The sequence below is a fragment of the Mytilus trossulus genome, chromosome 1 (assembly GCF_036588685.1).
Source record: "Mytilus trossulus isolate FHL-02 chromosome 1, PNRI_Mtr1.1.1.hap1, whole genome shotgun sequence".
NCBI classification, from domain to species: Eukaryota; Metazoa; Mollusca; class Bivalvia; order Mytilida; family Mytilidae; genus Mytilus; species Mytilus trossulus.
Window position 1 is genome coordinate 67,994,982 of NC_086373.1, and position 72,089 is coordinate 68,067,070.

Genomic DNA, 72,089 nt, shown 5'->3' on the forward strand with positions numbered 1-72,089 from the left:
GAGCGTTTTAAATGACTAAATCAGTTAAAATCTTTCACATAAACTTATCGAATCAATTGAAACAGACACTTTTAAGTGTTAAAAAGTGTCCAAAAACTTTCGTTAGATGAACCTGAAATTGGAGGCCAAAATTGGCCCTTACCGGACCTACTCCTTTGAATTGAATGCAAGAGATAAAAAAAATACAATGCTTTAAATAAATACTTTAAACCATCATGGAAAATAATACCACAAGTTAAATAAATCGCCAACGCATCTGTAAATAGGACTTCCATTTACACTCAGTTGTTAAAATGTTATCCTATGTGATGTTTACTATATAGTAAATTAAAAAAAAAATCGTATTAGGAAATGAATAAAAGAAGCTGTGGGAGTAATATAAATCATTTTAAATGATGTTTGGTACATAACACTTACAAAAACAGTGAGTAGACGAAGTCGGCTGGAATATGGCCGACATGCCTGCGCGGTTTTCGGGAATTAAAGTCAATTTGAACATTTTTAGTCCGGAATCGTCTACCTCACAAAATCTAGCTGCTTAGTGTTCTTAAAAAAACCTTTGAACATGAAAATATCAACAGTCACGTAATCAAAAAAGCTTTAGAGTATTTGTAACTTTTTTGTGTCATGTTTGAAATCATAAGAATAACACTTTTGTATGGTTTGACCTTTTCACATTTTCAGCAGGAGTTAGGTGTACCTTCATCATCAACGCTCAAACCCGAAACCTTTTCACATTTTCAGCAGGAGTTAGGTGTACCTTCATCATCAACGCTCAAACCCGAAACTGTTAAAAGGTATGGATGTATATTAAGTACTTGAATATATTATGATGATACCTCTCGATCTATTATGACAAAAAGGTACATAAATAGGTTTGAACCGTGAAGGGGGTGTTGGCTACAAGACAAGCAGTGGCATAGACCCGTTGGTAGTAAAGGAAAATAACTCCTTTATAATAATTTATGTAATTAGCTTTAGTTAGTGAATATAATAAACCTTGCTATTTTTTCTCTTTAAGTAAGTCAATAGGATAAAATATCAATACTCTTGGGTTTTTTTCAGTAAATAAGTATGTCAGAAGTTTAAAAAAAAAAATCGCAATTTGAAATGATCTTAAATGGACAAAATTATGAAAAATTTCGGTTTATTGAGAAAAATAAATACAATTAAAATTTGTAAGTGGTATTTCAAAATAAGAGTCATCTACAAATCGTTAAATTGGGATAAATCTTTTGTTCAATAAGTTATTGGTATTGTTCTCAAATGAACCAATCTTTATTCATATCACAAATGGCAAGTATTGTTAAAAGGTGTTATGTAAGAATATCGAACAACAAATGAAATAAACTGCGAAGTGGAATCAAACACCGAAAGTTCAAAAGCAAGTGTCAAAAGCAGGGAAAATATGACGCTAGAAACGTAAATCTACTGTCGATCGTATACATGTATGTATTGACTGACTTACAAAATATTGAACCCTACATAATGAAAAACCTCTAGGGCAATGTGGATGATATTTGCATGCATGTTTGGGGAAAGGTGTACCTATTAATCTGGTTTAATCCATGATGAATCCTGATTGAAAGGCGCCCCGAACCCTAAACATGCAAGACTGTAGTCTTCCCGTAAACTTATGGGTCTAGGAAGTTTTATGTGTTGCATTTTATTTATACTTGAAATAACAAAGCAGTATGTACAAAGAAAATGATTGAAGAATGTTAACTCCATAAAAGTAGAAGATTTCATGATAACTTTTTAATTCTCTTATGCGTATTGGTTTCTATACTATTAAACGAGAAGCCTCATTTTGTGTGTCGCTTCTCTTCCACCTACATGTACAATGCATTAATCCTCATGCCTCTGTGACCTATAGGTACCGTGCATAGTCACATTTGTCATCCATTCTTATGGCTATTTAGTTTGGGTTATTTTTGGAGAAAAACAAAAATTAAAGGCGTCCGAATATTATTCCCGTCATCACATCAAACCGACTTTTATGTCAGATATGACTTCCGGTTTTAACATTGAGGGCCAATCGTATGATACATTTTAATTTACAAAAATGAAAAATAAGTAAGCCAATCAGAGCGTTGTCCATATCGTGGTTTGTAGATCGTAAGAACCACTTCTACAATACCTCGAGGAAAAAATTAAATACACTTTAATATTTATAATATATTCATATAGTATACAGAAACGCGATCACTGCTATACTGTATAGAGTATTTTCAACCAAGCTTAAAATGCCCGCGATTTCAGTTTTAAGTCAAACAAGACTTCCGGTTTTTAAATTTTATTAGAGTACTCGGGGACAGGACAATAATCATTAAACTTTATTTATAGTATACGTATGTTCATAGTAAACAGAACGCCAAAGAATGGAATTTAAATGAGAAAAAAATAACGGAATTCGGAAACAAGGGAGAGCCCACAGGGCTCAAACTGTTTCCAAGTACTTTTGAATTTACATACCTTTTCTGGAATTCTCCAGATATGAAATCTTCTGCTGAAATTCTCCAGACACAAAATCTCACAAGCTCCAAATACCCGCGAAATCGCGTAAATACCCGCGAAATCGGTTGTGTTCTAGTTATATCTAATTCTAGTATCTTCATATGAATAGTAAGTAAATTATCTGAGTCAGAGGGTTACGTTAGCATTGGAGATTTTTTTCTGGCAATGGTTCTAGGTTTTTACCCAATTTTATATTGTGGAAGATTTTTTTTATGTACCCCCTATGGCTCATTGGTAATCTTAAAGGCAAAAAAACTTGAACAAGAACAGTAAACTTATATTTGGCAGCAGCTGTGTTTCACATATTAAATTATTGTATATTTCCTTTTTTTTTTAAATCGATGTCGTTGGAATTTGTAGCATAATATTAACTTATCGTCCGACAGAACTTTTGGAGTTTATATCTTAACTATCATCAATCGATGTCAATAGCTTTTGCTTTTACACATGAAAATAAGTAGATGTAGCATGATTGCCAATGAGACAACTCTCCACAAGAGACCAAATGACACAGAAATGAGCAACTACATTTTTAGTGCTTTTTATATCAAGAAAATGTCTCTTAGAGTAAACAATATGAGTGATAAACAAAATTGACATTGAGATCATTGATTATGTTTAAAGATATAATGACTGGTATGATCTCCGAATAATTACATCGTTACCCTTACAGCAATATTCCATTTTCTTAATTATATATCTATTTATTATTCATCCACTCATGGTCATGAATATGAATATCTATAACAGATATTGACTGACAACAATTTAAAATGAAAACAAAGGAACTACATGTACACGTTGGATATCTCCGCTCCCTATACCAATAAATATAAAAGTAAGAATTTGTGGTATTATTGCCCTGCACAAGACACCAAATGACAAAGAGATTGACTTTAGGTCATCGGAGTACGGTTTTCAACAATGTCATACAATACATTTGTACATTGCACATGGATACGTTCACATTTGTTGATATGATCCTAACCAAAAAGGGACACACACACAGCTCCTTGTAATTTATGATATATTCATGTATGTATACATGTATATTGAATTAACGACAATAACCAAATTTGGAGTGTTACAATGTACTTTAGACACACACACACACACACACACACACACAACAGCAGCTAGCATTATGTATTCTCACTGTAAATATCTCGAAACTCGAATTTTCTTTTGTCAATTTATTGTATTTTGAGACATATATGTGAGCCAAAATTTGTTCCTGTGAAAAAAGTTCCAGTGGAAATAATATCACACGAAATATGTTCTGGGAGAACTTTTTTCATAGATAATTTCAATATAATTTGTTTCATCTCTATAAAATAAGTTCCACACTCCACCTGGTGAAATAAGTACCGGGTTAGTGAAATTTGTTCCTTGCCTAGTGAAATAGGTTCCAGATTTTTGAAATTTGTTCCTTACCTGGCGAAATAAGTTCTAGGTTTGTGAAATATGTTCCACTGGTTAAACAGGTTATCTTATATACTGAACATTTGTCATCAGTGAGTTTGAAGTTATCATTCAAATGCATTATATAAAAAAATAAGTATATGATATTGATAATATAATAAATAAAGAATGTAAATCATCCAATTAGAATCTTGTGGACTATAGCAAATGTTTAACTGACAGTTAAATAGGTTTGAGGAGAACTTATTAATTGATTTCTTTGAAATATGTACATATTGGTCTAAAATTAATATCACAGGAACTTATTTAAAACTTTTAATAATAACTGGAAAAAAATCATGGAGCTATGATATTTGGTCCGGAACTTATTTCATATTTGGTCAAAAAATTAGTTCTGGAACAAATTTTACAGTACTGGAACATATTTTCTGTAATGTTAGTTCCGGCGGAACATATTTCCTATGTTCCAGCGGAACACATGTCACGCCGGAACAAATTTTTTGGTTACATATACATGTAGAAAGAATTAACCTGTATAATAAATTCCCCATGGATATTTTATTTGGTGTTATATATATCTGCTTTTATTATCACATGTTCGTTTTAATTTTGTTCTTTTAACACATACATGTACCTGCCTCCATTTTTAACTGTTTACATCAGTACTTATATATCATCAAGTGATGAGATTTTTTCGTTGTGACGGATAGCATTCTGCATCGTGATAGTAAAGAAAAGAAGGGAATCATAAAAGATACAGTCAAGCTTCTATCGTTCACCGGGTATTTCGGTTGTCACGCGTACGGATACCAACATCTACTATTATGTGTGCAGTTAGTAAAATTTATAAGGTTATCTGATTATCTATACTTTTTTAACTCAGCGTTTTTATTTCAATCTATTGTATCCTCTGACGTTTTCTCAAATTGAAAAGTAAATAGAGAAAATAACCGCAATAAATGAATAGACAGATACGGACCACTCATATAGTACACAAACTTAAAATTGCATTCGTGTATCCATATATGGTTGTAATGTTTCATATTTTTTAATCTTTAATGCAACCTTTGTCATCATTCTAGAGATCAGCATTAATGTTTTTCTTATCCAAAAAATATTTATAAATATCTCAGAATCCCATAAAATTTTCTCAGAATAAATAATAACCTTTCATTAGTGTAATCACGATTTGTTTTAAGTATATGTTGTGACTGATTTATAGGTAATGGGATGCATCTTACAAATCAAGCAGTATTAATACTTCAAGACACGAAGGAGCTTAGTTGAAAGAATGGAACATTTAACCATATGTTTTCGCCCACGGTTTGTCTTGAAATCGTGCATCCTATTCATTAGTCTTTTGAATTATTTGTAATCTTTATTTGTCTTTGATTCCTATCAGTAATTACTCTGAAACATGCTATAAATGTTTTTGACTGAAGGTATTTTTTATTTCGTGTTGCTTCTGATGTGATCGATATTCATATACATGTAATATTTTACTTAAAACTGAATATTACAAGATTGAGGCTTTTGGTATACGCAAATTTGTATTGAGAAAACGTATTGTTTTAGAAGTGGTACCTCTGCGCATGTCTTTGTACCTTTAAATGTTCAACAGTTGTGTTTTGTTCCTGTTATTTTGCTTGTTGCACTATCTTTCGGATTGTGCTTGATATTCATGTGATGAAGACATACTATTTCTATCCGTTAAATTGAGGTCTGGAGCTGGCATGTTAGTAACTGCTAGTAGTCCTTAAAGTTAATTTATGTACCATTGTCATTTTGTTTAGTTTCCCTTGTCACCTATTCGGACATCGGATTCGGACTTCCTTTAAAACTGAGTTTTACTGTGCGTTTTGATGTGTGTATGTTTTTTTACATTAACTTGATGAATAGGGAAGAGTTGAGATCTCAAGAAACATGTTTAATTTTCGGCCTGTCTCAAGACTGGAGCCTCAGGCCTTTGTCAGTTTTGTATGAATTTTAATTTTAGTTCATTTATATATTTCGGAGTTTAGTATGACGTCCATTAATACTAGTACACATTTTTTTTAGGTACCAGCTGAGGTGGGATGTTGCCTCTTTGACACATTCTCCATTTCCATTCTCAATTTTATTCCATACTCAATTATATATTAGTTGAGGAATAAAAAAGCAAAAAAAATATAGGGGTCAATGTGTTTGTTTTCGAGATATCAGCCAATAGAAATTTGGCGGGGAAAAAGTTCTTTCTTGACTTTTCATAGCCTTATCATTGACCATTTAAAGTCCTCAAATGCTATGAAAAAATAAATAAGATTTTATAAGACTTTTACAAATGGCTTATATTTATACATGTAAAAGATTTATAAAAAGAAAAATGGGGGTTCATGGGCAAATTTTTTTAAGGCATTCAAATGGATAAAACCAGAGGGGGAGAGAAAATCTGACAAAAAAATCCAAAACATGACAAGCAGACATCCTTAACTCTTTTTTTATATAGTACATAATTTCTATCAACTAAGCCTAATATTGAAGATCTGGTGCTTAGATTTGATATTTAATATGGTAATACCACCATTTAGGCAAATCTTATCTATTGCGTTTTAATTTGTTCACGACAGTATATATATATATATATACATGTATAGTTTTATAAAGTTGTAAAATACTCAATAGTCCAAAATATGAACTGGTCAAAAGGGTGTGCATTTGATTGGAAAATGAATTATGTTAAGTATAGAATTGCCCAAATGTTTTTTTCAAATCGCTCCGCTCTGTAGTATTAAAATACATTTTACGCCTCCTTACTAAAATCTTTGATCCGCCCCTGCGAATTATGAAACTGCATAAACATGTAAAATCTGGATGTCTTTTTCTTTACCAATATTTACTTTATATTTGCAGTTAATGCAATCAATTTTTAGTTTTCATTGTATTATTAATGTGATAATAAATTTTTGTTCGTGACAAGTTAATCAATAAACAATTCAGGATCCATTAGGAATGATTTTTCATGATGAGACAATTCATTGATAAAGTCGTAAACATTATGTAATATAAGATCACGTGGTATGATTATCCGATCATATAAAACTGAAAGCTTCTTTGTTGCTTCACTTGAGTCTCGTCTGACTTTTATCCACATTAGTTTTGAAAATGACTGAACAATGTCCCAGATTTCAAATAGCATTTTTAGGAGCAGGAAGTGTTGGGAAAACTTCCATTTTGCAGAGATATTTGTCTGGAAATTATTCCGAGGAATATTCAGAAACTGTTGAAGAAACATATTCGCAGCCGTACTATATAAATGGCAAAAGACAAAATATAGACTTTATCGACACTTCAGGGAGTATACCGTTTCCAGCGATGCAACAAATCTACATGTCTCAAGCTACTGGTTTTGTTCTTGTTTATTCTATAAATGATAAACAATCATTTGACGAAATGAAGAGCATTTGGGAGAAAATAAAACAAGTTCGGAAAAGTGTTTTAAACATTCCCGTTGTTGTTGTCGGAAACAATCTCGACATGGAAAATGTTCGGCAGATAGAAACATTCGATGCCTTGAATTGGGCTTATGACGAGAGTCTCGGAGGTTGTTTCCTTGAAGTCTCTGCAAAGACGGATCAACATATCAAAGAGGTTTTTGAGATACTTCTTGAGCAACTTGGAAATAAAAGATCTGAACAGAGAGGACCGTTTCGCATTCGTTTAACAAGTTTAAATAGAAGACATTGTGATTCAAATGACACCAGACGGAATTCAAAAAGAAGAAAAAGCATATTAAAAAAATCACAAAGTTTTACTACAGAGACATTAATTCCTTCCGATAAATGTTTTCAGGAATCTGTTTTCGATGACTACAAGCAACAAACAATCTCACGGATACACAAACATGTACGGACGAGAAGATGCTCTTCATTAGAAGATCGTAACAATTCGTTGTTTTGTCAGACTATTCAAACTTCTCCGGAAGATAAAACTGTCGACCGAAAGAGAGTTTCATTCCATGGAAATAAAAACAGTCATTCAAACATGTCGGAGATAGGAATACGAAACCATTATAACTTTGTAAATAATTCACAGACAAAAACTATGTCATGTGAAACTAATGGCAGTAACGTAAAAACTCGTTTTTCTAGTATCGTTTCAGCCTGTCGCCTTGTACGAAAATATTGTAATAAAAGCCTTAAGGTTTCTTCCTCGAAAGGTAATGCGTAAATCTTTTGTACGTTTTTTATCAAATAAATGATCAATTAAACATAAAATTATGTTTGTTTGTATTTTTTTTTACTTGATTTGTTATTGTTTCTTATAATTTGGTTAAATTGAGGCAGTATATTGAAAAGTTGCAATGTTTCTGTTAGGAGAAATTAAAGATGGCCGCCAATATTTATATTCAGGCTTGTTTCTTGTGATTTTGCGACAATTTTATAATCAGGCTTGTTTCTTTGATAATGACTCAGTCTGTATTGTCGTCAAAGATAAATTCTCTCTCATTGTTAAACTGTTATAAATACACAAATTTTTCGCCTTTTGGACGGAATTGTGATTCATCTCTTGCACTGTTTTATTTTCATCTACGGAAAAATACATTCATTTTACACTACAGAAAAAACAACTCTTACTTATTTTAGTGTACCATTATTTTTACTTACACAATCAACACGACGGATGCCAAATGTGGAATATAATTTCTTTACTCTTACGAAATACAAGAGATCAACGTCGGGTTTTGCTGAGATTCATGTTGCTTCAAATCTTTTGTAGTCATTTGCTGGTCCTTTGGATATTTGGCCATGGCATAGTCAATTGGTTTTCCAAATAAGTTTGAATATCCCTTTGGTATCACCGCGTCCATCTATTAAAGGTTACTATCAAATGATAAAGAAAAAGATCATAAAGATTAAATCGCATAAAAAATACATGCATGCGAAAAATGTTTCAACTCGATAGTTTTTTTAAAATATGAATGAGACAACTTTGAAAATGAAAAAAAATCCCATAATCGTCGTGCGCATTCAGATGAACAATACTTTTTTTTTATCTATTTGAAACTGAGATACAATCTTTTCGAAGAAATGACTTTTGACGTACTTTTCGATAAAGGTTTTGAATTACAACGAGGGTGTATATGATACGTGTCTCAATATCTTTGAATACATTTGAATAAAGACATTTTTTTATCTGAGCGAAAACGCCTGATGTGAATCTCTGAGTCAGCAGATCAGTAGTTCGGCCATGCATGAAATTGTTATGTATCGCTTCTTTGTTATTTCTTGTCTAAACAATCAACCAACCCCAAAACTCCCATTATGTCGACAAAACATACATTGTAAGCACTCTGAGAAAATGCAAAATAGTCCTGATGTACACGATGCGTTGATTTGACACTGAATAGAATGTAAGCTTGCTAGGTTAAACAAGTGTGCCTCAGTGTAACAGGACACCATACCCTTCTGTTGGAATATGGTTCTTTCTACCTTTTAAGCACCCCGATCTCGAGAGATAGTATTTACAAGTGTTACCAATAACATGCAGAGGTGAGATTTAGGTAGCACTCCACAGTTAGAAAATAAAATTAAAAATGAGCCACAAAATGTTTTATCATCTCTTATTCCTGGATTTCTAATACATTACCCTAACTGTTTGTGTTGTACATGTGCATATGTATGTAATCAGTATCTTCCATAGATTTGATTTTCAAAAGTTATAATGGTGAAAATTAATTCCTTTTATGTGTATCCATGGCAACATTCTGCATTTATTTCCCATAAAATATTGCAAAAAGGGGGATGAACATGTCACATTTCCCCCAAAAATTTGGATCAAACTAGAATTTCAATGCCTTTAAGTGATACCTTTTTAAAAACTGTTTTCCTAAATCTTTCTAATGATCAAATAAAAAATGGGTGTCTTTCGCCTCATTTTTTCGTAAAATCCAATCACAAAGTTCGTGCGATAAAAAGTTGGAAAAAAACATTACTATAATTGCCGGACCAATGTATGGTAGGGACATGCAAATACGGACTGTCATACAGAAAACAGCCTATATTACATACATTACATAACCTTAATGTTCATATAAACCCAATACAAAGGCTATTTTAATACTCAGCTATCCAAAAATGAATTTTATTGCACACTAGCTCTCATATTTGAAAAATCCACAGGGGCCAAAATGCAAAACTACACACCTAACTGTGGAGTGCTACCTTAAAGAAAACCCCAAGAATTGTGTTTGCTAACGGACTGAACTATTATACGGTATGGCTCTCGGTTCTTTTCCCGAAAAAAACCCATATAGTCTCTCGTAGCTCAAATCTGTCTTGTGTGCTTGTTCAAGAAGTTCAACATCGTTTTAAACAAACATCTTCAAGTTATTACTAAATTTTGCCATTCAGAAATGTTTTCAATATTCTTTTCATAATAATAAAAATATCAAATGCTCTGAATTAAATTATTATTTAAGGTAAACTTTTAAAAGGTGTCCTAAAATTAATCAGTAAATAATCCAAAACTGTAATTTTAAAGAGACAAGGGTGAATTGGCTTAGAAAGATGTACACAGCTTTATTTTGATGTTGTTTTCCTATCTCTTGAACTTTAACTGTGAAGTTTTCTAAACATGAAGATCAAAATCATTCCATTGACTTATGTTCCCCCTTTTTTACATTGTAAGTAATTAGATGGACATGATTTATTTAATTGGTTTTTTTTTATATTTATCTTACAGTGTTGTACCTTCAACTGTTGAACATTTAATATTCACTATTCGTAATGTATTGGGAGTAATACTTACCATTGAAAATACACTACTTACCAACCCAAGAAATGTTAAAGCGTGTGACTTTTTGTTTGTACACTTGACAATTCTTGAAAACTATAATGATTAACATTTTTGTTAGGTGGTGTTGGCTTTCTGACTGATCAACGAATATATCAACCCATGATCACATCTTCTTTTATTCATTAATAATTACATTAGATGTAAGTTTCATTTTAATACGTTATTCTGATTGGCTAACATGTTATTCCGTAAACAATTGCATCAGACAATAACATTTATCATGCATGATGACACGAGGTCCGACAAAAAAGTGCACAGGTGAATTAAATAAAACTGGATAAAAATCGTGTTTTCATGATTTTAGCTAAAAAAATGTAATTATAAGTATTGAATACTTCTTTTTGAAACTTTATAGGGTTGTAAAAGCGTTGACCGTGCGTACATTTTTAGAATGAAGCGCTTCCGCGCTTCATACAAAATGTACTTCGGTCAACGCTTTTACCACCAAATAAATTTACAAAAAGAAGCATTCAATTCTTAAATAAGAAGAACTTATTGTTAACTCATTATTGTATATGTAAAATTAACTATATATATATAAATGTATGTATGAGTTAAAATATATTTGCTTTTAAGTTGATTTTTCAATTACAGTAACTGATGACTATCCATACCAATTCGTGCTACCATAACAATATCGTTAGATATATTACATGTAAACATTGATTTTCACGACATGGAGTTTGGCCTACTTATTAGAATTGCTCTTGATTCGGTTGTCTGAATGCAGACCAAGTTATTGTACATGTATATTAAAATTTATTGTTGGCACTTCACAGTTTTCCTGATGGGTTAAACTGCCTGATGGGTAATTGCCATGTTTTATCAGTTCCTTTATCTAAAATCAATTTATTTTTCATTAGCACTTCCTTTGTCAACCAGAAAAGGTTATTAAGACTCCATTTAAGATTATTAAAAGTTATTGATAAATATATGTCACTTGTGAACAACGGAAACGCCAAAAGTACATAAGCTAAGTGAAGTTCTATAGTCATGGATCATATTTCTATCGAAGAATTGACAGATTAATGAACTACATTAGGTTTCACATCAGTCGTTTATTTTCCCCAAAATCTCGTATTATTCTATTAAAAACTACTAAAACAGATATCAAATATCGTTATACACGTACATGTAATACTAGTAGTATCCATGAAATAGATAAAGCACATGTATATATACATGTAGTCACATTTAGTTTTATGTAAGACAGAACTATTCGTCTCGCTTAATTAGATATAGGAAGATGTGGTATGAGTGCCAATGAGACAACTTTTCACCTTAACAACAATTAATAAAAGTAAATCCTAATATAGGTCAAGGTACTCCATGCAACACGGAGCCTTGGCTCACAACGATCACCGGCCCAGAAATACTAGTGGAAAACCATTCAAACGGGAACACAAAGGGTCGAATCTATATAAAAAAAATGAGAAACGAGGAACACTTATGAACCACAGAAACAAAAGACAACTAGATCTACTGAACATCAGATTCCTGACTTAGGACTTTTGCAAACATTTGAAGCGGGATTAAACGTTTTAATGGTACCAAACATCTCCCTTATCTGAAACTATAGTGTAACATCAGAACATAGAAAGACACACTATAAAATATCAATTGGAATGGCTTACATGAAACTCCACTTAGTGATATTTTAATACATTTCTACGTTTAATCAATTTGATTTGCTTCTTTATTAGAACATTTACATTTATATATAATAACTTTTCTCTTAAATGTGCACCGTAATTCATCAAGTCGTTTGCTAAGTCTATATAATAAAACTATAACTGCCATAAGAGCTAGAAACCTCAATTTGAAAATAAGCAACAACAAAAATTATAAAATTACAATTACTTTATCAGTAACTTTTAAATCGAAACACACAGTGTTCAAAGCGTCACGCGTTTTGATTTATCAGGAACGTTCCAAGAATGGCAGAGATTGTTATGAACGAAACCAGTTGATAACCAATTTTATCATATACTTGTATAAAATATCAATAAAATTTTACAGTTCAATAACATTTGAAAATATCAAAAGGCCATGAAAGGATTACTAGGTTTATTGACCAGATTCTTAAGAATTTCCATAGCGGGCTGATAAAGGTACCTTTATTAACTGCTTCCGGAATGTTATCACATGCCTTTCCGTTAATTTCCGTGACGTTTATCACATGCAACTTCGTGCATTTCCGGAAATTTGATTGAAACAATAGAACGCGGAAAACGGCACTGAGTGATAAGACTTTTCCCAAAATAGTTGAGGAGCAAAAATGAATTAAGTTAAACTTGTTTTGAAAGTCTTAAATGAGGTGACAATATTATTGAAGAACATAAAAAAAACAAATAAGATGCTTTTTTTTTTATCAAAAAACAATTAAAGTAAAGAATTTGTTTTGGTTGTCTGTAAATATTTTTTGAAAGTGCAAAGACAAACAAAATTAAATTTTAATAGTTCTTGTCTGTATATCTTCTGCTGAAGTATATGATAAAAAGATAATTACATGTCATTTTTCATATCAGACCCTTTATCGGCCCTCGTTCATGATATCAGCCCTCGAGCCTGCGGCTCATGGGCTGATATCACAACCTTGGGCCGATAAAGGGTTTGATATGAAAAATGCCATGTAATTATCTATACATATCAAACCAAGAATTTTATAAACGTTGTGTGGCGTTTTTTGTTGTTTTCTAAATGCCACAAAAGTTGAAACAAATACATCGTTTAATAAGGCCGCATTTCTTTTTTACACAAACGATGCAAACGGCTAACCGCGCACATATTTTGATCATTTCTTTCAAACATACATGTACGTTTGCAAAGTTTACATAAATTTTGACAAACTATGCAAACGCTAAAAAATGGGTCTGCAGTTTGTCGTTTGTTAGTACAAACGCTACATTTGTTTCTTTCTAACTTCAACCTGATAAAACGAAGTATTTGTTTCTGCGTTTGTAAACAGTCTGTTTACCAACAACATGTGCATGCATTATTGAAAGTTTAAACAGGGTCAGTAAAGACTTTATTACACGATGCATTTGTTTCTATTTTTGTAGCGTTTAGAAAACACAAACAAACGCGACACAACGCGTTAGAAAGAAATGCACCCTTAGTGTCTTTACAATCTCTTAAAGTTGTAGAGTGACAACCAATTTTAAAAATTCTTGGTTGTTATAAATTATGTATTTACAAATTTACCGACCACTGAGCTGATGATAAGTATCTCAATAGTTAAATGGGCTTCTATAGATTGTGACTTGTATGGAAGGTTGTCTCATTTGCACTCGCACCACATTTTATATCTAATTACCATTAACCCCATCAAACAAGAAGGCACGCCTAGTAACTACCAGAATAATGTAAATAGGACTCTTCAACGACCTTCTCGATAAAACTAAATGAGCGGGATCGGGTTTTGTCCAGGTACTAAAATTTCATTTCTCAAATTTTACACTATATTTTCTCATATAATTATTGGGATTATTAACAGGAACCGACGAGAATTTGGCCTACATCATTTTTTTCCAAGTTCTAAAATTTCATTTCTCAAATTTTACTCTATATTTTCTTATATAAGCGTTGGGCTTAGTAACAGGAACCGACGGGAATTTCGCCTACATAAACAGCTATAATTGTTAATAATGATGTGGGGTATATACATGCATAATGTATGTCAATCCAACAGCAACCAAATGTACTAGGAAAAAATAAAATGCATCAAAGACACGTGTCATTCTGTAAATCGAGTCTACAAGATATAAACTGAGACTTCTAAAGAATTGCCAGAAAGACTTAAGGAAGTTCACTGCTCAGCTTCAAAATAAATAACTGTCCATAAAACTTGTATATATTGATAGGGGATTGATTAAAGAATAAGAAAAGCAAAAAAAATATAGGGTCAATGTGCTTGTTTTCGAGATATTAGCCATTTGGCGGGAAAATGTTTTCTCTTGATTTTTCATAGCTTTATAATTGACAACTTAGAGTTCTCAAAAACCACTAAAAAATAAATAAAATTTTATAAAACTTTTACAAATGATTCATACTTATACATGTTAAAGATTTATAAAAAGAAAAATGGGGGTTCATGGGCAAATTTTAAAGGCATTCAAATGGATAAAACCAGAGGATATCGAAAATCTGACAAAAATTCCAAAACATGACAAGCAAACATCCTTAATTACTGAAATGAAAAACTCATTAAACATTTATAAATACAGAATGATATTGACAAAGTTTTGTTTATACACTAGGTGTTTGAGTATTCGCTCCTCTCCTTTTGCTATATGTCCACTAGTTGAATAATAAAAGCAGATCAGAAATTTCACTTCGGAAATCGAACAAATCTCTGATATTTCGAAGAAAGCAGTATTTTTTTTCAGAAGAAATTTTAATCCTGAACAGCCTTGTTTATTTTTTATTGTGCGCTTTGACCGAACATTTATTTCATTTATATATATTTTTACCATCTGCTTTTTGGTGATTTTTCCTGTTTGAGAAAGGTTATATTTATTTTTCATTTTCAAAATCCTCCTACCGTCTCCAAACCATCCAATAATATGCATATGACCGTCCTCTTATGATCATATATTGGTTGAACAGACTTACATGAATTCAGATTACATAAGATTTTAAATTAAGGAAAATAAAGCAATTGCATTTCTACAGAAATTAATGTTTATTTTTAAATTTGAAATGACGCTTGCAGTTTTTATAGCATGCTTATTTTTCTCTTGTAGAAATCCTGCTTCCAAACGCTCAAACATCAACCGCTGTTTCTATATCAGAAATTTGAAATTCAAAGAACAACAATGGCAATTCAAAGAACAACAATGGCGAATTATACATGCATTTAATTTTTTTAAAGAACATTCTTGTGTGAGAGAAACGTATTATATATATATATATATATACAACTCGTCTAAACATCAACCCAACAATGTTAGATCTGTAAATTTGCTTTCGCAAATTTTTGGTTCTTCCCTCACCGGGATTCGAACCCATGCTATTGTGATATCGTGACACCAAATCGCCTGCACTGCAGCCGTCCCGCTAGACCACACGACCACCAGATCTAACATTGTTGGGTTGATCTTTAGACGAGTTGTATATACATTATGTACACAGCCATGTATCACCATCATTGATGGCGATCCGATGGATACATCTGTTGTAGGGTTGTCACTGACTCAGACGTACTTATGTATATATATATATATATATATATTGTTAGACGATATTTGAGAAAACGCCACCATTTTACGAAAAGTATCACCAAATAATCCTGTCACTCGGTATACGATTTTAAAATTTCAAAAATAAATGAAAAATTGAAATTGAACATTATTTATGCACATGGGGCCTGTTTATCGAAGCTCTCTTAGGATTAGGACGTGTCCTAAGACCAACTTAGGACACATCTTAGTCATAAGTGGGTTTATCAACCATGTCTCAATTTAGGAAATTCCTAGGAATTGTCCTAACTTTAGGATACCAATTTAGGTGTCTTAAGATGGTCTTAGGATGGTCCTAACTTTAGGATATATTCAATCTCGTCTTTTGTTCGTTTTCACACGTATTATTGTTTTTAGCATTAGTAAAATAGTTGAAATTCGCCGTATGTATATGAAAAATGCACGAGATTTGCCTTTGAACTGTAAAATATTGAAACCTTGACACTTCGAATTCAAATCACTCAAAAACATGTAATGATTTTTACCGATTATATATCTTGTTTAAAATTAGTTTCTTAAATTTTTAAATAAAACGTAATTATTATTTTTGTCTTATGTTTTGTTTTTATACAGTTTAAATGTATACATATTTTACAATAATCATTTATTATCTTTAATGTAACATTAATAATTAGTTTCTAAATAACTATATTAAAAAAAATATATATTAGACTTGATAAAATATGATATCATGTTTTATTTTTTTTATATTTTTAATTTGTATTTTCTTTTCCGCCAATACTTAGGACATCGTTTAGGACATCCTAGCTGAGATATTCCTAAGATAGCTTCGATGTGCATGCTGAGACGTGTCGTAAGTCGGTCCTAACTTTATCCTAAATGCTGTCCTAAGAAATTCTTAGGACGGAACTTAGTATAGTTTTCATAAACAGGCCCCAGTTTTACCGCTTTCATGGATATTTACATTGAACAATTTTATACTTTATTCATTACGAAAAAAACGAAAATTATTTGAGACATTAAAATACGAAGCACAAAAATGTTTGTCATGACCGATTTTTAGACCGGCTATTACTTTGTTTTAATTTACTAATAGAACATATTTATCGACCAGTTTTCATTAGGTGAAAGATTTGTCGACCGGCTATTATTACATGTAGGTGTAAACAGATTTATCGAACGGTTATTATTACGTGTAAACTGATTTACTGACCGGTTTTTATTACGTGAAAACATAATTTCATATCAGTATTCTGTAGAATGGTTATTATTAGGTGAGAAAGCAATAAACAGCACTTACACGTTTTACTGCAACACGCTTTTAAACGACTTTGACACTGCAATAATAAATAAATTGTACTGACGTTACGCACGATATTGCGTCCCAATTGGTAACGTCAAAATTTGACGTTTTACGTCGGTAATCGAGTATACTTTGTTCGTTTTCATTGTATTCATTTTTGATCGATATGGATACTTCAAAGTCTTGAATATGTATGAAATATTTGCTACTGGTAGGGTAGATACGCAAGCAAATGAACTTTTCGGACTTCTAATTCGGCTTGTGTTGTATTTTACTTTATATTTATTTTAACTTTTATTTTTTTGCTCTTTTCTTTTTAGTTTCTTTATCTCTTAACAATATTTAATTCTCTCTGTCTCGGATATGAAATTCTTTTGTTCTGTAATTAATATTTTATCTATTTAAAGTATTTATTGACAAATTGCCATATGTTTTTTTTTTCATTTTAGATAGTTATTCATTTTCTATTTGATTATAACTACTTTTATATATTGCAGTTCTTATCGTGGTTTCTATGATTCTATCTATTTTCGAAATTTGTAATTTAGTTATTTTGTTTTGTCCTCTGATCTTAAAACATAAAATCGGACCGTACTTGTTATTTAAAAACAATGAAATATCGTTCATATATCATATGATAATACGAACTGCTATCAAATTCGATGGCCTAGGAGGATGATTGGCCTAATGAGTTCATATAAAGTGATAAAAAGCATGGTAATTTTAAGATACGCTCGTGGCGAGATTTGTTCGACTCCGATCCTAATCGACAGTTATTGCAACTATTTTAACTTAAGGTCGCCTGATGTTCGGCTACTCCTACCTTTGATGACAGGTCAATAAAATACAACAAATGTCGCTTATACATGTAGTGGTGTTTAACACCAAAACAAAGAACAAACGGTTAGAAATAATTTGAAAACACAAAAAAGTCATATATGTATATATAGCGTCCCGAATCGAAAACGTTCAAAACGTAAGAAAATTGCTCAGTGGACAAACTTGCAAGACATTTGATTTGTTAAAAATCGAAGTCATTTCGACTTAACAGCTTATCAAAAGTATGTTATCGTATTGTGGGGTGAGAGCACAATTACGAAAAAGCACTGTTTTATATGCTACAAATTGAATATTTAATAAAATGACGTTGAAACTGACAGTGTTTTTGTAAAAAGCGGCGAAATTCGACATTGGACAATCTTGCAAGACATTTTCCCGAGGCCAATGCGTTTTTATTTGTGGTGCGAGTGCTGTAAAATTCCGGATTTGAAATGGTCTATCTAAGCACATTTGTAGGAATAATTTATAAAAACAAAATTTCATATCATCTGATATTCTAAAAAGCGCTAAATTTTGATAACTTAGCATTTTCAGAAACCTGACCATGGCGAGGATTATTCATTTTTGAAAAAAAATAATTTTACCGTTCGATCAACACAAAAAACCGCAATGCCGTCATAAATTATATTAGACGTTTATCATTCATGCGAATTTTCGCGGATTTTAAACTTTTTATTAGACCACAAAAAATCCCGCAAAAGTTATTTTGCGAATAATTTGTTACGTCTGACACGCATATTTTTGACGTTTTTGGTAACATTTGTATCATTATTTGAAACTATTATGAAAAGTTAAAGAATATTTTTAATATTTTTGGAAACAGTAATACCTGCCTCATCTATGGATATAAATTTCATAAAGCTGAACTAGTCAGTTTTCATAGAAAGACTATTTATCAAATTGCTCTGTCGCATTTCACGGCATTAACGCAATAACGTGCTTAACGTCACTGTGTTATTGTGTCACATATTGATTTTTGTATATTATACAGTATCATAATATAGAAATATACAGACATTGGGTAGGTTTTATATCGAAAATATATTAATATATCATTTACCTACACAAATTTTGAACAAATAAAAAACCCACATCATTTACATTAATACACATTCATATATATTATAATTAATAAATCGAAATGAAAATTATGTATAACTAAATGAAAGATTATTACTAAATAAAAATGAAAATTATAACTAAATAAAATGAAAATTATTACTAAATAAAAATGAAATTTATTACTATATTTTTAATCAATTTATCACATGGATTAAAAGTAGAAAGATTAAAAGCGGTGCTTTGCTTTTGCGCCAATTGGCATTTCATTTGCGCCAAAAAAATCTTTCATTTGCGCCACAAACAATCTTTCATTTGCGCCAAAAACTAAATCTATCATTTGCGCCAATATTACAGGTAAGTACAGGAAAATACATGTAGATATAGGTAATAATAGTATAAAACATATTTTTTTTTCTAAAAGTCTTTTAATAATAAAGAAAGTTTTAAATATATATATCAGAAATCGGTTATCATAAAATCATACAAATTATGCCAAAACCTCGATAAAACACAAGTAATGCTAAAATCATACACGTAATATTAAAACCTGAATAAAACCTTGGTAAAATCATACAAGTAATGTTAAAACCTTGATAAAAACAGAAAAGAAAGCACTATACACTGGGGTACATTATTGAGACATTTGTTAGCACTATAGTAAAGTTACAAGTCTGTTCTGGCACAAAACTTATAAACAACAGTCTTGATGTAGTCATGTCTTGAAATTTCCACTCTAAGTGCATGCCATATTTCGCCATAAGATAGTTAGTTTTCTCTTTCTCCCATCGTCGAACTATATCCAGGGGGAGTTATGTACAAACAAAAAACAAAATAAATCGTAAATAACATTTAACTTTTCCGTTATATTACCTGTCATACCTGTAAAATGGCACCAGACACAAGTTGGTTCCTTTTTCCTTTTTTCTTTTTCGTTATTCAAATTTTGAAAAATATAACAAGTCCAAACTGAATTTATTTTTTCCTTCAAATTTTTTTTCCTCAAAATTTGTTTTCCTCAAATTTTTTTTTTCCTCAAAATTTCTTTTCCTCAAAATTTTTTTCCCTCAATTTTTTTTCCTCAAAATTTTTTTTCCTCAAATTTTTTTTTTCCTCAAAATTTATTTCCTCAAAAAGTTTTTCTTCAAATTTTTTTTTCATTTTCTTATTCGTTTTCGTTTTCCTTTTTCGATTATCATCCTTTTTCGATTTCCATTTCCTAATTCGATTTTCATTTCCTAATTCGATTTTCATTTCCTTATTCGGTTTCTTCCTTTTTCAATATTCATTTCCTTTTTCGGTTTCTATTTCCTTATTCGGTTTCCATTTCCTTATTGGATTTTCATATCCTTATTGGATTTTCATTTCCTTATACGATTTCCATTTCCTTATTCGATTTTCATTTCCTTATTCGATTTCTTTTTCCTTTTTCAATATTCATTTCCTTATTCGGTTTCTATTTCCTTATTCAGTTTCTATTTCCTTATTCGGTTTCTATTTCCTTATTCGGTTTCTATTTCCTAATTGGATTTTCGTTTCCTTATTTGATTTCCATTTCCTTATTCGATTTTCATTTCCTAATTCGGTTTCTTTTTCCTTTTTCAATATTCATTTCCTTATTCGGTTTCTATTTCCTTATTCAGTTTCTATTTCCTTATTGGATTTTCATTTCCTTATTGGATTTCCATTTCCTTATTCGGTTTCTTTTTCCTTTTTCAATATTCATTTCCTTTTTCGGTTTCTATTTCCTTATTCGGTTTCTATTTCCTAATTGGATTTTCGTTTCCTTATTTGATTTCCATTTCCTTATTCGATTTTCATTTCCTAATTCGGTTTCTTTTTCTTTTTTCAATATTCATTTCCTTTTTCTGTTTCTATTTCCTTATTCAGTTTCTATTTCCTTATTGGATTTTCATTTCCTTATTGGATTTCCATTTCCTTATTCGATTTCCATTTCCTTATTCAGTTTCTTTTTCCTTTTTCAATATTCATTTCCTTTTTCGGTTTCTATTTCCTGATTCGGTTTCTATTTCCTTTTTCGATTTTCATTTGCTTATTCGGTTTCCATTTCCTTTTTTGATATTCAAATTTTGAAAAATAAAGTCCAAACTGAATTTTTTTTTTCCTCAAAATTTTTTTTCCTCAAATTTTTTTTTTCCTCAAAATTTTTTTTTCATCAAATTTTTTTTTTCCTCTTTTTTTTTTTCTCTTTTTCCTCAATTTTTTTCCCTCAGAATATTTTTCCTCAAAAAGTTTTTCTTAAAATTTTTTTTTCATTTCCTTATTCGTTTTCTTTTTCCTTTTTCGATTATCATCCTTTTTCGATTTCCATTTCCTTTTTCAATATTCATTTCCTTTTTCGGAAATGAAAATCGAATAAGGAAATGGAAATTGAATAAGGAAATGAAAATCCAATAAGGAAATAGAAACCGAATAAGGAAATGGAAACCGAAAAAGGAAATGAATATTGAAAAAGGAAGAAGAAGCCGAATAAGGAAATGAAAATCGAATAAGGAAATGGAAATCGAAATCGAAAAAGGAAAAAGAAAACGAATAAAAAAATGAAAACAAATTTGAAGAAAAACCTTTTGAGGAAAAAAAATTTTGAGGAAAAAAAAATTGAGGAAAAAAAAATTTGAGGAAAAAACAAATTTGATGAAAACAAATTTGAGGAAAAAAAAAATTTGAGGAAAAAAATTTTGAGGAAAAAAAAATTTGAGGAAAAAAAAATGTGAAGGGAAAAAAAATTCATTTTGGACTTGTAATATTTTTCAGTCTGGTTAAAATGGCGCAAATGAAGGTTGTTTTTTTTTTTTTTAGCGCAAATGATATATAACCTTGTGGCGCAAATGAAAGGTTCGATTTTTTAAAAATTGGCGCAAATGAAATGCGCCCATTAAAAGGTAACTGAAAACAATTTAAAAAATTTATAAAAAATATATATAAAAAAATATTTAAAAAAAAACAAACCCAAAAAACAAACTTCTGGACAGAAAAGATAAATAATTTTGCATGAAATGAGTCTTTCATGACAATATTACTAATAGTTTCATCTTAATATTTCTGATCATCATCTTAGAACGTGTTCACATTGACCGAAATTCGGTGTTGTGTTAGTGTAACTCACACGTAAACTAAACAGAATTGTGTTCCCATTGATAAAACTCAATGTTTACATGTAGTTTAAATCATGTTTTGTCTACACACAGTCGATACTCATTGTAGGCCTTGTTTAGGCTAAGTGTGCACAAAACTAGGCATATAGGACATTATTTAGTTTACTAGTGTTTATATTTAAGGAGGAAACTGTTTTTGAATAAAATTGATAATTTCAACAATTATTAATAAAGTTCTTTACAGAAATTGTTGTCTAAAATGTATATTATGTTGTGTTTTTTGTTTTAAATAACGTACTTTATTAACCCCTGATCAAGACTCAAAGCAGCATCATTGCCGAACCAATAAGGTAGCAACCATTGATTTTCGGGGGAATGGGGGGGGGGGGGGTGTTATGGAATTTTTTGGAAAAAAAGTTGTTGAAATAAAAAGTTGCTGCTTAATTCATTTGAAAAGGTCTTCCCGAATCGACTTGACGTACATGGAAATATTCGCCACTGGCTTTTACTCAAACAACGATTCACACATAACTGCATTTCTAAAAAAAAGTGTGAGGTAAATGATATGTTTGTCTAGTTTCTCAGATTCGTTAAATTACCCTTGAAATATAAAAAAAAAACATTACTCTCTCCCTTGGCCAAGTACTCCTTGGAGAAGAAATATCATTTGAAACAAACAGAAAAGATAAAAATGTATAGTGATCCCTAATATCTCAATCATTTTTTTTTCTCGTCTGTAAGCACGCTGTTGCAGCCTACGTTTTCTAATGCGCAATCGAGACATCTTTAGTTTATTTAAATTACTGCAAATCATCAAAAGGACATTTCCCATTTCCATTCTCAAAAGGGGGGGGGATATCTGAATCAGATTTTTTTCGCGCGAACGTTTAAAAAAAAAATCTAAAAATATTTAACACTATAATGTATGGGGAACTCTTGATTCAGAATATTTATTTTTATCATCTGTATGATCAGATTATTTTTATCCAATTGGGGATCGAAATGTTTCCATCCCCCCTTTTGAAGTCAAATTGTCGTTTCCTTATTGCTAGAAAAGTTGTCCGAAAACTTTGCATTCGGTTCTACGTAATGAACATTTAAATGACATATAGTTTTAAACAAGTGTGAACAAATGTTATGTACAGGTAATTAAACAAGATGTATAGATGTGAACAAATTTAATGTAAAACTAGTGTCCATTACATCAAACTAATTGTAAACATGTTTACTGTACACGGCGTTTGGTGTGAACACGGCCTATATATATAGTTTAATATACTGATTTGATTAGTTAAAAAATAAAACTCATCTAAGGTCATCACATATATACAAATACCTAGAAATTTTAGATGGTGAAATTACTAGTAGCGAAGTGATGTAGTGAATATATCAAAATGTGGTAAATCTCTTGGCGTTGATGATATTCCAGTTGAATTATATAAAAAATACTACAGCATTAAATGCGCTTATCCGTGCTTACAATATATGTTATAATTCCGGTAAAGTGCCAGCTATGTGGAATAAATGTATCATTACACCGATCCCCAAGTCATCCACGGCAGATCCCAGAGATCCAATGTCCTATAGAGAAATAAGTCTAGCACCAGTGGCGTACAAACTATACTATGGCGTCCTAAATGCACGTCTGACCGGAAAACTTACCGAACTTCAAGTGATCAATGACGAACAGAATGTGTTTAAGTTGTATTGTTTGCAGACATAAACAGTTTTGTGAGAAAGTAATACAATTATATATATATGAAACTATACTTTGAAATGGCATCAAAATTTCTAATAAACTTAAGTAGTTTAAATGTAAATGGTACTAAAAATAAAGTTAAAAGAGACAGAGTAATTGAATGGATTAAATGTCAAAATACTTCTATCTGTTTTCTACAAGAAACTCATTTTAATGAAAACATAGAAAAAGAAATAAGAAACAATTCAGATTTTGACATATTTTGCAGTCACGGAACGACCTCTAGTAGGGGTGTGGCTATTCTCATTAAAAAGTCACTGAATTATAAGTTGATAAATAAACATAACGATGTAGATGGACGATCAATTATTTTAAATGTAGAAATTGATGAAAGCGTTTTTACACTAATGTGTATATATGCACCTAATTGTAAAAGTAATAGAAATATATTTTTCAAAAAAGTAAATAATACCTTAAAAGAACAAGGGATAGGAATTACGATAATGGGGGGAGATTTCAATGATACGATGAAAGCGATAGACAGGAAAAATGCTCGTTCAGAGGTAAAAAATGTACAATCAGTAAATAGTTTAAAATCTTTAATAAAAACAAATAACTTAACAGACCTTTGGAGATATTCAAATAAAAATATACAACAATATACTTGGCGAAGAAAAGATAAATCACAGGCAAGTAGGATTGATATGATTCTGATAGGTTCAGAATTCATACCACTAGTAGAATGTTGTAAAATTAAACCTGCAGTTATTGATTCTACGGATCATCAAAGTGTTTTTATGAAGTTTAGAACAGGTGCATCAGAAAAGGGAAGGGGGTACTGGAAAATGAATAATTCTATATTAGAAGATAAAGACTACATAAAATTAGTTAATCAAGAAATGGAAAGCTGCTTTATGGGTAATCGTAATTTAAAAAACCTTGGTTTAGCATGGGATATATTTAAAATAAAGATAAGGGAGGCAACTATAGCTTATTGTAAATCTAAAGCAAAATTTACAAGAGAAAACTTACGAACTCTTGAAAAAAAAATAGAAATAAAATTGAAAATAAGAGATGAACAAGAATCTGAGAATAACGTTTTAGATAAAGATATTGAAGAACTTGAAAATAATATTGCCAAAATATATGAACAAAAGTCTAAAGGTGCTCAAATAAGATCACGAGAGAAGTGGGTTGAATTTGGGGAAAAAAATAACTCGTACTTTTTAGGGTTAGAAAAACAGAGACAGGTAAAAAAGTCAATCAATAAATTAAAAGGGGAAAAGGGAGAGATTTTAACGGATCAAAGTGATATACTTTGTAATATTAGAGAATATTATAAAAAGTTATACTCGACGCAAAGCCCTGATAAAAAATCAAGCGACAAATATATATTTGAGACAAAACTTGATAAAGAAATGGATAAAAATGATAAATCAATTTGCGATGGGGATATCACAGTAGAAGAATGCTCAAATGCTATTTATAAAATGAAACTTAATAAATCCCCTGGATTAGACGGTTTAACAGTTGAATTTTATAGAAAATTTTGGGAAAATTTAAAGTTCATAGTAGTAAACATTCTTAATATTGGATACAAAGATCAAACACTTACATATTCACAGCGTACAAGTGTATTAACGCTTTTATTTAAAAAAGGTGATCCATTGTCACTAGATAATTACCGTCCTATTTCTCTTTTAAATATTGACATGAAACTTCTATCGTATGCTCTAGCACAACGATTGAAAAAAATCTTACCAAAATTGATTAAAGAAGATCAGACTGGATATGTTAAAAATAGATTTATTGGTTTTAATCTTAGACAGATACAAGATATTATAGATTTTACTGATTTATACAAAATTGAGGGGGCTATAGTCTTTGTTGATTTTTCTAAAGCGTTTGACTCTCTAGAATGGAATTTTATGTTTTCAGTTTTAAAACATTTTGGATTTAATGAATCTTTTATAAGATGGGTTAAGACTTTATATAGCGATATTCAAACATGTGTAATGAATAATGGTTGGATATCTGAAGTCTTTAAAAACACAAGAGGTATACGTCAAGGGTGTCCTTTATCTGCATTATTATTTGTTTTATCAGTGGAAATTATGGCTTCAAGATTAAGAAGCAATACTGATTTCAAAGGTATCAGAGTCAAATTAGATAGCAAAAATCATACTATAAAAATTTCGCAACTGGCAGATGATACTACTTTATTTTGTTGTTCTAAATATGATGTTCAAGTAGCTATGAATGAAATTGAAATTTTTGGTTCTTATTCAGGGCTGAAATTAAATAGAAATAAAACAGAGGGGTTGTGGGTAGGAAAACTTAAATCTTGTAAAGACAAAATTGAGGGAATCAACTGGAGCAATGGACCAGTTAAAACTCTTGGCATTTACTTTGGGCATTGTCCAGAGGAATGTGAAAAACTAAATTGGGAAAATAAGATTGAAAAGATGAATAAATTATTTTATTCTTGGCGAAAAAGAAATCTTACTATTTTTGGAAAAAATTTGATAATTAAAACATTAATTGTGCCCATATTTACTTTTGTGGGATCTGCTTGCAGAGTTCCAGAGAAATTTTTAAAGGAAATAGAAAAAAGTTGTTTTAAATTTATTTGGGATAATAAACCAGATAAAGTAAAAAGAAATTCAATTATTGGTACCATATGAAAAGGGGGGTTTGAATATGATAGATATCAGAAGTTATTTCACTGCTTTAAAAGCTATGTGGGTAAAAAGACTAGTAAATGATTGTGAAGGAGGGTGGACAATTATACCTAAACACTATTTTTATAACTTTGGGTCAAACTGGTTAGTGTTTCAAACAAACAGTGGGGATAAGACAGACGAAAGCATTGAAAACATCCCTGATTTTTATAAAGATATTATTAAATGTTGGAAATTAACTGGTGGAGGTCTAACTAAAAAACCAGAAACATTTACAGATATAAGAAAACAAATATTATGGAACAATAAATTTATTAAATTTGAAAATAAAGCTATATTTTTAAAATATTGGATCAAAAGCGATCTTATTTATGTAAATGATATCATAGATGAAAAAGGTTGTATTTCTCAAGACATCATTTTAAATAAACTAAAAAATAAATCAAACTGGTTGGCTGAAATTAATTTAGTAAAGAAATCTATACCAAAAGACTGGGCCGTAATTTTAAAATCGGAAAATTCTATAAAAAGTATTGTTAATATAAAAAGAAACCAATTTATATTGGATGGTTTACCTATAAAATTAGAAGCTTTAACAAATAAACTTTTATATAAGTCTCTGATAAATAAAAAAATTGAACCAGCTATTGGACCTAAAAAATGGCTGCGTATATTTGATATAGATGATGTGTTATATCAAAACTATCTTTATACATTTTTATTCAGATACTTAAAAGAAAATAAACTTAGAATTTTTAGATGGAAATTACTACAACATATTCTACCTACGAAGAAACTTTTATGCAGATGGAAAATTGTAAACAATAGTTCTTGTAATTTTTGTACACAAGAAGAAGATTATGATCACTTCTTTATACAGTGTCCGTATTTAAAACTTTTTTGGAATAAAATAAATGAAGTTTTAAAGAACAGTAAAATATCTTTTAAGATAAAACTAAGACACTTAGTATTTGGATATAAAACTTCAGAAGAAGAATATTTTGACTTAAACTATTTTTTAACAATTGTGGGTTTTTCAATTTACAAAGCCTACTACATATCAGATCAAAAGACAAAAAATGTCAATGTTTTCTCAATTTTTCTCAATGAGTTCAATAGAAGAGTATGTTTGAAAATTAAAAGTAATGTTTTAGCAACTATTAGAAAACATATGAATAGTCATAGTATCTGATTAAGTGATATTATCTGATATATTATACATGATGTAAAACTGTAATATGTATTTTGCAACTAATCACTACCCTGAGTGATTAGTGGATTGTAACAGGGAAAATCAGGAGGAGCTTGGACTCCTGAATGATATTGTAACAAGCCAATATTTGAAATAAATATTTATTTATGTTGTTAAAAAAAAAAAAAAACAGAATGGTTTTCAGAAAGAGTCGCAGTACCATAGACCATCTATCAACTTTAACAACTATCATTGAAACAAGAAAACTTTGTAAACTTTCAACATTCTGTGCATTAAATTTTGTAGATTTAAAAAAAGCATATGACTGGGTTCATCGTTATTTGTTGTTTAGTAAATTAGAATCCTTAGGTTAAGTACCAAAATGTTAAATGCTTTACATTCTTTATATTATAAATTATAAATGTTCAGTCTTGTGTCAAGATAAATGGCAATTTACTGAGACGTTACGCACGGTATTGCGTCGCAAGACGTAACATGTATAATTGACAAATTTGACGCCATGAACTAACTTTCACATTTTGTTATCAAGACATAGTACCTACTCAGTCGACTTTTATCAAATAATACCATAAGCTGAAGAAATGTTTCAAAATTTATCATGTATAAGGCAATTAGTGACGTAAGGATCGTTTTTATTTTCTGATCTGCGATTAGATGAAAACAAATGCAAATTTTTCCAATTTTATTTTGGATAGAAAACATAGCAACCTTTAAAAAAATTCTTGCTTCCGGAGGGACACATGAGAAGATAAATTTAGCCTGAATTTTTTTTTGACAAATTGACATAAAAATTTATGATATTTATTTCATTAAAATCGGTCATATAATAACTTAGCAATATTTCTTTTTATAATGATTTTAGTTGAAATGATTTTTTTTTTATGAACTCACTTTTGTCCAATATCTGTATGTGTCTGTGTCTGAGTTTTCCTACTATTTCTCTATCTTTTTAGCACTGATGGTTTCATTTTACAAATACGTATTTATATAGTTGTTTAAAATTTATAAGACCATTGTAACTCGGATTCTAATCGGTTTCTAATCTATAAAGGTGTTTTAGATTTGCGTGAAAACTTTTGTCCACAAGAAATTATCCCTCGCCCATCCCTCCTTTTCCCGTGTGTCTATAAAGGTTTTATTCCTTATGTGTGTATGTTTTTCTAATCTGAGTGTTATTTTGATTCAGAAGACCATTTTGGAATGAACATTTCCCGGCATCATTTTAACTGCCTAAAAAGTTCGTAACTAGTGTGTATTTGTATAAAAGACGCCACTGTGCAGAAACGTCAAAATGACACCATTGGACATAATGGCTAGACATAGGGAATGCTTTCCGAAAAAAAAATGTAAGGTCATAATGTTTGTGAAAACACCCGACTCATTTAGCCATTTGTATGAACTTATAGTTTGTATCTTATAAATATGTTAGCTTTGTACTATAAATGCACATTTAGTTTTTATACAACATGTTTCACCTAAGGAATGGACAAAAATAACGTTTGGACATTGTGGCTAGACATACGATTTTTAAAAATTCTGCTTCAAGAAAAGTTTGTATTTAACATTTGAAACTTTGAAAATGTTTATCTTTTTCTGAACTTTCTATTGAGTATAGTTTTAATATGATTTGATTATTTTAAAGGGATAATAATAAAACTGAAATTTTGATAAACTTTCCTCAAAACTCATTAAGACAGGTTCCTCTGCTGAATATTTCGTTGAAGGCTTGCTTCAAATTTCAGCTAATACCAAAAAACGGGTATGATGTTATAATATAAATCTTGTAGGAAGCTGATATACTAAATTTCGCAGATTTTATGTGCAAAATTACAACGGAACATAGAGAAATGCATTGTATTTAATCTGAAATGTTACGCCGGACATGCAATTTTTAACGCAAAAGTAAGATTTGTGAGTTCAATAAAATAAATGTATTGTGCAAAAATTTATAGAATTAACTTAAAATAAGAAAAACATGTCCGGGCCTTTCTGTAGATATATGGATGTTGGTGATTTTATTTCTTTATAGGCAAATGGTTGCTGTTCTAAAATCATATAATAACGTAATTTTAATCCGAACGCATTACCGTGCGTAACGTCACATCGGTTTGGAGTAAATTATGGTCTAAAACAAGGCTGCATATTATCGCTGTTATTTAATATTTTCATAAATAACTTACTAGTTGATGACATCAAGAGCTTAGATATTGGTATAAATGTAAATGGTGAAATTAAAGATTAATATATTGTTATATGCAGACGATGAAGTATTATTAGCTGAAAATGAAAATGGCCTTCAAAGAATAGTAGATGTTTTAAGTGTATGGTCACTATGGTGTAATGTAAATGACTTAATTGTAAAATATGGACAAGTAAAAAAAAAATCATTTTAGAACACAATCTGTGACACAAACAAATTTTGAATCTATGTTTAACGGAAACCAGTTAGATATTGTATATATAGTTTTTGGATTATAACGAGATGGCGAAAATTGTAGCAAAATCAGCCAGCAGATCGTTATAGGTTTACTAATTGCTAAATGCAAAGCAAATGGTGGTTTTGAATATTCTACTTTTACTTAGCATTTTGACACTCTTGTTATGTCTGTTATTGAATATGGTGCTGCGATATGGGGAAGTAAAGAATACTCTCGTATAAATGCAGTAAAAAATAGGGCAATGCGTTTTTTCATGGCTGTTGGAAAGTATACACCTTATATAGCTCTATATAGTGATATGGGTTGGATGTCATGTATTGTAAAACACTGGAGATGTATTTTTAGAACTTATAGTAGATTTACGAAAATGTGTGACAATAGAATAAACAAAAAGGTTTTTATATGGGCAAATAATATATGCAATAATAGACTGAAAAATTGGAATTTCAGAGTACCTTTCATTATACCTGGTAAATATAGGAGTGCCTATATATGCCAAATTTAGAAGTGGTACCGCTCCTTTGAAAATTGAGACCGGAATTTATGAAGGTCTTTTAGTTGAAAATAGAATTTATTATAACAGTATTTGTAATGAAAATCTTTTAATTGAAGATGAAAAACATGTATTAATGAATTGTCCTGTGTATGAAGATTTGCGTTGTTATTTGTTTTATCAAGCATCTCTATATAATGTTAATTTTATGCAATTGTCTGATGACGACAAATTTATGTTTTTATTTACAGATGAAAATATGTACTTTTATACTGCCAAAATCTGCTATGACTTTTATTGAAAAGAAAATGAATTTTATATAGCTTTTTTATTGTATATACTGTATATACATTTTAGATAGTCTCTCATAACTCTTTTTAGAGTGGCTCTTGTATGTTTTATGATGTTGTTTTATCAACTGTTTGTATGTTTTACATGTATATTATGAAGAGGTGAGACTTAAATAAAATATTGTCTTGTTTTGTCTTGTCATATAAAAAGTGTATTTTATTTGGATTATAGCTCTTCATCTTTTTTATAAGCTTTGGATTTCAAATATTTTGGCCACGAGCATCATTGAAGAGACATGTATTGTCGAAATGCGCATCTGGTGCAAGAAAATTAGTACCATTAATTTTATTTACAAGGATGTGTTTTTTTTCCTTCTGATTCAACAATAGTATCCATGTTTTTTTGTTTGTTTTGATTTTTAACTTAGTTTGTCACTTTGCTTCTCAATTTATTTATTAGTTTATAGGCAGGGTCGGGAAGTTGTTTCCCTTTACAAAAAATAAATACAACAAAGTTTGTAATTGAAAAGGGTGCCCAAAAGATTTTAAAAAAAACTCCTCGTTTTAGTGTTTTTGTTTTCTACCTCAATTTTTTGCATTTCCCATAAATTATAGTTAACTTTGAAAATTTGGTAAGGCATTTTTGAAAATAAAATTCAACCAAAATTAATTCTAGAACTCCACATCACAATTATTCAAACATTGTACTGGGTTCTAAGATGCAAATATAATTTAACGTCTGTGTATGACGGTTGATATATTAGTCCAGGCAATCTATGAAAAACTAATTGCAACAGAATATATGATTGCTTTAGTGTTGTCAGATGACTGCCATACAAAACATATAAAAAGTCTTTGAAAATCAAAAATGTATAAAGGGGTCAATTCGGGGAGTCCAATTTGTGGATATTGGCTTGCATATATTGACACCAAAAGATCGCCATACACACAAAGGGAGACAGTGCATTTGTGATTTAGAATAATTGATTCCATAATTTCAGTTGTATTACGCTGTTGTCTCCTAGTATAATAATACTTAACAGCAAGTTAAGTGACGTTTTTATTTTCATTATTCAGAGAGAAAAAAATCAACTGTCTGACGGGTTTCGATCAGAGCCTAACTTGGCAATAATTTTGTTGAAAAGTAGTTCTACAAAACACACATACGCGAAATTTTCAACAACTAATAAAACTAAAAAGAAATTGATCTCACATACGCGACATATTTTTAATTTTCAAGCTTGCAACTCGACTCATAAATACTGCGATTTAAACTTGGTTTTTTTTGTTTGTTTGTGAAACCTGTCTCCAAAGCAACAATATAAATAACTGTATTATCATCATTCTCTGTATAGTTGTTCGTTAATCCCCCTTTCCCCAACAAATGATATATGTTACAACGTTTCTTTGAAAATTATTCCAAATTAAATTAGATTCGGATAGGATACCGTTGCATTCATAAAACGTAACTATTAAAAATGAAATCACGCGTTTCGAATTGGTTCAGACGTTATTTCGTGGAAGTTTGAGACTGTGCAATGGCATAAACAAGAAAGGAAGATATATTTTCATTTGATCAATTTGCCTTAATTTCTATATATTTATAAAGTATAGTTTAAAATTGAAAAAACAAATGAGTAATGTGCCAAAGATAAAACAGCCTGACGAAAGACCAAAGAACAGCCAACAATGGATATTCAACACTACGGGAAAATTACGCAACAGAAGGCTTGCTTCAGCTGGCCTCTAAACAAAAATGTGTACTAGTTCATTGTTAATAGACGCTATCCTAACTCCAAAATAAACAAATAAACTAATATTAAAAATCCTACAAGATTAACAAAGGCCAAAGGCTCCTGACTTAGAACAGGCACAAAATACGGCGGTGTTAAACATTATTTTGACCCTATAATACCATCATAGGGTAAAATTGAAAATGATAATGGGGAATGTGTCAAAGAGACAACAAACCTACCATAGAGCAGACAACAGCCGAAGACAACCAATGGGTCTTCAATGCAGGGAGAAACTCCCTCACTCGGAGGAGTCCTTCATCTACCACCTAAACAAACATGTTACTAGTTCAGTGATTCTGAACGTCATACTAAACTCTTAATTCATAATTATGACCATATCAATAATCCATGCCAACACAGAAGTGCTGACAACTGGGCTGGTGATCCCTGTGTTGACCTCTATATGCTATTTCTGGGTCAACATAGAAGCATTGTTATTGTTTAATGGAGTTTTGACCCAATTCTGATTTCATTCATATTCGTATGACGATGAGTTTCTTAATATACATTCATAGTAGCAGTCGTTTATGACACTTAAGTGAGAGCTTTGCAACATTATGAAACAAATTGAAATATCATTGTGGTTAAATTTCCCTTTGTTTAAGGGGCGTTACGTGACCAAGGATATTGACAATCTGTCGGTCATTTATCTATTATAGTTACCAAACAACTGTCTTACCATGTGCATGTCCTTACCACAGATAAAGACTAGTAATTAGAAACCTAATAATACAAGGAACCAGTCACAGACAAATGTTCATCTATGAATTGAACAGTCATAACAATAACAAACTTCTAAATTTAACATTTAGGGCGGTTATATATTTAGTTACTATACGGCATGAATTCACAAGAATAGATTGACGGTTGTTTGCTTAACGTGCAGTGGCAAAGGTGTAAGTTCAGGGAGAGATTTGGCGAAATTTTACAAAATCGTCCGGATTTCAGCCACATTTAGGACCAGGAAACATAGAGCGCATGCATTGACAGACTAAATATTCAAGTTATACATGTAAATACATGTAACATATCTATACAAACATAAGTTTTAAAGATTATCTTGGTCGACATATGTGCTCTATGTTTCCGATTTCGAAAAATGAAAAGTTACGTAACCCTGAAGACAAAACATTTTTTTTCTACTTTCTGTTTGCTGTTTTACTAGGCCTCACCTCTTCCAGTAAACATGATATCCTTCCACTTTCCCGGATTGATATCCCAAAAAAGATGCAAGATTTTTTTTTTTAATATATATATATATGTTTCTATTCACCCTAAACCTATAACCTAACAGAAAAAATTGAGTCCAGAAAAAAATCAGAAAAAATAGACTATTTTGTTTCACTCAATGTTTTGACTGGTACCTAAAGTTTATTCATATTATTTATTTATTTTTTACATTGTTTTTTGTTATTATCATTAATATTCTTTGTTTTGATGTTGGTATTCAGAAAAAAGAAATAGGTTTATTTATTTATTGTGTCAACAATATGTTCCAAAAATAACTTGAAAAGGATTTTAAATTGTTTAAAAAAACGGGCGAAAGATACAAGAGAGACATTCAAACCTATTTTGAATAATAGACAATAGTAATATTATATATGTAATGTCTATATCTAAACAAAAGTTTACTAGCGAAAAAGATTGTACAAATAATTGATACAAATAATAGTCACGATAGTATTGTTCCAAAAAGTAAAACAAAATAACCGAACTTCCAATCGGAAATTTCCTTAAACAAATGGCAAAGACAAATACCCCTACCCATCAATGGTAAAAAAAATATCATATTCCTGAGTTCCAGTCATTTTGTTATATAAGAAATGATGGATTAGACCAAATGTTATATCAAGCTTATTCTATCACCTTTTTGACGGTCCCATATAATTAAATGATGATGTATTGCACTATTATAGCCATCTCAGTGAAGGACCCTGTTTATTATAAACAAAAGCGCAGGGTTTTCTTGTCGATATCTGCCACTGCATTTGTCGTTTCTCAAATCATTTTACGTATTTTATTATTTTTATGCCACACCTATGGGCATTATGTTTTTCGGTCTGTCCGTACGTTTGTTCGTTTGTCAATCCATTTGTACGATCGTTCGTTTGTCAATCCATTCGTCCGATCGTTCGTTTGTCAATCCATTCGTCCGATCGTTCGTTTGTCAATCCATTCGTACGTTCGTTCGTTTGACAATCCATTCGTCCGATCGTTCGTTTGTCAATCCCTTCGTCCGATCGTTCGTTTGTCAATCCATTCGTCCGATCGTTCGTTTGTCAATCCATTCGTCCGATCGTTCGTTTGTCAATCCATTCGTCCGATCGTTCGTTTGTCAATCCATTCGTCCGATCGTTCGTTTGTCAATCCATTCGTCCGATCGTTCGTTTGTCAATCCATTCGTCCGATCGTTCGTTTGTCAATCCATTCGTCCTATCGTTCGTTTGTCAATCCCTTTGTCCGATCGTTCGTTTATCAATCCATTCGTCCGATCGTTCGTTTGTCAATCCATTCGTACGTTCGTTCGTTTGTCAATCCATTTCCGATCGTTCGTTTGTCAATCCATTCGTCCGATCGTTCGTTTGTCTATCTATTCGTCCGATCGTTCGTCAGGTTTATGGTTAATTCAGGTTAAGGATTTTAATCAAAGTACTTTTTGCAGAAGTTGAAGACCAATCAGCTAGAATCTTAGTACACATAAAACCTATGATACATGTACGATCTATCTAATTTCCAAAAAGATATCTTCTTATATCCAAGTACTATTATATAGTGGTGGAATTATATTGTAAATGTATTCAAATTCAGAAAAATAGACACATTTAATTGCTGTATTCCTACGAGGGAAATGCTTATTTCATACTCATTCGAAGCGACACCGGTCCGTGATGAAAAAAAAAGCAATATTATCATTTGTTGGTATCTTAAGACGAGATGTTTGCATTTAGATTGTTCCTATTAACAGATTTGGCAAAAGTCAATTGTAACTATAAAAATCAACACCAATATCAGCCATGAGGATAAAGAGAATTGATTTTACCCATCTTTGTTTGAAAATAGCAAGTAAGTATTCAGTAGTAAAATTATTTAATGAAAATGTCTCTTACAAAGAAAATAAATCAGTTTTATTCATAATGTTAGTGGACAATGAAACTTTTAACCTTAAATTTCAATTGTAGATTTGGTATTTCTGTAATGGCGTAAATAAACTTCTGCTCCTGACAAGCTGATCAATATACAATTACGAATCGAGTCAGATTATTCATGGTGATTAGTAATACGTTCATTCATAGAGCTGTATACATTATAGAATATTAAATCACGTGGTATTGTTTTCCAATGCTATAAAACCGAGGCATCATACTTAATGCGTAAAGTTTGCTTTATCGTCTGAACTGACTATTATAATACAATTTTGTGTTAAAAATGACTGAACAATGTCCCAGATTTCAAATAGCATTTCTAGGTGCAGGAAGTGTTGGGAAAACTTCCATTTTACGACGATATTTGTTTGGAACGTTTTTGGAGGAATATTTGGAAACTGTTGAAGAAACATATTCGCAGCCGTATTATTTTAATGGCAAACGACAAAATATAGACTATATCGACACAGCTGGTAGTATATCATTTCCAGCAATGCAACAAATCTACATGTCGCAAGCAAACGCTTTCGTTCTTGTCTATGCTATAGACGATAAAAGATCCTTTGATGAAATGAAGAACATTTGGGAGAAGATTAAACAAGCTCGGAATAATGTTTTAAATATACCTGTTGTTATTGTTGGAAACAATCTTGAAATGGAAAATAATAGGCAAATCGAAACATTCGATGCTTTAAATTGGGCCTTTGGTGAAAATCTCGGAGGTTGTTTCCTTGAAGTCTCTGCAAAGACAGATCAACATATCAAAGACATTTTCGAAATTCTTCTTGAACAACTTGGAAATACGCGATCTGAACAAACAGGACCTTTTCGCATTCGTTCAACAAGTTTAAGTAGAAAACCTTCTGATTCCACTGATCTTAGACAGAATTTAAAAACAAGGAAATGCATGTTCAAAAAAGCTCAAACCACAGAGAGGTTAAACCCTTCTGATAAACATTTTCAGGACTCTGTTTTCGACGACTTCAAGCAAATGACAATCAAAAGAATACACCAAACTCTACGAGGGAGAAAATGTTTTCCATCAGAAGACCATACCAGTTCATGGTTTTGTCAGACTCTCGAAACTTCTAAAGCAGGCAAAATTGTCGATCAAAAGAAACATTTATTTCATGGAAATAAAAATACTCAAGCTGACATGCGGGGAAAAGGCATGCAAAGCCATCTTAACTTGGCGAATAACTCACAAACAAAACCAATGTCATATCATACTGGTGGAATTAATGTAAAAGCTCGCTTTACGAATATATTTTCTGGTTTAGTACGTAAACGCTTTTATAAAAGACTCGACAGGTGATTTGTAAATAGTTTTATTAAAGCATGTTTTATTATTAGAATGAAAACAAAAAATATTGTTCTATTGATATTTTTTATTCTTTGTTTCCCTTTTTGTAAAATAAGTGAAAGGGCTAAGTATTCAAAATTTAAAGTAGTTTTGATAGGAGAATTTGAAATAGGCATGTTTATGATTAGTATTGTGTCATGTAAATGAGACTGTTCTTGTCAATTCGTTTTGATATCACTGTCAACTCTTCTAAACGTTTTAGTCAGTTAAAAGGAGTCCAGCTATGGGTTTGTATGTTTTACTCAACACGATGCGTTCTTCGAGAGCGTTCTGAAAATGATAGCAAAAGAAGGTTTCATTTTTGTCCACATAGTTGTTCCGTCAATCTGTTGTGCTGGTTATTGAAAATTAAGATATGGCAACTCTACACTAAGATGACTGCCAAAAAAACAATTTTCCCTCAAAATTTGTCACCCGAAACACTACTCCTGGTTCCCACCCTCATTAGAATATAGAGAGATTTTTCTACCAAGAGTTAGAAAAGAAAACCGTTTAGGACAATTCAAAAATGCAGCTTAAGTCAAGAGACTGCAACTCTTAAAAGTTCACGGAAGCTTACGTTAAAGTATTCAAAATACAAAAGGATCACCCTATCATACAAAGATAGAACAACCAATTGAATTCTATTTATTGTCACCTCTCATCTTGATCGCACACATTTTACATCTATTGTTTGCAAACACTGGCGTCTGATTTAAATTGACTCGTTCTTCAAAGATTTTTATTCGTTAATTTACAGTGGACAAAAAAAATCAAACATGTAGTAGTTACATTTATTGTATCAAAATCAAGAGAGCATCTCGGTTTCCAATCATACTGAAAAAGCAACTGTAAGTGCTCACACTACAAATACTTCTGAAACACAACTACAAAGCAGATATACCTCATAATAATTTATATGCATCATTGTAGTAAAGGGAAGAACAATAGTGTGTAACCTGCAAACTAAACATTAGTTTGAATAATCATCTACCAGTTTATGCCATGGCCAGGCACGTCTTACGAGTAAGACGAAATATACAAGAGGGACAAACTCATAGATTGAAGATAAACTGACGACACCAATGCAAGGCATCAGAACAGGGCTTGCATTTTTTGGAAAATATCGACTTCAAATAATAGAGGCTAATAAAACATGAAACACCTAAGAAAATAACAGTAACCACATTCTTTTGTTTTTAAACTGAATTACTCGTTTAAAGATGAATATTGCTTGTTACTTGTTTTAGACACTACATGTATAATATATGTATTTAGTTTTAAGAAGGTCAATTTAGCAATGCAAGAGTAGATGTATTTCTGAACTTCCTTCCAAACCAAGCTAAACCTGTAGTTTTTCTTCATTCCTTGCGAAACAATGTTTAGCATCGCACAAAGGTCGTTTTCCCCCATTTTACTCCAGCTGATGATACTTGCTTTCATTTCTGAAAGTGTTACGGTCTTGTCTGTATTGAACAAGAACGACACGATTTTCATCAGATACTAGCATTATTATACCTATTAGTTTATATTTATAAATAGCAATATTTATATAAACAATACAAAGCAACTTTATAAAAATAAATATTGAAGTTAAATGGTAAGTAAAATTACTGTTTTTTACGAAAAACAAAAACACTTGTTCTACAAGGTATACAACCTACTTGCCACTATACAGCATTTAATGTGTTACAATCCTACATAAAGCCGTCGAGAAATGGCCAAAATTGACACCGAATACAATATGTTTATAAACCGCTATTGATCAAAGCGCTGGACACCGTTCAGGCAGTGTTGCCACAATGTCTCAGATGCATGGGGTTGGAATCCCGCTGAATGAGGAACAAAAATTTGCAGATCTAACACTATAGGACTGAGCACAACATATATTTATTGTCTCAAATATGAATAGATATTATGCTACCCGGAATTCAAATCAACAATCATAGATACCAGGACTAAATTTAGTATATACGCCAGACGCGCGTTTCGTCTACAACAGACTCATCATTGACGCTCGAATACAAAAAAAATAAAAAGCAAGCAGTTGTATGCCATCTTGAAATTATAAAAAAATTCTAATATACATACAAGTCATATTGCTACTTTGTTGAGGCAACACAATTTACTTGAAGATAACCAATATAAACAGCTTGGATTAGTAAATTTCAAAAGTCCATTTGGACCCCAAATGTTGTTTATCAGTTAAACCGGCATACTATTAATATAATATATGTATCATACATACTAGTATATGAACGGATTTTAATCAAATAACTTCACTTATACTGTAGAAGTGTTTATAACCATACCTGTAAGTGTAAAAACTTATCATAGATTCAATACTATAATTGGATACGCTAACCGTATGTAACATAAGGCTCAAACAAAAACAGATTGAAGGCCAAATAACAGGCAAGGTTGAAACACCATTGAAAACAAACAAGAAAATGAAAAAAACATTTAGCAAAAATCGTTAATCACTGAGATGCATATACGCAATAAGCTGAGATAAATTTTATGGTAGTTCTCAATAATTAGAACTTGAATAAAGAAAGCTGGAACCATCTAGGTTTTTTTTAAAATTCCTAGTTTTTGTAGTCCATCGGAAACAATTTTATGAAATGAATGTAAAACAGTCCTTCTTGTTTAAGTTGTATCATGCATACTAGTATATAAATGGATTTTAATTAAAAAATTCTGTTTTTGGTGTCATGCTCTATGATGATTTTAACATGCGTATCATGACATATGTCCAAAATCTTTCACCAAGCGTTTGCGATTTGTAAAATATTGATAAATGTATAGTGATAAAAATTGTGGATCAATATTATGGCGTCTCAGGAATTAATGCTCCAAGAGTATAACATTAAAGAACTATGTCGTGACAACCCTAGATAAAGCCGTATAGTAAAGGAAATATTCGACTAGCGAAAGCTATATGTTAATATACCGCAGTTTATCTAGGCGCTGGAAACAGTGCAGGCGGTGTTGCTACAATATCACAGATGTGCGGGGGTCAAATCCAGCTGAGGGAGTAACAAAAATTTGCCAAGACAAATTTGCAGATGTGGGCTTAATTCGAGACATAATGTATAATAAGAAATTTTGCTAGTTGGAAATCAAATCAACAACCGTTTAGTACAATCCAAATACAACTGCAGACAAGAGGATGCAGAACATTGAATGTCACGGAATGTTTCGTTAAACATATACATTATACATCATGAAAGGATTCAGCTCTGGAATGTCAAAAAAATATTTAATTAAAAGTTTTAATAATATAAATATAACGGCCAATCACTTTAAAGCAAAACATTTCATGTCATCGTAGGCCTGATATTATAAAAGATAAATCAAAAACGGATAAAATATATAAATAACATTTATGTAAATATATAAACTACATGTAGTTATATCGTTTCTTTGTTGAAGCAACAAAATTTACTTTTTAGATATAAGTAACATACATAAACAGCTTAGTTTTGTAAATCGCAAAAGTGCATGTTGTGTTATCAGTAGTTAAAACGGCATAATATTACCTGTCTGGCGATTTAATCAAATTACATAACGTATAGTATATAAGTGTTTACAACCATACATGTAAGTGTAAAAACTCATCATAAATCCCTGTATATAATTTGATACGCCAACCTAAAGTTACATAAAGATTAAATCAAAACAGTTTGAAGGTCAATTAAAATGCAAAGTTTAAGGACCATTGAAAACAAACAAAACATTAAATAAAATGCTAAATTATTCTGAAATACAATTATGAAATAACCAGAGAGACATTTTATTGTGATTCTTAAGAATTAGAATCAGACAAAAGAAACATTAAAACCACAAGTTTTATCATAATAGATATAAGAAGACGTGGTATGAGTGCCCATGAGACATTTCTATATCCAAGTCACAATTTTTAAAAGAAAACCAGTATAGGTTAAAGTACGGTCTTCAGCAATAAGCGTTGGCTCATATCGAGCAGCAAGCTACAAAGTGCCCAAAATGACTAGTGTAAACCCATTTAAAGGGGGAAACCGACCGTATAGTCTGTACAAAAAAAGAAAAATCAGTAACATTTTAGAACCACGTCAACAAACGACAACCACTGAACATAAGTCTAGTACTTGTAGATCCAGAAGTGAAACAGTCCTTATTTGTTCTATTTGAATCATGAATACTCATATATGATTAGATAAATGGATTTTAACTGATACATTCTATTTTGGTGTCATACTCTATGGTGATCTTAACCCTGTATCACAAGGTATGTTTTTAATGTCTCGACAACTGTTTGAGAGTTGTAACATTTCGAAAAATGTATAGTGATGAAAGTTATAGATTAATATTATGACCTCTCACTATTTCATGCTCCAAGAAAATAACTTTGAAGAATTATTTAGTGTTGTGTAACAACCTTAGAAAAAAGCCTTCGAGGAAAGGCAATACTCGACTAAGGAAAGCTATATGTTTATATATCGCCGTTGGTTTAGGTGCAGGACACAATGCAGACAGTATCGCCTTATTGTATTAGATGCAGGAGAATTTAAAATCTTACTGAGGGACGAAAAACATTTCTAAAGCAAATGTGTTGATCTGGCAATATTGGGCTACATTCATGGCGAAAAAAATATATATTGTGTCAAATATGAAGAGAGCTTTTACTATCCGGAATTCAAGTCAACAAATCCAAAATTCCTCTTCAGTTTAAGATAATGCAGATATGAAAGGTTCACGAAATCTTTCGTTAAAGTAAAAATACATACACATTATACATCATGAAGAACTAGTTCTTCAATTTTGAGAACATTTACGATAACGTGTTAGATGCCTATCTTTTTAAAGCAAAAAAAAATCAACCAAGTCATCCTAAAATTGTAAAATATAAAACAAAATGTATACAGTTGTATATACATTTGTAATATATAAAAAAAGCATGTATATAAACAAGTCATATAGCTTTTTTGCTGAAGCAACAACATTCACTTTAGGAATACCGATATAAGCAGCTTCATTTTTTGTAAATTTCAAAAGTGCATTTTGATTCAAATTGTTGTGTAATCAAGTGTGATGCAAGATATTACCTGTCTGGCAATTTAATCAAATTACATCAAGTAAAGATATAAGTGTTTATAACCAAACATGTAAGTGTAGGAGCTCATCAAAGATACAATACTATAATTTGATCCGCCAATCGTATGTTACATAAGGCGCATATCAAAACAGTTTGAAGGCCAAATACAGGAAAGATTAAAAGACCATTTAAAACAAAACAAAATCAAAGCAAACCATAAAATCGTCAATCACTGAGATACACATACGCAATTGACTAAAACAAATTGTATGGTAGTACTCAAAAATTAGAATTTAACAAAATAAATCTAAAATCTTCGTTTTTTATCAACTTATATAGTATTTATATTTTATATTCAATAGTATTATGTGGTCCACCACAACCAATTTGATAAAAGGGATCCAGAAGTGAAACAGTCCTTCTTGTTCAAGTTGTATCATGAATTATAGTAAAAACATGGATTTTATTTGATATTTTTTGTGCCATGCTTTATGTTGATTTTAACATGACTATCATGATTTATATCCTAAAAGTAACACGAGCTTTCAAGAATTGTGAAATATTGACAAATGTATATTAATGGAAAATATTGATAAATATTGACAAATAATAAACTCATCATAGATACCAGGACTAAATTTTGTTTATACGCCAGGCGAGCATTTCGTCTACAAAAAACTCATCAGTGACGCTCGAATCTAAAAAAAGATAAAAAGGCCAAATAAAATACGATGTTGAAGAGCATTGAGGACCAAAATTCCTTAAAGTTTTGCCAAATACAGCTAAGGTAATCTATGCCTGAGGTAGAAAAGCCTTAGTTTTTGTTCACAGTAAATTTATAGATATAACCATATCAATGACAATTCATGGCAGCACAAAAAGTGCTGAATACTGGGCTTGTGATACCCTCGGGGAAATAAATCTCCACTAACAATGGCATCGACCCAGTGGTCGACAAGTTATAGTAATGGTAAATATAGATTGATATTGACAAATTTATAGTGATGGAAAATGTTGATAATTATTGACAAATGTAAAGTGATGACAAATATTGATAAATATTATAGCCTCCTAAGATTTAATGCTCAAAGAGCATAACATTGAAGTGTTATTTCGTGTTGTTGTACAACCCTAAATTAACCCGTCGAGGAAAAGCAAAACCCGACTAACGAAAGCTTTATGTTTATATACCACTATTGTTCCAGGCGCCGGACACAGTAGAGGCGACGTTGCAACAATTTATCAGATGCAATGAGTTCGAATCCCTCTCAGGAAGGACTACAGATTAAATGCAAATTTGCATATCGTACAATAATGGACTAAATTTATACCGAATAAATTATATTGTCTCAAATATAAACAAAGATTTTGCTACCCGGAATTCAAATCAAAAACCATTTACAATGCACTTCAGTCAAGAGGATACAGATCCGAAAAGATCACAGAAGCTTTGTTAAATTAAATATAAAACATACAGATCCTTCTCTAACACACTAATTTAAAACACAATCATTATCACTCATGCAATTTTTCCTATCCTGCAATTTTGAAAACAAGTTTTTGATAACGAATAAGATCCAACGTGCAAGATGCAAACTTTCAAAGTATAACATTTTATATAGTTTTTATATAGTGTTTTATCTAAAGCAATTAAGATGAGCGACGCTTTGTCCTTTTTTCCTAACGCCATGCCTTTTTTCGGACACCAAACTCTCTTTCTTCCAAAATGTTTGCCGGCATGTGCCTTAAAGCGTATTCTGAATCTAGATCTGGTTGGGATATTGAATTTTTTGCTGATAGAAAGTCTACAAGCATTGATCTAAATTGATTGCATGTCATTTCATAAAGACAATGTTTATTGTTAGTATTATTATGTCGTTGTTCTAGATCTCCTCTTATATTTAATGCGTTTCCCTCGGTTTTATTTTATTACCCCGATTTTGTTATTTTGTCCATGGATTTATGAGTTTTGAACAGCGGTATACTACTGTTGCCTTTTTTTTTATCACTTCTGCGAGTCTCGAGAGCGTACAGCAAATCATTCTTAGTTTCGGAAAAATAAGTGTGTTACTTTGCTAGAATGTGATTAAATTACCTGAAGTAAATTTGTAATCATTTTATTGCATTGATAACGTCATATTCCTTTATAAAATGAGTGCCAATCATCGTTTATTTTTGTAAGTTTTTTTCGTCCGCCAATTGAAATATTTGTACTAAGTAGGAATCGGAGTCGGCAAACGGACCAGCTATGAACGAAATCCTGTTTCTTACAATAATGACTACGGACGCATGAATGGCGCAGCTGACGGTAGAATGTTGATCCCAAAATAAAAAAGTAGGCATTCCACACGCATTATCATACGTTTGGTGAGATGCATTGTTTTAATTTATTTATTTAAGTAGCTCAAATCTGGGAGTATACTAATGTCATTATATTATATACCAGCTTTGCTTATATTCATATATCTTTTTAATGAGAAAAACTTAATATGTGTACCTTACTAGTTTATTTATGTGCCCTTTTTGGTATAGTCGACATGCAAAATGACCTTTTGGTAAAAAAATACCATGCCCTGTTCAAGTTCTATATACAATACTAGCATATAAATAAACTCATCATTATTCTTTATTAGTTTAAGCAACAGTATGCACTTTATAGATACTCATAACCGATATAAGCAGCTTGAGTTTAGTAAATCTCAAGAGTGCATTCGGATTTGGTCAGTTATATTAGCATAATATTACCTGTCTGGCTATTTAATCAAATTACATTACGTACAGTTTATCAGAGTGTTTTAAATCATGCCTTTAAGTGAAAAAACTCATCATAGATAGTATATAATAAATTGATACGACAACCGTATTCTACATAAGACTAGAAATACAGATTAAAGGCTAAATAACAGGCAAAGTTGAAAGACCATTGAAAACAAACAGGCACACAGCACCTGAGATCACCCCTAGTTTTTGGTGGGGTTCGTGTTGTTTATTCTTTAGTTTTCTATGTTGTGTCCATTGTTTTTTCTGTTTGTCTTTTTCATTTTTAGCCATGGCGTTGTCAGTTTGTTTTAGATTTATGAGTTTGACTGTCCCTTTGGTATCTTTCGTCCCTCTTTGATGATAGTACACACAAATTTGTATTTGACAAAAGAAATCTGAAGTCATCGTCCTGTCATTCATTTGTAATCATAGCTTTTCGTAGTCCACCAGAATCAATTTAAAGAAATGGACCCAGACACAATACAGTCCTTCTTGCTCAAGTTGTATCATAAACACTATTATATAAACGTTTTTTCATTGATAAATTATTCTTTGGTTTCATGCTCTCGACGGATTTTATCACGATCATTTTGTCCTTAATTTGACGCAGAGCGTTTACGAGTTGTAAAATATTGACAAATCTAAAGTGATGGAAATTATTGATATATATTATAACCTCTCAAGATTAAATGCTTCACGAGCATATCATTGAAGAATTATTTCGATTCTGAAGGGATAGTTCTGATCTTTTTTCGGTCGATGTAAACCTATAACACACGTTTAAAACATTATATTCAATGCAGTGATCATAGATTTGGAAGATTTCAAATTCAAGATGAGATCAAAAAGAACCATAGAAAAAAGATTGCATATGTTAGAAGAGTCAAACACTCCATATATTGCAAGGATTGCAAGTGCAGCATTTTCTGATCACACAAGATGGTATTTAATCTTTATCCCTCCAGAGGTCATATTTAAAAACACCCCTTAGATTCGGACTGAATGTGATAAGGTAAAGATATGTTTACACCATTGCTTATTTCGACATATAAATGATTTATCAGAAAGCATTCATGTACATACAGATATATATCGGAACTAAACACATTTATTCTAAAAACAGTTGTTTGCATGACACTGGTTATGTTCTTCTCATATATGTTATGATGATATGATACTAAACCCCTAACGGGAAGGATTGTGCCTGATGTTCATATGATGAAATCATAATCTTTCAGTCAGTTTAATTGAAATCTGGAGCTGGCATGTCAGTTAACTGCTAGTAGTCTGTTGTTATTTATGTATTATTGTCATTTTGTTTATTTTCTCTGGTTACATCTTCTGACATCAGACTTGGACTTCTGTTGAACTGAATATTAATGTGCGTATTGTTATGCGTTTACTTTTCTACATTGGTTATTGGTATAAGGAGAGGGTTGAGATCTCACAAACATGTTTAACCCCGCCGCATTGTTGCGCCTGTCCCAAGTCAGAAGCCCCTGGCCTTTGTTAGTCTTGTATTATTTTAATTTCAGTGTCTTGTGTACGATTTGGAAATTAGTATGGCGTTCATTATCACTGAACTAGTATATATTTGTTTAGGGGCTAGCTGAAGGACGCCTCCGGGTGCGGGAATTTCTCGCTACATTGAAGACCTGTTGGTGACCTTCTGCTGCTGTTTTTTTATTTGGTTGGGTTGTTGTCTCTCTGACACATTCCCCGTTTTCATTCTCAATTTTATAGATAAATAAACATATTCAATTTTAAATTAAAAAGATAGGTTATGATCATTAATAAGACGCATATTCATTGGAAAAAGAAGGATGAAGAAGTAAGTACTTTTTAAAAAAACTAACGACATGATGTATGTACAAAACAATTTATCATTTTTATAAATTTCCTGTTTACTGTACAAATCTTTGTAATTTTCGATACACTAAGGAAATTCTTATCCCAGGCAAAGATTACCTGAGCCGTATTTGGCATAACTTTTTGGCATTTTTTATCATCATTGCTCTTTAAATTTGTACTTGTTTGGTTTTATGAATATTTGTATATGAGCGTCACTGATGAGTGCTATGTAGACGAAACGCGCGTCTGGCGTACTAAATTATAATCCTGGTACCTTTGATAACTTTTAAAAACGAACACGACAACCCTGCTTCATATCTTCATACCTAAATTTTTAGACAAAAAAAAATGATATCGGCTTTTCAATAGCATGATGAATGCAGCCGATTTAGCTGTTATCTTGTTATTAAGATATTTCAAAATTTAATGACGACAGTTTCCAGTTTTCATGAATACCCGATGGGTAATTGACATGTTTCGTCAGATCGTGTATCCAAAATCAATTCCTTAACATTAGTACATCCTTTATCTACAAGGGAGAGTGATTAAAAATCCATTTAAGATCATAAAATATTATTGATAAACTCCTACTTGAACATAACAAAAGGCACCAATGTAAAGTGAACGACTACCTTCAGGTCATACATTGTAGTTGTAAAAAAGACGTAATAGACAAAATCGATTATGAATTATTTCCTAGAAATGGTCATTTTTAAACTAATTTCCTCATTTGTTTATTTTTTAACAAGTAGTTAATAAATCATTGAGTGAATGCATGAATTTAGGATTCCCTAATTGTCCCAAAAAAAGAACAGTTGGAAAAATCCTTGTATCTATACATGATAAAATCTTTATAATACGTATTCATATGTGTAACCTTTAATTTGAAAGAAAAAGCTCTAGAATTATATTTTAAATGAACAGACTAATCTTAGTTTTGTATATGATAGCGTCACGCCTTACGTATTCGTAGCGCTTAACTCTCCCTTGTCCCTATCTGCCTTTCGTTAATTAGAATAGTTGAAGCATTTTTCATGACTGCGTGACTTCAAATGGCAGTATATTAAATTGATAATATTGAAGAATAATTAAGCTGTTAATGCATTTACAGCACATTTCAGTCAGTATGTAGCTAATGGTAATATCTTTGGTAAGCTTGCTTGTTAGCTGAACCGTGAAGTAATTGTTAGGTAAGGTAAACTTCCCTCCTTTTAAAGTGGCTTAGTCCTACAGAGAGATAGATTTTTTATCTGTTGGGCTAGTCTTCTATTAAAGGAGGGAAGTTTACCTTACCTAACAATGACTGCACGGTTCAGCTAAAAAGCAAGCTAACCAAAGATATTACCATTAGCTACATACTGACTGAAATGTGCTGTAATCAAATAAAATAGCCACCCTAACAGATTTTTTTTTTTTTTTTTCTAGTTTGATTTTATTATATTTGCCATGTCGTGCCCTTTGATAATTTACTGCACGTAATCGGATTTGCTTTCTGTGTAAGGTTGTACAGTTACATATGGTTTGTAACTTCTATGTAACTGTACAACCTTAAGTCTGAAGTGGAGAATTGTCACGTTGGCAATCATACATGTACCAGCTCTTCTTATTTTTATACTTATTGTTGTAATCTGGTTATTTTAATATTTCAAATTTTTTTAAGACATTTCTAAAATTCATTATTGCCCAATAGGTTCTCGACTTGTTTGTCAGCTTTTGTATTCAAAATCATTTTTTTTGTCATTAGTTCCTCCTTGGACACAAAGGAAGATTCATTAATATCCATAAAATATCATTGATATACTAATATTTGAACATATTAAAAAAACACCCATGCGAAGGATTAATTCCTTTAAGTCTTAGTTGTGAAGAAGACTTAATAGATTTAATTGACTATGAATTACGTGTATTTCATAGCAGCGGATATATTTTTTTTATATATTCGTTAAATTATTTGATCATCAAATTGGAAGTTTACCAAAATTATTACTTATCACAAATTATGTATTTTCCCTGATTTCTTTTTCTACATTTGATGATGTGAGATAATCTTGTAAATTCGTTTTGACACCTGTCCAATTTTGTAAAAGAACATTTATATCGTATGAAATATTTTGATAAACGTTGTCTTCGTTCATTTCGTCCCCTCAACCCATGAATCCATGAAAGGTTTACACTTTATGTATTGAACATGTAATTACATGCGCATGCGTATTTGTTTTCTGAAAATGAATGACTTTAAGTCTTTCATTAAATTTTAAAGATGTAACAGAGTTCTTCTTGCATGAAATATAGCGCAAATTTTAAAAATACAAAGAGGAATCACTCTAAAAACCTTTTCACGATTATGTTCTTGTGTACAGTTTTTTTTAATCTAATGGCTTTAGTGATTATAACTTTCCAACAAAGAGGTATAACTCTTTTAGACAAATATTATTTCAGAATCAAAAATATGCTTTTTCAAAATGACAACATATATCTGTGTCCATGAAATAGAGAAATATGGTATGTACATATAATTTTCATACAAAGAGTAAATATTGTATAAGAACTAATGTATTTTACTGATCTGATAGAAGAACTTAGTCTTTTGTGGACGAAACGCACGTCTGGCGTATTATTTTTTAAACCTGATACCTGTTGTTAGCTTCTATTCGTGTGTTTCTCGGTCCTATATGTTCTCCCATTTTTTTGTAGTGTAGTCTTGTCATGTAATGTTGTCATTTTATTGTTACATTTAACATTGCAATAAAAGCGGGAAGTTTTGAATGCAAAAAAGAACAGGTTCAACCCACCCTTGTTTTCTTAAAATGGCCTGTACCAAGTCAGGAAAATGGCCATTGTTATATCATAGTTACATTTAAATGCTGTGTTTCTGTTGTGTCGTTGTTCTCCTTTTATATTTGATGCGTTTTCCTCAGTTTTAGTTGTAACCCGGATTTGATTTTTTTCTCTATCGATTTATGAGTTTCGAACAGCGGTATACTACTGTTGCCTTTATATTATTTTTTTTTAAATTTCTACAATGCAAAATGGCACTTTATATAATTTTCATTTAGTAAAACACAGAGATATATGTGAAAGTACATAAAACCTTGCTGTTTCCAATTTTGTAATAGCATTTGTAAATCATTGTATCTGATGTTCAGTAGATGTCGTTTGTTGGTGTGGTTCATGAGTGTTTCTCATCTTTTTAATGGTTTTACACTAGTATTTTTTGTTTGCCCTTGATAGCTTGCTGTTCTGTGTGAATAAACTCATCATAGATACCAGGACTAAATTTAGTAAATACGCCAAACGCGCGTTTCGTCTATGCCTGGGGTAGAAAGGCCTTAGTATTTCAAAAAATTTAAAAATTTGTAAACAGTAAATTTATAAATATAACCATATCAATGACAATTCATGTCAGCACAAAAAATGCTGACTACTGGGCTTGTGATACCCTCGCGGAAATAAATCTCCACCAGCAGTGGCATCGACCCAGCGGTTGTAAATAAACTCATCATAGATACCAGGACTAAATTTAGTAAATACGCCAGACGCGCGTTTCGTCTACAAAAGACTCATCAGTGACGCTCGAATCCAACAAGAGTTAAAAAGGCCAAATAAAGTACGAAGTTAAAGAGAGCAATGAGGAACAAAATTCCTAAAAGTTTTGTCAAATATTGCTTAGGTAGTCTAATGATGTGTGTTAAGCGGAGAAGTCGCAAACAACAAAGTCAAGATTTCGGTTTGACCAAGTGTGTTTTAGGCAACACTTAATTCAAACACATAATTTGGTGGGCTCAAACTCATAAAACATTTTACCTATCTTGTTTCGTTTTATAAAGATAATAAAACACTTGTACAATACAGCTACATGTACCAGTTGGTGACCACTAACTACAACAAAGAAGCAAACATAGTTGATTAAACACCTGCACAAAACATGTAACAATTTGATTACTATTAACTAAAACAAGAAAAAGATAATCAATATAAACTATTATATTTTTTCATGTTAATTCCGTACAGATAAGTATGGATTGATGTAAACTTAATGTTTGTAAGAAAACAGAATGCAATGAACTGAGAAAATATGACAAGGCCAGTGGGTAAATGAACTTCTATGTTTTTAGTAACTCGAGCCTATTAAAGAAAATTATAAAAATGGGCAGGTCAAATTTAATCTATACCTATTTTGTTAACTTTCAAGTAATCAAATATTTGGTTACAACCGCATTATTGTATCAATATGCAATTATTTATCTTAAAAAATAAGACTAAGTAGTTATTATTCTAACCAAGTACCTTCAACCAAACGCAACATTTCTGTGTTATTCATATTTTGAAATACATAATAAAAAAAACCTGTACAGACAGCTACTCTTTTGTTATAATTTGTAATTATAGAAAGGAGTTAATACGCATGTGTTATCATTGATATAAAAGCGATTTTATTTTCATGTATTACACTATGTTGGTTAATTACTTCAGTTATATGTGGTACATGTATGTCCTGTAGATTATCTTATTTTATTTTAGCGTTGCGTCCTCCAAATGACTAAATAATATCTTTGACCTTGACAAAAAACACAGATAACTCAGAACCCATATAGAAAAGTCATCAGCTATCATCAGTAAAATGTATCACATAATCGATGATCCACTTGAAAATATAATTAACTAAAACACTACACGTTCGTGTTTTCAAAATATCACTTTCACTGAAAGTCGTAAAAACCTGTATAGTTATAGTTATATATATTTCAAAATGGGGAAAAATTTTCTATTATTAAAAATTACCATCTGAGTATAACACGTTCTGTCGTTTTGCCTTTAAAGCTGTCGTCTGAACATGACACAGGTTCCGTAACCTGTAAAGAGGTAAAACTCCCTCTGCGTTTTTAAAAAAGAAACAGTTTTCCCATTCAATCTTTCTGATTGTTGATATCAAATGTTAACTAGTATGTATTATGAATCGATTGGAAAACAAGAAATACCATTAAAAAACAATGCAATGACTTGAGAAAATATGACAAGTTCAGATAAATGAACGACCGTGTAAAGTAAATTAAAATAATCATATTTTATACAATTTGTCAATGTGTTTCTTACATGTATAACTTCATTCATTCACATTGAATTTCTATATGATACATGTATATATTAAAAAAGAATCTAGAGTCTAGTACATATGACATCATCGTCCTGTCATAAGCATAAATTTTTGTAGTCCAATAGAATCAATTTGAAGAAAGGGATCCAGAAACAAAAGAGTCCTTCATGCTCAAGTTGTATCATAAAAAAAGATATATACACGGTTTTTAATTGATAAATTATTGTTTGGTGTCATGCACTCTACTAATTTTATCACGATAATCTTTGGCCTAAATTTTGCTCCGAGCGTTTGAGTGATGAATAATTGATAAATATAATGGCCTCTCAAATTTTAATTGCTCCACGAGCATACCATTGAAGAACTGTTTCGATTCTCAAGGGCTAATTCTGATCTTTTTTCGGTCTATGTGAACTTATTACATACGTTCGAAAAACATAATGCTCAATGCAGAAATCATAAGATTTGTAGAATTACAAATACATGATGAGATCAACAAGAACCATAGACAAAATATTGTATGTTAAAAAGGGTCAAACAATTCTAGAAAAGATTTGCACGGATTGCAAGAGCAGCAATTTCTGATCACACAAGATGGTATTTAATTTATATTCCTCCAGAGGTCATATTAAAAAACACACCTTAGATTCGGACTGAATGTGATTAGAAAAAGATATGTTTACACCATTGCTTATTTATATATATAAATGAGTTATTAGAAAACTCTCATGTGTATACAGATATAGATAAATAAAACATATTCAATTTTAAATTAAGAAGATGGGTAATAATTATTTAAAGGACGTATATCCATTGGAAAAAAAAAGATGAAAATGTAAGTCATTTAAAAAAAAATTACGGCGTGATGTATGTACAAAACAATTTATTAAAAACGAACACGACAAGCCTGCTTCATATCTTCATAACTAAATTTTCAGACAAATTACATGGTATCGGCTTTCAAATAGCATGATGAATGCAGTCGATTTAGCTGTTATCTTGTTATCAATTTATTTCAAAATGTAATGACGATATTTTTAAGTTTTCATGATTACCCGATGGATAACCGACATGTTTCGTCAGCTCTTGAATCTAAATTCAATTCTTTAACATTAGTACATCCTTTATCTACAAGGGAGAGTGATTAAAAATCCATTTAAGATCATAAACTATTATTGATATACTGCTACTTGAACATAACAGAAGGCACCAATGCAAAGTGAACAATTACCTTACGGTCATACATTGTAGTTGTAAACACGACTTGATAGACTTAATGGATTATGAATTTTTTCCTAGAGGTGGCCATTTTTTTTCTTTCAATTTCTCGTTTTTTTGTTTATTCTTTAACAAGTAGTTTATACATCATTGAGTATTTTTTTAAATGACAAAACTTATCTTAGTTTTGTATATTATAGCGTCTCGCCTTACGAAGTCACAGCTCTTAACCCCCCCCCCCCCTCCCCCCCCCTGACCCTATCTGCCTGTCGTAAGGTTATATTTATTTTCTCGTTTATATTACTAAAGCTATTTGTAGTAAAGTTTAAACTTTAGAATCTTAAAAAATTTCAAATCTAAATATTCAATTTAAATGTCTCCTCTAGATCAAAGGACGACATCAAAAGTTCAATGTAGGATAAAAAAAAACTTAATTTACATATTTTTTTTTTATATATTTAAATATTTAAATAGAAACAAACGGTTTTAAAAAAAGGGTTTATTCATTAAATCAAGTATAGTGCGGTGACTGAAGGTAGATTTTTTTTAATTTAATCTCCCCACCGAACACACACCTATATAATATATCATTGGAAAGCGAAAATCATTTACTATAATAATATGCCTGTCGTCAGGACTTGGTATGGTCACAATTTTTTTAAATTGAGGTCGAAGGTCATATGTGAAAATCTGTGAAAATTTGGGAGGGTTTCAATTTTGAAATTTTTTTCTATTTCTAAACTCTACATAAATACAAACGATACTGTTTTGGCTTTATTAATGTTTGTTATTAAACATAAACCTTAATCGTTAAGATTTATTTTATCCAAAAAATCCTAAAACGACGTTTTATAAACAAAACTTCAAAAATTAAGTTTTCAACCTATAAAATGTTTAGAGCACCTTAACCTTTTGAAAAATTTCAATTTCAGGTAAAAATCAAGTGTCATGCAGGACAATACTTTAAAATTATTTTTTAAACTATCATATTGGGTGAGGTATCAAATCCAAGCAATAGAACACTGCAGTCAAATATGACCTCAAATTGAATTGCGGATACTTCAGGTTTTATTATAAACTATTCGTCGCTTTTTTTTTTCACTAGTATTACTGCTCCATATAGTTTTATCTGTTGTTGCGTATTTTACTCTGGTTAATATCTATTACATTATAAGTTTTGTACCTATATCCCCCCTTTTTTTCCTTGCAACGTACCACAAACTTCAAAAGTATTCCATATAAAAAAAGAAGATGTGATATGATTGCAAATGAGGCAACCCTCCAAATGAGACATAAATTACCAATACGTCCAGTACGGGCTTTAACAATGAGTATAATTTATACTGCATAGTCTTCAATTCACGAAATGAATAGTGTAAAACAAACGAAAAATCTCTCGACCTGATTGATGTACAAAATGAATAGGAAACAAAAAAATATAGTATATAGAAACAAACGACAAACACTGCATTACCGTCTCGTGACTTGAAACAGACACAAACAGAATGTGGCGGGGTTTTACTTTTTTAAGGGCATGCCAACACTCTCCAAACCCGGGGCTGGGACCGTGTGTTTCAGTTCAACAAGCTCTGTACCTAATCAACCGTTATCTCCATCATCTTCATTTTCACCAACCGTCACAAGACATGTTTTCAATATTTCTATACATTTCACTCATGGCCACAGGTATGCACATGAAATATTCTGCTCAAAGCAAACACGTTATTTTGAGTTTTTCTTTACAAGTACAGACAATGTATTGTAGGAAGTCCGAAGACATTTGTTCCCAAAGAAACACCAGCTTCAAACCATCCCTTTCAATTCATCCAACTTTGAAGATTTAACAGAGATCTAAAATGGGGTTAAGATGACATCCATATGCTTGTCTGCAGAGATGATGGGGAAACATTATGCATGAGACATACTCACTATCTTGATTTCGCTCAATTTCATGGATGGCAACACATTAGATGTAGCGTCGCACTCTATTTTAAGAAGCATAAAATCCATTGGCATTCAATATTTCAACAAGGTGTCTCGAAATAAAATCATGGTACATTTGTAAAGCCAATCCTAAATGAAAAGGAGTAAAAAAAAATGGTCACACAAATGGTTGACCCAACAATTGCTTAAGCAATTACGCAATTTCTGTGATGCCATTTCCTGAGAATAGACCTGGCTATGCAGTTTCATTGAGTTACCATAAAATGAATTGCAATAAAGACGAAGGCATTGACAGAATTGAAGAAGAAAGAGACAATTCATCCGAAGTTGGGTATACTTCTGTAGAGTTTGTAGAGCTGTCTTTTCTATTGCATACTTGCAGTGGAATGACATATCTGTCCGTTATTTGTGTCTATTACATTTGACATAACAATTTTGAGTTCAGTTTTCAATCGACTAACAGCTGATATGGCATTTCAAATAGTTATTTTGCTACAAAATATTGTTATATTTGCCTTGAACTTGTTGAAGTTGTTTGACAACTGAATTTCTATAGAAATCAATGAGTTCAGACTGCATTTTAAGTAGAATATTTTAAATTGGAATCAGCTGGAAGAAAAATCTACTACTAAGTTATATATTTATCTAGTAACGGTGTCATGAGGAATGACCATTACATCGTTGTCAATTGCCAAAATAAAATTAGTAAAAGCAGTATCGTGATCTGAGATATCTGCTTTTTTTTCGTTTTTAGCAAATAATTTGTAATGCAACCAAAATGACAGAGTGCTCAAGAAGTTTAAAAGATGGACGGGAAACTATTTCAACTTTAACTTTATCTGACACGGTTAAAAGATTCTTAATACACTCATCTGATTCAAACTTGAGAAGTCTTTTTATCTTTCTAAAATGTTTTGTTGCAACAAAATATACAAGCGCTCTAGTTGAACGACTGCATTCTAGAACGCGTACACATACCCGAAACTGAGGGACACCAGTCCGATAATTGTATGTCGTCATTAAATATCAGATTAGAAGCTTCCTCGCTCTAAAAGTGGGGACAAATATGTTTACTTGTGTAACTTTTGAAGCATGAACAATGATACACAGCCTGCACGGAGTTCTGTAAATTAACAGCTTTCGCATGAAACAGTTTGATGTTCACCTCATCTAATCTTTTATTCAATACAGATACAAAAATCGACTTTCCTATACTGGGAAATTGACTCAAAATTTCAGTCCATTTTTTCTTTTCTTTGCAAATTAAGCACTGCATACAAATTAACAACTTTTGTCTTTTCTTTGGACTTAATGGAGCAAGTTGAAACATACTTGACATGTCACGGAATATTTACTGAAACTATCCGTCAATTATTTTGATTTTACAATTATACTTTTCTGACAAAGTATATTTGACATACCGAATCAGACTATTTACCGGATTTGTAATCACATAAGCAACACGACGGGTGCCGCATGTGGAGCAGGATCTGCTTACCCTTCCGGAGCACCTGAGATCACCCCTAGTTTTTGGTGGGGTTCGTGTTGTTTATTCTTTAGTTTTCTATGTTGTGTCATGTGTACTATTGTTTTTCTGTTTGTCTTTTTCATTTTTAGCCATGGCGTTGTCAGTTTGTTTTAGATTTACGAGTTTGACTGTCCCTTTGGTATCTTTCGTCCCTCTTTTAATGTTTTATAACAAAAAAAACAGAGAATATAAACACATACAAACAAAGAATGTAGCATATATTAGTGCAAATATGTGTATATACTAGCGAAGAGGTAGTAATATCATATATCAGTTGAGAGCAAATTATTGACTAATATACAAAATGTGGCGGAAGGCAAGTGATTAAGTTCCGTGTTGAAATTGAAGTTTTTTATTCCATTCTTTTTCCATTGATTTCTTAAGGTTTTTTTCATATTTTGGTTCCGAAATTTTTATCACTGATTAGTTGTATGAAATACTATATGCTCAAAATATTATGGAATAATTTTTATTGCTACTATGAAGAAGAAACTAAAGTTTGTGTCTGAATTTGCAATTAAAAATACCTCAATTTTTAAGTCTTAACTTCGCAAATTTTATAGAGGATAAGAAAATGAAATACTAAATAGAATATTTCGATTTATGAAAATAGCTTCAGGAAAAACTAATTCAGTTAAATGTAAGTGAACATACACAATTTTTCATTTTGAAAAAGGGGGGTTGAAACTCTCCAATATACTACTAGTCATTAAAACGACTTTTTAAAAAAATGTGACCGTACGAAATTCTGACGACAGGGCAAAAACTTAAGAAGACATATTTGTCTTTAAGTTAAGACCATTTTTAGCCGTGTGTTATTTGGGGAGATTAAACTCGCGATCTAGACGACTTTTTACACTTCTGTCACCGCACTAGTAAATGTATCAATGAAAAGGTGAGTTTCTTCTTGTACATGCATTTAGTCATCCTTAATTTCTTGATATTTTGTTTATCAGTTTATCATAAACGTTTCGTTTTGTATTTCATTTTAAATACGAATACGTACTACATATTCTTGAGCGGATAGTTCAACAATATTATGCAGCTCTATTCTTACAGTATACAATTGAACGATAAATGTTCATCCATTTAAATCAAAAACAGTACATTTATATTTAAAAAAGAAGATGTGGTATGATTGCCAATGTGACAACCTTCCACAAGAGACCAAACTGACACAGAAATTAACAACTATAGGTCACCATACGGCTTTCAATAACGAGCAAAGCCCATACCGCATAGTCAGCTATAACAGGCCTCGAATTCAAACAAGAGATTGTTCCTTATAAACTACGATTTCTCACAACTATTAATTTATCATTTAGTTCCACACTTGCAAAAGAAATAATCTTCGCCGATGTAACATTTCAATTTATTACAACAAAAGAGGGACGAAAGATACCAAAGGGACAGTCAAATTCATAAATCTAAAAACAAACTGACAACGTCATGGCTAAAAATGAAAAAAGACAAACAGACAAACAATAGTACACATGACACAACATAGAAAACCAAAGAATAAACAACACGAACACCACCAAAAACTAGGGGTGATCTCAGGTGATCCGGAAGGGTAAGCAGATCCTGCTCCACATGTGGAACCCGTCGTGTTGCTTATGTGATATCAAATCCGGCAAATAGTATAATTTGGTAGTTTACATTCATGAAAGGGAAGGGGATTGTAGTTACGACGTAAGGAACATATTCGATATCATTTGTGAAAAGGTTCTTCCATAACGGTCAACCAACTCGTGATGGCGTCCGTAAAATTTACGAAGGGATGATTTCAACTTAATCATTTGAAACTCTTGGTTTAATAGCTTCCTTGTGAGCAGCAACCCTCTATCAAAAAAATCATGATAGGAAATGCAAGCACGGGAATATTGTATCAGTTGGGAGATATATACCCTGTATGCAGGTGCTGCTGGAATGTTGCTACTTAGAAATGGAAAGTTCACAATTGGAAAGCTGAAATCATCTCTTTTGTCGTAAAGTTTTGTTTTCAACCGACCCTCATGGTCAATTTCTAGATGTAAGTCAAGATATGAAGCCGACTTAACTGTATCTGTAGTATCCTTTATCTCTAGTTCAATTGGATAGATGGGTTCCACATAATCACCAAATTTTGAATTATTTAGTGAAAGAACATCATCTATATAGCGGAAAGTAGAGTTAAAGGATAATGCTAACTTCTTATCTTTCTTCCTAAGAATTTCCTGCATGAAGTCAGCCTCATAATTATAAAGAAATAAGTCGGCAAGTAAAGGGGCACAGGTTGTTCCCATTGGAATGCCGACAGTCTGTTGAAAAACACGTCCTCCAAACGTAACAAATATGTTGTCAATCAAAAAATCAAGCATCTTGATAATTTCAGTTTCAGAGAATTTTTTGTTTGAATTAGAGTGATCCTTTACAAAGTAGGATTTATTCCTTCCTAAGACAAGATACTTGTATCTACGTTGGCCATTATTTTTTATAAAGCAAAGCAATACCAACTCTTTCAATTTGTCTTTTAGTTTGGAATGTGGAATACTTGTGTAAAGAGTCGAAAAGTCAAATGTTTTAATACTGTTAGAAGATGAAAGCGAGTTAGACTGTATGTACTAAAGATCTTTGGAATTGGTAAGTATCCACATCTGATTCACGCCACCTCTAGAATATGCAGTTTCACAATAACTTTGAAGCCCGTCTTTGATTGCTGATAAAATATATGTTAATAATTTAGAAAAATGATTCATGTAGCACTTGGAAGACCCAGCAATATACCGTTGTTTGTAAGGACACTTATGTAGTTTAGGTATCCAATACAGTGACGGAAGATCCAGTTCTTCATCTTTGGTTGAAATTCCAAAGGAACAAAGAACAGACCTATGTTTATTCAGGATTTCCTCTTTGGTAAGTGTCGTGAGGGTATATGTTGAGTTTCCAAGTGAATTGTCAATACCTAATTCGTTTATCAGGCAGTTAATGTAATGACTTTTACACACAAAAACGATGTTATTTAAGGCTTTGTGTGCGTGGACAACAACATATTTATCATGGAGGTTGGATAGGTGTTTAGCAACAACCTGCCTTCACTGAATTCATTCAGGTGCACCAATGATACGATTAAAGTTGTTTTGTTTCAATCTTTGGGTGACAATTTCCTTCGTTTTTGGTACGCTTATAGCTACATTTTTGTACTGTGTGATGGTTTTACAGCATGCAAATAATAAAACAGGAATGTCAGTGCAACATATTATTGTTGTAATGGATCAGTATTATGAGATACTTATTATAAGTGACTACGACATTGTTAGGATTATAACCTATCGTCAGTATGCAAGAAATTAAAAGTGGTTCATATATTCATCCGTATAAAAGCGGCACATGTATTTTATTGCATCCTTATATTTCTCATCATGCCGGGTACATGATAATTGAGTTGCTGCATGCATAAACAACTTAGGATATTACTTAAATCAAAATATCAGTATAATATTTCGACCCCACTATTTGAAGTTAACAAAACATTTATTTAATTCTTTTGACCAAAGGTTTGTAAACTATAGAAACTAGTGTTTTACGTTCGTAGTAACATAGTAAATTCCATTGTCGGTCACCTGTGTCAATTCACGTGCACACTGACTACATTGTTGTTGTATTTAAATCTTTCGGCCAATGAAATGAGACGTAACAAGTTGTTTGTTTGTGATACGCCAGAATATTTTCAATGAACTATCAAACGCTAAAGTTGACTGCATTTCAGTGTATATCAGATGAAATATTTTGTTTGAAGTTGTCTTCGTTCATTTCGTCGCCTCTATCCATGAATCCACAACAGGTTTACACTTTACATATTGCACATGTGATTACATGCGCATGCGTATTTGTTTTGTAAAAATTTATGATTTTTTTTTATCTTTCGTTGAATTTTAAAGATGTAACAGGGTTGTTTTTGCATACAAAATATTAGTGCAAATTTAAAAATACAAAGAGGAATAACTCTAAACAACTTTTCACGATTATATTCTTGTGAAAAATTGTACTATTTTCTAAAATCAAATAGCTAAAGTGTTTTTAACTTTTGTGGAAAGAGGAATAACTCTTTCAGACAAAAATTATTTCAAAGTTAACAATATGCTTTTTCGAAATGATATCTGTGTCCATCAAATAGAGGAATATCGTATGTGCATAAAATTGTCATACAAAGAATAATTACTCTATTAGAGATTTTGTAAATGTATTTGTAAAACAATGTATATCAAAACCAAGGAAAGCTAAAAGAATGAATAAACTTGAATATATGAAGTTTGTATGAGCAAAAACGATAAACAAATAACGTTTTAATGTATCTTAGGTAAACTTAGTATGAGGAAATAAGAATCTTGATGTCTTTATTCATTAAATTTTTGATAAACAACCGAAAATTTAAGAAAATTATATAACAGTGGACGTTTCGTCTCCGAGGGTATCACCAGCCCAATAGTCAACACTTCGGTGTTGACACGAATATCAATAATGTGTTCATTTTTATACATTTCCTGTTTACAAAAACTAAGGATTTTTTTTTTATCTCAGGCATAGATTACCTTAGCCGTATTTGGCACAACGTTTTGAAATTTTGGATCCTCAATTCTCTTCAACTTTGTTCTTGTTGTGGCTTTATAAATATTTTGATATGAGCGTCACTGATGAGTCTTATGTACACGAAACACGCGCCTTGCGTACTAAATTATAATCCTGGTACCTTTGATAACTATATTTCAGTACGCATTAAACTGTGTAAATGCCGAAAATCAGACTCATCAGCTGATGATACCTTCAAAGGCTATCAATCTAAGAGCGGCTGCATATTAACCTGTGACAATGACTGTAAACGAAATATATCACTTATCAAACTACAAAAAACAGTGTATCATGTACACTGAAAAGTTTATTTCCACTTTCAAACCAAAAGTCATGTTCAATACATCCAACCTGTAGGTCCTGTATACTTAAGCTGTTGAAGCTTAAAAGTTCAAAATCTTTTTATACAGACTTTATTCATTCAAATTGCTATGAAACATTTTAAATTTTAATATGATGCCCATCTGTTAGTTTGAGAGGGGTTCTCCATAAACGTTCAGTTTGTTCTTTGATTTCATAATGATTTCCGAAAAAATTAACAAGTTTGATCAAGTTTTCCTTCAAAAATAAATATTGTTAAAGAACGAAAAAAGTAAAATCATAAAAAAAAAAACTCCGAGGAAATTTTAAAAAAGAAAGTCCGTATTCAAATGGCAAAATCAAAAGCTAGAACACATGAAAACGAATTGATCAATGTCATACACTAGGAACAGACATTTTCTTTTTGTAAAAATTGTTGGATTGAACCTGTTTTTAAACCTTGCACTATTATGACCCTATATATTGAGAACGATGCATTAACCAAACAAACAGTCACAAAAGGTGAGATTGTCAATAATAGGGGTACAACAGTCAACATTGTGTTATCATCTTAAATAACTATAAAAACAAACAAATGTAACAAAGAACCACAAAAAGGCATGCATGAAAGTTAACAACCTCCTTTTGCTTTTTTATTATATTGTTTTTTATAAGTACAAAAAAAGTAAAATCACAAAAATACTGATCCCCGAGGAAAATTAAAAAAGGACAATCCGTAATCAAATGGCAAAATCAAAAGCTCAAACAAACGAATGGTTCCAAAGTTTTACACAACTTCCCAAAATTTTACAATTTTTGGCATTAATTGTTTTTTCTCAAACAAAGTAACTAACAACCAGCTACTGAATGCGATGGCGTTCATAAGTGTTAAGCTTTTTACACTGTCATATCATGGATACTTCAAGATGGTCTTTATAGGTACAATTTTGGTGTTTATTCTGTCAAACGTTTTGTATTTTAATCCTTGACAACTTTGTCAACAGTAATACCTTGAGAGGATAAGTCCAGAAACTTGTGAAATGTGTGTTGAAATCATATAATATAATTCATTTTTAGGTTGGGTTGAATAGGTGTCTAACATAAATTTTACAAATACAGCATGCATAGATGAACATGTTGATTTTTGTATGATTAAGTATGTTACTTTGTACTCGGTTTCCACACGGAGACAAACGTTTAAATTACTTGTTTACGAGCTAACAGTTCAAATGAAAACGAAATTACAAGACCGGACACATTATTTCGAATCCGGTTGGAACTGTCTTTGATAAAAATCCTAGACGCCGCGTGTTACGCGTAGAAGCCAAAAATACAAAATGACAATGCTTCGGTTTTACCAAGTTTGTTTTAGGCAAGACTTTATTCAAACCCATATTTGGGTGAGCTCAAACACATCAAACATAAATAAGCAAACAAAACAACAAATCGCTTTAACAATACAGCTGCATGTACCAGTTGATGATCATTAACTACAATAAGGAAACAAACATAGTTTATTCAACATCTGCACAATATGTAAAAACTTCATTACAATTAAATAGGACAAGGAAAAATAAATCAATATAAACTATAAGTTTCTTAGTAAATTGTTCATGTCAATTTCGTACAAATAAGTATGGATGGATGTGACTAATGTTTATAAGAAAACAGAATGCATGGAACTGAGAAAATGTTACAAGGACAATGGGTAAATGAACTACTATTGGGGGTTTTCACGAGAAAATAATAATAAAAGTAATACGAAAAATGGTCAGGTCTTACTCTATCTATATCTATCTTGTTTAAATAATCAAATAATCGAATATTGGGTTACAACCAAAATTCCCGTATCAGTAGGCAATTATTTATCTTACAAATCAAGAAGGAGTGGACGCTATTCTAACCGAGTACCTTTAACCAAACTCGACATTTCTGTGTTATTCAAATTTTTGGATAAAACAAAACTTATACAGGGCAGCTATTAATTTGTTGACCATAACTTGAAAACCAAGAAAAAAAAATAATGAAGTTAAACTATTATGTTTCCTAGTAAGTTTTTCGTGTCATTTTGGTACTAGTAAGTATGGATCGATATGAACTGAATGTTTATAAGAAAACAGAATGCATTGAACTGAGAAAACATGACAAGGTCAATGGGTTTCTGAACTACTTTGTTACTATTTCTGAGAACTGCGAGAGTATTAAAATAAATGACTAATGGTCAGGTCTTATTCTATCTATATCTATCGTGTTCACTTTCAAATAATTGAATATTGGGTTACAATCAAATTATAGCATCAGTGTGCAATGTTATCTTAAAATTCAAGACTGAGTAGCCGCTATTATTTAACCTTTAGCCAAAGACGACATATCTGTGTTATTCAGATTTTAAAATACACAATAAAAAAACTGGACTTGCCAGCTACTATTTAGTTGACCATTACTTTTAACCAAGAAAATATCAGTCAACTATTTTGTGTCCTAGTAAATTTTTCATGTCAGTTTAGTACAAGAAAGTATGGATCGATTTGAACTGAATGTTTATAAGAAAATATAATGCAATGAACTGAGAAAATATGACAAGGACAATGAATAATTAAACTACTATGTTCTAAGACCACGAAAATATTAGAATAAACGAAAAATGTTCTGTTCGAACTTCATCTATATCTATCTTCTTTACTTTTTCAAATAATTGAATATTTGGTAACAATCGAATTTCTGTATGCAATTTTTATCTTTAACTTTAAAGCTTAGCGAATGCGATTTAAATCGGGTACATTTTACCAAAGAATACATTTCTTTGTTTTAAATGTCACTTCATGCGGGAAAAAGCTAACAAAATATATAGCCACGTCCAAAAATGGGAATGACTATTGGTTCATTAATAACGCGTATCTTTGAACATGGCGGTTCTTCAAACTATTATACACAATTCGAAAGTCGAATTGCGTAAGAACTCTTTCTTCATAAAAACGAATTTAAAAAAAAAACATAACGATAATCAATGACATTACTTAACAATTCAAACGCCTACATCAATCATTTACACTGTTACAAAAGAAGATATACCAGAAAAAAAATTAACAACAAACAACCCATTGCCAAGACAGCAAGACGCCGTCACGAATTAGTTAACTGTTATTGATTATCTGTTTCATAGATGACGACGGATGTGTACAAATTGTAATAATATAACAAAATCCGGTCCCCTTTTCCTTTTGTAATACCTACCAATTAAGACTATTTCCCGGATTTGTACTTTCATTCGCAACTCGGGTTTTTGTAGAGTTTGTACTGCTCAATCATTGGTGTTCTTTGTTTTTTTGTGTACCGTCTTTTTTGTTGTTTGTTGTTTGAGTTTTGCCATGGTACCGTCAATTTGATTATGATTTAGGAGTTCGAAAGTTCATTTGGTAAATCTTAAAATTGAGAATGGAAATGGGGAATGTATCAAAGAGACAACTACCCGACCAAATAGAAAAAAAACAACAGCAGAAGGTCACCTACAGGTCTTCAATGTAGCGAGAAATACCCGCACCCGGAGGCGTCCTTCAGCTGGCCCCTAAACAAATATATACTAGTTCAGTGATAATGAACGCCATACTAATTTCCAAATTGTACACAAGAAACTAAAATTAAAATAATACAAGACTAACAAAGGTCAGAGGCTCCTGATTTGGGACATCGCAAAAATGCGGCGGGGTTAAACATGCTTGTCTATCTGCTATACATAAAAATATGTTTTGCAACTTGCCTTCTAATTGTCTGAATCACATTATTTTCTTTTATATAAAATGTACATGTACAGTAAAAGTTATTCATTATTACGTATCCCAGTTAAGAATGTAAAATCAACAGTATTAAGATTGTCCAATTAGTATTTATATAAAAACCTATAATGTACTTATATCGATGATAACATGTGCTTCAAGTTTATAAGGAACACATATTTTTGTATGTTATAACTTGTAATTAAAGAATAGAGTTAATACGCATTAGTTATCATTTATATATAAAAGCGATGTTATTTTCATGTGATATACTATATTGGTTAATTACTTCAGTTATATGTGGTATGTCCTGTACATTATCTATTTTTTTTGGATTATTTTAGCTTTGCGTCCTTCAAATTACTAAATAATAATATCTTTGACCATGACATGCATGATAAAAACACAGATAACTCAGAACCCATATAGAAAAGTCATCAGCTATCATCAGTAAAATTTATCACATAATTGATGATCCACTTGAAAATAGAATATACTAAAACACTACACGTTCGTGTTTTCAAAATATCACTGTCACTGAAAGTCGTTATAACCTGTATAGTTATAGTTATATATATTTCAAAATGGGGAAAAACTTTCTATTATCAAAAAATACCATCTGAGTATAAAACGTTCTGTCGTTTTGCCTTTAAAGCTGTCGTCTGAACATGACACTGGTTCCGTAACATGTAAAAAGGTAGAACTCTCTTTGCGTTTTTAAAAAAGAAACAGTTTTCCCATTCAATCTTTCTGATTGTTGATATCAAATGTTAACTAGAATGTATGAATCGATTGGAAAACAAGAAATAACATTTAACAATGCAATGACCTGAGAAAATATGACAAGTTCAGATAAATGAACGACCGTGTAAAGTAAATTAAAATGTTCATGTTTTATACAATTTGTAAATGTCTTTCTTACATGTATAACTTCATTCATTCACATTGAATTTCTATATGATACATGTATATAAAAAAAGACTCTTGATTTGTTGTGAGGGTAGTAGGAGTGTCTAGAGAGACCCATTGATAATTGCTGATAAACAAATAATTGTACTATAACCTTAGACAAAAAAATTGAGCACAAAATCAAAAACCAATCTGGTCGAAGACTACTAAACTCTTATTTTTTTAAACAGAAAAAAATGTTTCCAAAATTAAGTAGAACACTATATATCTGGATATAACTCTTTTTACATGTTTTATAAACAAAGAATACATAGTTTATAAGTAATCTGTTTACGTGAAAGATGATAGATACGATGATAAGTGACCGTCGTTTTGAATCTTCCTTTAAATAATAGAACTAACATTCATTTGGACATTTATTTGTAATTTAACTTTTGTTTAGCGTCATCTTCTACAGAGTTCTACATTTACAGACAACATCTTTGTCTCTAAAAACATCTGTCGGTTGTAAGCAATGTTTCCGTTATTTGATAAAACGGTAGGTGACTAAAAGTAAGAGACAATTATCAGAGATGGTCATTTGATAAGTTTTGTAAACTTAGAAGTACCGTCACATGCTTAATTGTGATCACAATAACATATAAAACTTCATTTAGTGAAGAGTAATTTTGTATTTACTGGGACCATGCCAGCAAATCTGTCTTTAAACTAATACACGTATTAATGCTAGTTGAAAGAAAGTCCCCATCATAAGATATGTCTAGCTTATTGGGTGTCTTACGATCGTCTAGAGAAAGGTATAGAACTTACAGTGTCTAAAGTCGAAATAAGATTCCTCCGTATTTGTTTTTTTTTCGACCAGCAAAGTTAAGGTTTTTGTTTTAAAAATGAATATGAATGACCTCTTTTTCAATCATACTGACTTAACGAACAGGTGTTTGCAGGTAATAAATAATAGACGATAAGACCAAAGGATACAAATTATTTTTCCCTCAGTCCCTTTTGAATTCGAAGAGCACTTTCCAAAAAATTTCATTTCGTGACTTGAACTATTTAATAAATGACCATTTCCATAATGCGTAATGATCTTACGTTTTATACTGCGTATATGAATATACATTCAGAACTACTGTGGGTGGTATAAGAGTGTTAAAAGAAACTGGAGACACCAAAAAGACAATAAAAAAAAGGTTAAAAAAACGACGAAAATAAACAAAAGTCGACCACATGCTTCACAAAAAACCAATGTTGTCTTATTCGGTTTCACCAAATTATATTAAAAACGATTTATTTATGTTTTACTGATTTGGTAAGTATTTTCTAACAATGTATGATAGCGAATTCGAAGCTACAGTTTAAGTGGTATTCAATGTATTTGAGTTCAATTAGTATGAATTTCGCGAAATTCGAAGTAGAATAAAGAAAAAGCAACACGTTTCAAAAAAAAAAAAAACAACAGCAAATATATGTTATTAGTTTTTGTATATAAACAGTACCGACCAACCTGTTAAGTACAAATGTGTGATACATATCGTCACCCACCTGAAAACAAAAACATGAACATTACAGTAAAATAAGAACAAAATGTCGGTAGCCATATTAAATGTTGTGTGTATATTTCGCATGATAGAAAGTATGCATGAAAACATTGATGCACTATAGTAGGCTAATATATGAACTTCGTTCTACTTGAGAAATACAAGATGTTGTCAGTTCAACAAAAGACAAAATGACTCTTTTTCATATAAATATGGAGGATTTGCGTCAAAAGAATTATTCTTTCTTTGACTCCCAAGAAGGTAAGTCTCAATTAGATTTTACTTTTTACTTGATATTATAGAGACAAAAAGGTTGAATTTATTATATTTTTCGATAATGAATTTAAATTACAATTACAATTTCTCAGTCTTTTTTAGGGTTTCAATCGTTCGATTCTTCAGATATAATTCTTATTAGAATATTGTGTTCCCTTTTGAAATTTTGTACTTCTTACGAAGTCAGAAAGACTTTTTTCATATTCAGTGAGATATTTAAACTATGAAATTACTGAAAGTTTCTACTCAAACTTCAATGTATAAAGTGTGATAAGAATTTGTATCTACAGAGTAAACATTCAAAGAGCACATTTTTTAACAGAATTGACCACCTTTGGCTGAATTATTGAATGGATTTTTATGTGTAATTTCAAATTGCAAAAACACAATTGATATGGTACATACATGTTTAATTAATCATTAAAACACAATAAACTATTCAAGTAGTTTATGTGTAATATAAATGCTTATATTGGAATAAATGCGAATTTAAGGCTCAGTAGAATCGACTAAACACTTATTAAATAAACTACTTCATGTTTTGAATTTTTTGCCAATTTTTTTTTAAAAGGATTGAAGAATTTCTTACATAAAAGAATTTTTTGAACGGACACATTTTTATATAGAAGATTTGTTTGTTCTCCAGTGGATTACTTTTAAGATGTACATATTGGGTGGTCTGAACGCGTGTGTTGTCTTTTAATGCTGTGCATGTAATTTGGATAATGATATATTTAAATAAACGAAAATAAAAGGGGTGGTCCTTTTCGTTATTGTATGCCAAAACATAATTTTTGTGCATAACCATGTTTTTTTATTTCTGGTGTTATATTGGCATTTATACAAAATCTCTCTTTTTTATAGAAGCAAAAAGATGAGAAAAAATATAAAAAGTGTATATAAAACTTAAGTATGATGTTTTCTTGCAATCAATGTTTTTTTTTAAATTTCAGATACTTTTAAATCTGAGATGGTCAAGCTTGAAATGATTGCAATATTTTGTGTTGTTGTCGTGTTACAAATGCTCAATGCAATCGAAGGAACCGAAAGCCATCATTACTGGTACACAATAGATAAATGCACCTGTCCATATGCAGAAAAAAATCGAAAAGGAATTCAGTGGAGTAATTATATATATTTTGTTTTTATCTAATAGTTCAATTAAAAAGCAATTAGCTGTCAGATAACTGCGAGTTCTCTCACTTTGTTCATTGTGTCTTTTTGTGTCGGGATGTATAAGTACCCGGCCACGTCCACTTGTATTTTTTGTCTATCTGATGAGTTAACTGATTTTTATAGTTCGTTCTTAAAATGTAGTGTTATACCACTGTCCCAGGTTAGGGGGATGGTTGGGATCCCGCTAACATGTTTAACCCTGCCACATTATTTATGTATGTGCCTGTCCCAAGTCAGAAGCCTGTTATTCAGTGGTTGTCGTTTGTTTATGTGTTACATATTTGTTTTTCGTTCATTTTTTTTACATAAATAAGGCCGTTAGTTTTCTCGTTTGAAATGTTTTACATTGTCTTATCGGGGCCTTTTATAGCTGACTATATGCGGTATGGGCTTTGCTCATTGTTGGAGGCCGTACGGTGACCTATAATTGTTAATGTTTGTGTCATTTTGGTCTTTTGTGGATAGTTGTCTCATTGGCAATCATACCACATCTTCCTTTTTATATTGCATGTATTTTTATCATAATTTGGCAATATATCTAACTTATATTATGGAAGTTAATACTTGAGTAAGTCATTAAAGATATGTTTATGTATTTAAAGACAGTTGAAGTATTGATTCAAAATCAACTTAACATCATTGTTTTGCTTTTTTTAATCGCAAAGGAACAGCGAAGTCTTTTTTATGGATCAAAAATATAACCTCACTGCAACGGTATGATTGAAATAGTTGTTTTTTTGGTCATCAAATAATATCTTTTTGATCGAAAGACAACTTCATTAGAATGTGAGATATCTTTTTGATCGAAAGACGACTTCATTAGAATGTCAGATATATTGTATCATTATTGCACCGTCACAGAGTAGCCTTTATCATAGAATATAGGCGAGTTATACCAAAGCATAATTCAAACTCACAGACAAACAGACAAACAGACAAACAGGAAAAAAACCAGTTACAAACACAACATAGAAATATGAAAAGAAGTGCAAATATAATAGTATTATTGGTATCATAAGTTTACTTTAACTGCAGAATTAAATACATATGTATACTAATGTTGATGTATAACATTGACAGGACAGTATAATTGACTGTTGTATCGTGTTTGAAAAAAAAAATCATGATAATCTGTACAACTTTAAACAAGGCAAGAAACATATGTAAATAAATCGCTTGGATATGAAACAAGGCATATTGTGTTATAAACCACAGATTTACTATAGATATTAAATAATTGATGAAAAATAAAAATAGATGAGACGACTTCAGTTAGAAATGTTACAATACTAAACCAGATTTGTTTTGTCAACAGCATGGAGGGTTAAAATTAAAGATCGTGAGGTTTTTCCTCATACACCAGTTCATGGTTATCATTCTATGAGAGTGACACTTATAGAAGCATGTAAAGTAAGTTTCGTATCTAAAATAACTAAATATCCATATAAATTAACTCATATTTCATAAAAAATAAACAAATATTGAAAAAATGTTTGATTAATAGTACATGTAAAAAATGAATGTGGTTTCACATGTGAGTTTAACATTGTTAGAGAAGTTTTTGCTTTCCATGACACAAAATAGTCAACAAAACCGTTTAAGAACCTACTTGTTTCGTTATAAAACGAAACCGACTGATCAAAATATTCTGAATAATTCAATACAGTTTGATAAAAAGAAGTTTAACAAATTGGTTGACAATGTCTGTCTTTTCTATATTTAATACGATTGAAATCCGTGATTTAATGTTCATTTGTATTGCCATACACTTTTAATGGCAGAGTAAACAAAATAAAAGTATAGAGAGAGAGAACTTAAGGTTTTGTTGCATGGAGATTGCACTAAATCATTGAATAAACATTAAACCGTCCAACGATGTTTTTCCTGGTACTTTTATTATGCTCTAACTTTAAGGCTATCCATATTTTTTTCTCTTTCAAACAGTTTGATTTGTTCATTAACACAGTAAATAATATTATTATTTTAACTATCAATTTGTCAGACGAAAAATTTCAGTTATCCCAATCGAACTTGTTTAAATTTATTAACTGTGACATTTTTTTAAAAATATGAAAGCACAATATGTAACTGAGATATAAACATTTTGAATGTCATTGTTTAATTTTCTGTAAGTCAACTATTAGCTGTTTTGAATTTTAGAATCAACCAAAGACGTATATGGGATATGCAAAAGTGCATATGGCTAGAGAATGTTTTGACAGATTTCACTTCAAAGAAGATGAAACTTACTTACTGTCAGGTATGTAGTACTACAGATATCAGTGCAAAATATTTGTTTATTTGTTTACAATTACGTTCATGAATACAAGATGGTGTATTAACCAAGGGAATATTCTCTTAAACTAGCATCATTTTGGCTGGCACGATTTATCTTTTGTATACAAAAATGCACTATCAACACTCTGCCTACATGTATATTTTGTTTGTTTGGTCTAAATTTTACAGGGTTGTTTTACCCAGAGAGGATATACTGTCACATATTAATGTTCAAATAAACATTGATAATTCAAATCATTAGTTGAAATTGTTAAATAAAAATAAAGTAATTGTTGAATTATTTTACAAAACATGGAGAGTTTATTCATTATAACGTCAGCTTTAAGAGCACAAATTGACTCATTTCTTTAT

The 72,089-nt window shown here is 31.1% G+C and overlaps 3 protein-coding genes across 3 annotated transcripts in view; all 3 read left to right on the forward strand.

The window, feature by feature from the left end:
- Nucleotides 1–7,041: 7,041 nt before the first annotated feature.
- LOC134709687 (GTP-binding protein Di-Ras2-like) lies at nt 7,042–8,169 on the forward strand. The gene has a single exon (XM_063569838.1). The coding sequence runs from the start codon at nt 7,081–7,083 to the stop codon at nt 8,143–8,145; it is 1,065 nt and encodes a 354-aa protein (XP_063425908.1). The 5' UTR covers nt 7,042–7,080; the 3' UTR covers nt 8,146–8,169.
- A 28,159-nt stretch (nt 8,170–36,328) lies between these two features.
- LOC134691395 (ras-related protein Rap-1b-like) lies at nt 36,329–37,360 on the forward strand. Its single transcript, XM_063551950.1, has one exon. The coding sequence runs from the start codon at nt 36,329–36,331 to the stop codon at nt 37,358–37,360; it is 1,032 nt and encodes a 343-aa protein (XP_063408020.1).
- A 31,861-nt stretch (nt 37,361–69,221) lies between these two features.
- LOC134709697 (uncharacterized) overlaps nt 69,222–72,089 on the forward strand; it is a 3,239-nt gene continuing 371 nt past the window's right edge. The window contains exons 1-3 of the mRNA XM_063569849.1: nt 69,222–69,388; nt 70,756–70,850; nt 71,601–71,700. Of these exons, the coding sequence (XP_063425919.1) occupies nt 69,235–69,388; nt 70,756–70,850; nt 71,601–71,700 (349 nt within the window). The 5' untranslated portion in view covers nt 69,222–69,234. The remainder of the gene's footprint in view (nt 69,389–70,755; nt 70,851–71,600; nt 71,701–72,089) is intronic.

Bases quoted from the DNA above. Each gene is read 5' to 3' on its own strand.
- LOC134709687 (XM_063569838.1), top strand. From the start codon at position 7,081: ATGACTGAACAATGTCCCAGATTTCAAATAGCATTTTTAGGAGCAGGA.
- LOC134691395 (XM_063551950.1), top strand. From the start codon at position 36,329: ATGACTGAACAATGTCCCAGATTTCAAATAGCATTTCTAGGTGCAGGA.